The 72,089-nt window shown below is 36.4% G+C and overlaps 4 protein-coding genes and 1 long non-coding RNA gene across 5 annotated transcripts; 3 read left to right on the top strand and 2 right to left on the bottom strand.

The window, feature by feature from the left end:
* Positions 1–15,693: 15,693 nt before the first annotated feature.
* On the top strand, positions 15,694–19,401 carry LOC104894894 (gibberellin 20 oxidase 1-B). The gene is made up of 3 exons (XM_010681258.4): positions 15,694–16,378; positions 16,866–17,187; positions 18,034–19,401. The coding sequence occupies exons 1-3, from the start codon at positions 15,825–15,827 to the stop codon at positions 18,319–18,321; spliced, it is 1,164 nt and encodes a 387-aa protein (XP_010679560.3). The 5' UTR covers positions 15,694–15,824; the 3' UTR covers positions 18,322–19,401.
* A 5,185-nt stretch (positions 19,402–24,586) lies between these two features.
* On the top strand, positions 24,587–26,076 carry LOC125496976 (uncharacterized). Its single transcript, XR_007273460.1, has 2 exons — positions 24,587–25,573; positions 25,653–26,076. It is a non-coding gene; the product is annotated as an uncharacterized LOC125496976 (long non-coding RNA).
* Positions 26,077–40,483: 14,407 nt separating this feature from the next.
* On the bottom strand, positions 40,484–41,159 carry LOC104894903 (uncharacterized). Its single transcript, XM_010681270.1, has 2 exons — positions 40,980–41,159; positions 40,484–40,924 (listed from the first exon to the last, which is right to left on the bottom strand). The coding sequence occupies exons 1-2, from the start codon at positions 41,157–41,159 to the stop codon at positions 40,484–40,486; spliced, it is 621 nt and encodes a 206-aa protein (XP_010679572.1).
* Positions 41,160–43,652: 2,493 nt separating this feature from the next.
* Positions 43,653–45,067, top strand: LOC125492507 (uncharacterized). Its single transcript, XM_057392060.1, has 2 exons — positions 43,653–44,280; positions 44,373–45,067. Exons 1-2 carry the CDS (start codon positions 43,653–43,655, stop codon positions 45,065–45,067), a joined length of 1,323 nt encoding a protein of 440 aa, XP_057248043.1.
* An 11,100-nt stretch (positions 45,068–56,167) lies between these two features.
* On the bottom strand, positions 56,168–58,365 carry LOC104894547 (hypothetical protein). The gene has a single exon (XM_010680808.4). It carries the CDS (start codon positions 58,310–58,312, stop codon positions 56,435–56,437), a length of 1,878 nt encoding a protein of 625 aa, XP_010679110.1. The 5' UTR covers positions 58,313–58,365; the 3' UTR covers positions 56,168–56,434.
* Between the last annotated feature and the right edge of the window lie 13,724 nt (positions 58,366–72,089).

Genomic DNA, 72,089 nt, shown 5'->3' with positions numbered 1-72,089 from the left:
GAGGGTAAGGAGATAGAAACGCATATAAAGTAAAGTTAGGAGATGTTACAAAATAAAGTAAAAAGATATGGTAGATCTCATGTTACAAAATGGAGAGAAGTAAGTAAATCTTTACATAATAAGAGAGTATTCTTTCTCTCTCTCATAATGGTGTCTATTAAACTAGCTTTCTAAGCACGTGATGCGTGCAATCACGATTTCTTTTTTTGATATTTTGTAATGTCGAGTAGCTAGTTTTACATGCAACGATAACTCATTATAATAGTTTAAGTTGACAACTTTTTCCAATAAAGGCTCTGTTTTGTTCAACTTATTAAAAGTTATTTTTAGTAAAAATAAGTTCTGATCAGTTGACTAGATAAGCAAAATAAGTTGAATGGAACGAAACTAACGTAGTTAAAGAAAGCATGCACTTCTAATTAATATTATCAACATAGTACTATTAAATGTCCATAAGAATATTGCATAATCACCTCTTTTGTCAAGTTTATCTAATATGATTAGCAAATTAGTTCATAATTACAAATATATTTATATTTATTTATCTGTGGAAATAAAAAAAGAATATTTCTTTTTTCTATTTTTTGCCTTTTCAATTCCCAAATTTGAACAAATTTATGTTCTCCATAATTGCAAAGATTACCTTCATATTTTTGTGCTTTTCTTTTTAGTTGTGAACTATTTTCGATTCCAACACTTATTTATCTATCATTGATATTATAGCTAAAACTTCAAATGGAGTACATTTATCTTGATCTGATCTTATTATCATATATATGTAATTGACTTACACATAGAATTTATTTAAACCCATTAAATTGATCATTCCTTTTGATGGAAGATTTTGATAATCTTTGTTTTTTATAAACTTTTCGGTCTTTCCTTTTTTAAAAACCTTATTTTTTAAGTTATTCTGATTTTAGTTGTTTAAAATGACAAATATTTTGATTGATTGATTCTCCATTATTATTTTAAAAATTAAATAAAATTAATGCAATTAAAAAGTGAGGGTATTATAGTCATTGGGTAATGTTATATGTAGCCCAAGGGCTACATATAAGCATTAAATACATTTCTTTAAATGGAAACAGTTTAACAACCAGACACATTTTCACATCAACTCAGGTAATAAATGTTTGATTCAATATTTTAAATCCATTTTAAGCACCTTATACATAGCCCTAAGGGCTATGTATATTGTTTTTCCTTTAAGTTATTCTGATTTTAGTTGTTTAAAATGGCAAATATTTTGATTGATTGATTCCCCATTATTATTTTAAAAATTAAATAAAATTAATGTAATTAAAGTGTAAGGGTATTATAGTCATTTAATTGGGGGACACCATGTCCCCCCTCCCCCCCTTCACTTGTATAATAGAGATATATATGTAATTGACTTACACAAAGAAATCATCTAAACCCATTAAATTGATCATTTCCTTTTGATGGAAGATTTTGATAATTTATTATCTTTGTTTTTTGAAAACTTTTCAGTCTTTCCTTTTTTTAAAACCTTATTTTTTAAGTTATTCTGATTTTAGTTGTTTAAAATGGCATATATTTTGATTGATTGATTCCCCATTATAATTTTAAAAATTTAAACAAAATTAATGTAATAAAAAGTAAGGGTATTATAGTCATTTAATTGGAGGACACTATGCCTCCCCCCTTTACTTATATATATAATAATAAAGATAGATGTAATTCACTTATACAAAGAAATCATCTAAACCCATTAAATTGATCATTTCCCTTTGATGGAAGATCTTGATAATTTATTATCTTTGTTTTTTTTGTAAACTTTTCAGTCTTTTCTTTTTTTTAAAACCTTATTTTTTAAGTTACTCTTGTTTTAGATGTTTAAAATGGCATATATTTTGATTGATTGATTCCCCATTATTATTTTAAAAATTTAAAAAAAATTAATGTAATTAAAAAGTAAGGGTATTATTGTCATTTAATTAGAGGACACTATGCCTCCCCCCTTTACTTATATATATAATAGAGATATGTAATTGACTTACACAAATAAATTATTAAAACCCATTAAATTGATCATTTCTTTACATGACTATAATATTGTGGAAGTATATTGCCGAGTTTTTATTTTGATAATGTTTGCTTTTGATGGAAGATTTTGATAATTTGTTATCTTTGTTTTTTTTGTAAACTTTTCAGTCTTTCCTTTTTATTAAACCTAATATTTTAAGTTATTCAGATTTTAGTTGTTTAAAATGACAAATATTTTGATTGATTGATTCCTCATTATTATTTTAAAAATTTGAACAAAATTAATGTAATTAAAAAGTAATGGTATTATAGTAATTTTAATTGGAGGACATCATGCCTCCCCCTTCACTTATATAATAACGATCCTTTTCAATCTAAGATTCTTTTCTACTTATTAATATAGACTTTTACAAAATTTAATTTTTACCAAACTGTTTTACTAAGAGTGTACAACCAATGGTTGCCCTATAATTTGTGGTCATTCATTATTTTATTACTTCCTCACTCTTCCACCTACCCCACCATATTTTCTCTCTCCTCGAATCCCTTCTTTGCTCCTCTTTTTCTTGGTACATCATGAAGAGCTGGGCATCAATTTTTTGTTATAATCAATGAATTGATTATCCTTCAGACATTCATACACTTTGGAGGATAAGAGATAAGAAGATGAACTTTATTATTCACACTTTTAGAGAGAGAAAGAACTCACATTATTACCATAACTTTGTAATAAATGTGATACTGAATATATTCAGATAAAGGGAAGGATTACATTATTTATACTTGTAAATGTAGCTGCTAGCGTGGCATAAGTCTGTTATAAGAAAAGGAAAAGAGAATGCCAACATGTCATCTTTATAATAGAAAATAGGAAGGTAGTTAGTTAGCTTGTATTAGAAGGTAAGTCAGTTGTGATATCACTAATATCCCCCCCCCCCTCAAGCTTGGCAGGGAGAAGAACCGAAGCATGCCAAGCTTGGATAAGAGGTCGTTGAACTGAGAAGAAGGTAAAATTTTAGTAAAAATGTCAGCCACTTGTTGAGCAGTAGGTAGATAGTCAAGTAATCCTTCCATGATTTTATCTTTGGTGAAGTGACAATCAATCTCTATGTGTTTCGTTCTTTCATGAAACATAGGGTTGTGGGCAATGTGCAAGGCACTTTGATTGTCACAATGTAAAGAGACAGGTTGTAATTGAGTAACTCCAAGTTCTTCTAGCAACTAGACCAACCAAGTGACCTCTGAGGCAGCAGTAGCCTTGGCCCTATACTCTGCCTCTAAAGAATATTTTGAAATTGTTGATTGTTTCTTGCTCTTCCAACTGATAGGAGAGGACCCAAGTAATAGTACATAACCAGAAATAGATCTTCGAGAATTGGGACAAGCACCCCAATCACTTTTAGTGTAGGCCTAAAGAGAAAGATGATCTGGAGCTCTTAAGAGAATGCCCTGATGATTAGGAGTAGAAGCAAGATACTTGAGAGTGTGTAGAAGAGCACTGAAGTGAGGAAGCCTAGGAGTATGCATGAACTGGCTCAATGTTTGGACAATATAGCATAAATCAGGCCTAGTGTTGGTCAAAAAGTTGAGCTTGCCTATAAGACTTCGATACAATTCAGGGTCAGGACACAAATCACCTTCATCATTCAAAGGTTTCAGGTTGAGTGGAAGAGGAGTAGCAACTGTTTTAGTAGAAGTATGCACAGCAAATTCTAACAATTCTTTGGTGAACTTGGGTTGAGTAAGAGTTATACCATCTGCTATGTAGTTCACTTCTATACCAAGAAAAAAAAAATGAAGTTTCCCCAAGTCTTTAATGCTGAAGACAGAATCAAGATGAGCTTTAAGGGAATGAATAGAAGTATAATCTGTGCCTGTCACAATAATATCATCAACATGAACAGCTGCAATTATGATGTAAGTAGAAGATTTCTTGATGAAGAGAGAATGATCATGTTGAGATTTCTTGAAACCCAGAAGAGTAAGTTCATGAAGAAGTTTAGCAAAACATTACCTTGAGGCTTGCTTTAAACCATAGAGAGACTTTTTAAGTTTATAAACATGGTCATGAGGGTTAGGAACTCCTTCAGGCATCTTCATGTACACTACCTCATAGAGATCCCCATGAAGGAAGAAATTATTAACATCAAGTTGGTAAATATCCCACACTTTTGAAGCAGCCACATCAAGTATACTCCTGACAGTTGCCATTTTAACAACAAGAGAGAAGATTTCTTGGTAGTCAATACCATGCTTTTGTGTAAAACCTTTGGCCACCAACCTTGCCTTATATCTCTACCAACTTCCATCTGTCTTAAGTTTTACTTTGTTGACCCACTTGCACCCTATTGGTTTTTTATTGGAGGGTAATGGAACAACATCCCAAGTATGGTTATCATTGAGAGCTTGGATTTCTTTATTCATAGCAAGAGTCCAATTTGAATCTGTAGCAGTAACTTTATAGGATGTAGGCTCTTTTAAAGAGGCAATAGAAGAAAGAAAAGCCTTGTGAAAAGGAGAGGTAAGTTTGACAAGATTACACCAATGATGTGTAAAGTTTGCAGTTCTAGTGGGAGGTAGAGTGAACCGAAAATCATGTAAGTGTGTAGGGACTTTAGTAGGTCATGTGGACCTTCTAGGAGGAACTGGTGAATGTGTTGATCTGTAGGAGAAGCTCTAATATTTTCAAGAACACTATTAGGAACAGTAAGAGAAGAAGAGACAGAAGATATAGGGGATGGAGAAGAGGGTATGGAGGATGGAGGAGAAGTGGAAGAATCATTTATATTCTAAAAAATGTCAGGAAGGTCATAGTGAGAAAGTGGATTGAAAGAAGTAGAGGATGGAAGAAAGTAATAGGGGATGAATGAGAAGAACAATGATAAGGAAAGTGTTTTTCATAAAAAAACCACATCCCTACTAACTTGTATTTTCATGGTTTGAAGGTTAAGGACTTTATAAGCCTTTTGATTGGGAGGATAACCAATAAAAACACATGGTTATGCACGAGGATCAAATTTAAAACGATGTTGTTTGGGGGTGGAAACATAGCAAAGACAACCAAAAACTCTCAAATGATCAACGTTGGGAGCATATCCATGTAGCTTATAATAAGGGGAAGAAAAATTCAAGGATTTGAGTGCGAGTCTGTTTATAACATGGGTTGCAGCAAGAATTGACTCTCCCCAATAAGAAGAAGGTAATTTGGTCCGAAAAAACAAGGATCTTGTTGTTTCAAGCATGTGTCTGTGCTTTCTTTCCACAACTCCATATTGTTGCGGAGTTTCAGCACAACTCTTTTGACAAATAATCCCCTTGGAATTATAAAATTGTAACAGAACACCTTCAGTCAACTCTTTAGCATTATCTGATCTCACAGTAAGAACAGATGTATCAAAATGGTTAGCAACATATAGAACAAAGTTCTGAACAACATACACAAAATCAGATTTGTATTTCAAGAAATGAACCCAAGTACATCTTGAGAAATCATCTACAATTGTAAGAAACAATTTACAACCATTATGATTAGGTGTGTGATATGGGCCCCAAACATCTACATGGATGAGCTGAAAAGGTTTAGTGGTTTTTATGGAACTATGAGGGAAGGGAAGTCTGGTTTGTTTGGCTACAGGACAAATATGACAAATACAATCTGAAATGTGACTAGTATTAACATCAGGTTTTATTAGAGATATGTGTTTCATTGGAAAGTGGCCTAATCTCAAATGCCACAACTTGGTTATATGATTACAAGAGGTAGACAAGGTAGCATGAGCAGCATGCCTGAAAACAAGTCTGGAATCAACAGAGGGAGACAAGGTTGCTTCAGTGCAATATAAACCTTGTTTGAGTTTACCAAGAGCTTGTGCTTGGGTCAATTGTGGCCCCTGAATCATACAAGAATCAGCATTAAAAACCACTTGACAACTCATATTTACACATAGTTTGTGTATGGAAATGATATTAAATTGAAAATGAGGAACATGAAGAACATCTTGCAAGATGATGTTAATAGTGAGTTGCTGCTAATGATTCGAACCAAAATGAAATTTTTGGGCATAAGAACAAAAAATATTGTATTCGGAAATAATAACAGAAGGGTTTGCACAGTGCCTATATGAGCAATAACAATTTTTCGACCATCTGGAATAGTGATGGTTGCAACAGCATCACAAATAGGGTCATAAGAGGTAAACATTGTGAGATCTTGACAGATGTGGTCAGTTGCACCACTGTCAAGAACCCATTCTTTAGTAAAAGTAGACATAAGACAAATTTTACCTCCCAAGAAGGCATTAGCTTGTCTAGGTTCTGGATGATCAGCAGGCAGTGGACTTTTAGTAAACTTAGCAACTGATTGTACTGGTCAACAGTGAGAGTAATAGAACCCTCCGGAGGATTATCACAGGTTTCTTGGGTATGTTCATCAAAACTTTGAACCATTTTAGCACTTCTCCTATCTTTATTCCAATCATCAGGACAACCATGGAGTTTATAACATCTTTCAATCCCATGGCCATGCATTTTACAGTGTTCACAATACCAGGGTGATTGTCTCTTAGTGCCAGACAGCATCTTGAACTGGTTACTGTCAGAATGTCCCTTGGAAGAAGATGAATAACTAGAGTGACTTCCTTTGTCATAATTTGATGGTCTATATCTTTTGTTTGAAAAAACTCTTCTATCAGCAGCAAGAGCTAATGGTTGTTGCTCTTGTATAATGAGGTTACTAACCTCTTTGTGTCTCTCTTCTTGTGTGCAAAGTCTATAAGCAGTGCTTATATTTGGTAATGGATCCATCATAAGAATATTTGTTCGTACCATGGCAAAATCATCATTCAACTTCATTAAAAGCATTCAGAGTCTCTTGTTGTGATTGGAACATCTTCTGTGTCAATGCACATGAGCATCTATTACATGAACATACTGGAAAAGGATTTACACTGTCCATTTCATCCCAGACAGCTTTGATTTTAGTAAAAAAACTCAGATACAGATTCAAACTTCTCTTGATGTCACTCAGACAATGTCTGTTCCAGAGAATATTCCTTTGGAAAGTAGTAGGGATGGCAACTGGGCGGGGCGGGTGCGGAGGATGGTACCCCCACACCCGCACCCGCATTCAATTCTCATCCCCATCCCCGCCCCACCACCCATTGCGGGGGAAGATTCCATCCCCATCCCCGCCCCACCACCCATTGCGGGGGGAAATTCTAGACCCACCCCCGCACCCGCGTCGTACCCGCGTCATACCCACTTCATCCCCACAAAAAATCCACCAAAAAATCTACCATAAGCCCATTATAGTTGTCTACTTCACAAAATAACAATATAATATAGTAAAAGAGAAGTTAAAATACGTTAACAAAGGCAAATGTTTTATTACATTTCAAAAGTGTCTTCAAATACATTAGTAATATATGCATATAAATAGAATTTTAATAATAAATATGCGGGGCGGGGGTGGGGCGGGGCGGGGATGGGGTGGGGCAGGCGGGGATGGGGCGGGGCGGGCGGGGATGGGGCGGGTATAACATAAAATCCACACCCGCTCCACCACCCATTGCGGGTACAATTTTAATCCCCATCTCCGCCCCATCCCCGCCAAACCTAGACCCATCCCCGCTCCAATTGGGCGGGGATGGGGCGGGTCTCCTACTTGACCCGCCCCACTGCCATCCCTAGAAAGTAGCCCTCAACACACTGCCTACGAGATAGAATCTTCACAAGCATGATATGTTATCAAAGTCTCAATGTTATCAATGTGTTAATAATATGGAAACTGATAATCATATTTTCAGAGATCACACAGTTGGTTCTTCCTTCTGGAATCAAAATAATCTTTTGAGTCTAGCAATTTCATATGATCCTTATATTCATACTAATTAGATCATTAGTCATATCATGCTTATTAAAAGTGAGGATGGTCTATATAGTGATATGTTGATTAAATTCACTGTTTCTCTTTGGAGTCTTTGGATGCAGAGAAACGAAAAGATTTTCCTCCATTCAACTTTTGGATTGACTATCAACCAGAGAGTACAATACTTTAATGAGTTGCATATAAAATGGATTACTGAGCAACCACATTTCCAGATTATGTTTTCTTCATCCTCCGGAGCAAGAATATAAAAATCCACCGGGTTTTATGGGGCGAATCCAGGGCGACTCCGTTAAGGTACCGCTCTCAATGATATTCTGGTTGATGAGGCTTCGCCGTCTAAGTTTAAAGTTACGAGGGCAAGTTGGTGTCTAAAAAAAGGAACAATTTTCTATCGACACCCTATCCTCTTGGTGGCACTTATGGAAAAGCGAACTAAGCTCTACGAGCAGAAGCTATTGCTTTCCGTCACGCCATGACTTGGGAAATTCAACATCAATACACTCACATCTCCTTACTAACAAATTTTACTAACCTAGTGTCTCTTTTGCAGGAAAAGTCAGTTTCGAATATCAATCTCATTCGGACCATAGCAAAAATCAAGAACATTGAACAAAGTTTCACTTGGTGTACGGTAATCAAACTCCAAAGGGAAATGGTGGCGGAAGCTGACAAGGTTGCTAAAAGATGTCTAGCAACCATGACGTTCTTTTCAATATAACTTGTAGTTTGTTTCTTTAGTTTATTCACCTAGTGTCAAGAAAAAAAGTTGGCCAAGCATATATTTCAGTTAGGATAGGAAAGAAATTAGGAAATTCCCATTGGTAATCTTGTAGTTTTTCGGTTTTTCAATGGTAACCCTGTGGTTTTCAAATTCCATAAAATGACCTTGTACTCTTGTTAAATTCCCAATCGTGACTTTTCCGTTAAATCTAGGTATAATGCACGCAAATTGAAATAATTCTAGAATGCTAATTGAGGCGAATCTGATCATTTTTTGCAAATTTTGACCTCAAATTTGATCCATAAAGGGCTAAAATGACCCCAAAATGTTGACATGGATACTTTTTTTTTTGGAATAATTTGCATTCTAAAAATATCTCGATTTGCATGCATTATTTTGTGATCCGAAAAAAAGCCCGGTCAAGCTTTTAGGGGTCAATTTATTTGAGGTCGAAGGTTGTAAATAAGATTAGATGCCCCCCAATTGCATTCTACAAACATTTCGATAATGCGTTTATTGATTTAACGGTTAAATATAACGAAAATTTAACGAAAAAGGTCACGTTTGGGAATTCAATAAGAGTACAAGGTCATTTTTGGAAATTTGAAAACCATTGATTACCATTGAGAAACCGAAAAATTATAAGGTTACCTATGGAGATTTCCCAATAAATTTTCAAATTGGCGTTTGGTAGATATGTTTCAATGTACTTCTGTACGAAATATTAGCATTCCATAAATTATACTAATATTCAATCAAAGATATAAATGGTCAAATATAGGCATTAGAGTGTATGGAAACATAAACAAGAAAATTAAGAAACCAAAGGAATTCTATATCATGCTACTACTTTATAGATTTCATAACCTAAGGATTGCGATGATATTTGATTTTCTTAAGTTAATATTGACAATTTAAGTTTTTTTTTTTTTTTTGAGGAGTGACAATTTAAGTTAGGACAACACTTTTTTTTATCTCAGATTAATCCCACAAATATTAAACTCCTTCCATATCTTTTTACTTTATTTTGTAGTCCTTCCTGCGCAACCCTTTCTTTTTTTTCCCCTAGTGATCATTCAACTTCATTAAAAACATTCAGAGTATTGTGATTGGAACATCTTCTGTGTCGATGCACATGAGCATCTATTACATGAACATACTGGAAAAGGATCTACACTGTCCATTTCATCCCAGACAACTTTGATTTTAGTAAAAAACTCAGATAAAAATTCAAACTTCTCTTAATGTAACTCAGACAATGTCTGTTCCAGAGAATATTGCTGTGTGGCAGAAGTATGACCAAATCTGTCTTCTAAATCTCTCCATAACTCATGTGCATTTTTGCAAAACCACACACTCTTAGCAATATTCTTTTTAATGAGAAAAGAAGTCATCCAAGAACAAGGTCATTGCACCTATGCCAGGCTGCATATGTTTCTTCAGTTACTTCATGACATTCTAAACTTCCATCAACAAATCCTAACTTGTTTCTTGATGAAAGTCCTAACATAATGGATCTCTTCCAGTCATTAAAACCAGTTCCATTAAACAATTCATGAACAAGTTTAGTATTACTGTTATCTACAGGTTGTATGTAGTATACACTCCCTAATACAACTATTGGATCAACACTATTAGTCATCCTTAACAACTTCAATCAACCTCAAATAAACCTCCAAATAAACCTCAAGAATTCTTCAGAATGTTAAGAGAAACACCAGACAACAAGATCTATACTCCTCAAATGAACACACCTCAATCAATTAATCTTTCCACAAAGAAAACAAACTCAAGAAATCACTCCTTAATCAACCTCAGAAAATGAAACTTTCAAGACTTATCAATCAACAAAGAAAGTTCAATCAATTAATTTACAACTCATCGATTCCATGGTAAACTCCAGAAATTAAACGAATATTCATACATTCACAACTCACTAACTTCAGATTTCAAGAAAAAACGAATTAGAGAAGAATTTTTACCAGAACATTAAAAAACTCCACATGGCAACATTATCAAATAAGAACTTCAAACTTTGCGAAATTCAAAAGAAGAATCGAGCTGATCAGCTCTGATACCATGTTATAATCAATGAATTGATTATACTTCAGACATTCATACACTTTGGAGCATAAGAGATAAGAAGATGAACTTTATTATTCACACTTTTAGAGAGAGAAAGAACTCACATTATTACAATAACTTTGTAATAAATGTGATACTGAATATATTCAGATAAAGGAAAGGATTACATTATTTATACTTGTAAATGTAGCTGCCACTCTGCCAGCGTGGCATAAGTCTGTTATAAGAAAAGGAAAAGAGAATGCCAACATGGCATCTTTATAACAGAAAATAGGAAGGTAGTTAGTTAGCTTGTATTAGAAGCTAAGTCAGTTGTGATATCACCAATAATTTTTTGGCCAAATTTTTCTCTCTCCTAATAAACTAATAATACTTTTATACTCTCTCCTCATAACCCACAAGGAGCGCAACGTCTGGGAGTACTCTAAGCGTGAAAACCTGAAATGTATAAATGGGATATCATATTACTGAATTCCATTTTGTTAAGGTTTAGAAACATAGTTGTCACTTAAATAATAAAAAAATCATGTCTCCTATCAAAAAAAAAAAAAGAAAAGAAAAAAAACATAGCAGTATTAGTTAACTGGCTGAAGTGGAAAGAAATTTCACTGATCTTCTAAACAGAGAAAGAAGAACTAGTGTATACATATGCATTGCACCGGGAAGGGAGAAGTTTGGAGGCAAATCGTACCAGATTGGATGTATGGGATTAGTGATTTAGTGATGCATAAATAAATTCTATACCTTGAATGAAGATATCATATTCATAACTGAAATGAAGAAGTTTCCTTTTTCAGTTAAAACTATGCAAGTTATGCGTCATATATTTCCTCTGTAACAAAGTAAATGTTATATTTTGAAAATTGCATTATTTATCTATTATATTTGACCATGTATTTTAGTTTTAGATAAACTCAATCGTTACTATATCATATGTTGTTGGATTCGTTTCATTGTGTACTTTGATAATATTAAATTCTTATAATATTTACTAATACACGATAAGTTATTAATGGTCAAAGTACTACATCGACAAGCGTAAAAGTCAAAGTATAACTATCTATTTTGTCATGAAAAAAGTATTTAGAAGTTAGACAGCGTAAACTAGATAATATCCCGAACTTAAATCGAAATATGTAAGGGAAATTCCCATTGGTAACCTCGTACTTTTGCTGATTCTCACTGGTAACCTCGAATTTTTTTAAATCCCATTAGTAACCCTGTACAATATAAACATTTCAACCATAACTTGATGAGGAATATTCCATTAAAAAAGGGAATATCCGTTAGATTAACCCCATAAACTATAATTAATCATCATAATTAAACCCTAAACTCAATATAGGCAAATCAGATCGTTTTTGCAAATTCTAACCTCGAAATCGATCCTATTGAGGGAAAAATTGACCCCTAAAATATTTGAATACCACTTTTTATTTAATTTTTTCATCATTTCGTATCTGCACGCAAATCGAGGTACGTTCGGTATGTAAATACAGGAAAATCCGTTTGATTTTTGCAAATTCCGGCCTCGAAACCGACCCTATTAAGGGCAAAATTGACCCTAAAATATTTGAATATCACTTTTTTTTAAAAAATTTCATCATTTCATTTTTGCACGTAAATCGAGGTACTTTCGGTATGTAAATACAGGAAAATCGGATTGGTTTTTGCAAATTCCAACCTCGAAACCGACCCTATAAAGGGCAAAATTGACCCCTAAATTAAAATGTTTGAATACCACTTTTAAATTTTTTTTCGTCATTTCATTTTTGCACGCAAATCGAGGTACTTTCGATATGTAAATATTTTAGGGGTAAGTTTTGCCTGTATTTACATACCCAAAGTACCTCGATTTGCGTGCAAAAACAAAATGATAAAAAAACTTAAAAAGTGGTATTCAAATATTTTAGGGGTCAATTTTGCCCTTGATAGGGTCGGTTTCGAGGTCGGAATTTGCAAAATACGATCCGATTTGCGTGTATTTGCGTACTGAAAGTGCCTCAATTTGCGTGGAAAAACGAAATGATGTAAACAAAATTTAAAAGTGGTATTCAAATATATAGCAGGCATTTTTGCCTTAATAGGGTCAGTTTCGAAGTCGGAATTTGCAAAAAAACGATTCGATTGCATGTATTTGCGTATCGAAAGTGCCTCGATTTGCGTGGAAAAACGAAATGATGTAAACAAAATTTAAAAGTGGTATTCAAATATTATAGGGGCATTTTTGCCCTTTTAGGGTTGTTTCGAGGTCGGAATTTGCAAAAAAGATTCAATTTGCCTATATTGAGTTTAGGGTTTAATTATGGTGATTTATTGTAGTTTAAGGGGTTAATCTAACGGAATATTCCCTTTTTAATGGAATATTCCTCATTAAAGTCACGGTTGAGAATTTTTATATTGTACAGGGTTACCAATGGGATTTAAAAAAATTCGAGGTTACCAGTTAAAATCAGCAAAAGTACGAGGTTACCAATGGGAATTTCCCAATATGTAATTTATATGGATTAAATATGAGTATTCGAACTTAAAATCTTCTTAATCAAAATGTTAATAAAATTTGTTTAAGAAATTTAGGAAAGATTTTTCGTCAAAAGATAAAAATACATTACACATAGCAATATAAATATATAATGGCATACTAGTATTATTGGCAGCTATCTGTAAGTAACTAATGTATTCTTCTTTTGGAACAAAATGAAATTGAAGTGAAATGAATGAAACTAAGCTAGATTAAAATCATATGAAGAAATTAGCTGATTTGAACTGAATTTGTCTCAACTAAACTAATTTTTCATTAATTTAGGCCAAAAAAACATGTTGTAAGTATGTAGATAAGCGAGGAAGTACGTGTAGTGACATAAATTTTTTATGTAAATATTGTTTTAAAATAGATGAATATTATTCTATTGTTTAGAATCAATGAATATTATTATAGACTAATTTTGATTAGATCCAATTTTATGGATGACAAATTATGTTTTAAAATTTTACTTTAATGGAATTGTTTATGTAAGTTTAAAAAATGGCCTTCTCAAAAAAAATAATGTAAATGGATTCTTCTAAAAAAGGAAGAGATCAGATAAAAAAGGAGGTGAAGCAATACATATATTCTCCCCAAAAATAGACTACAAAGAATAAAGAGACATATTAAACAAATCAAAAACTATTAAAAGAGGCGGTCTAACTTTAATATAAAAGTAGATCTAGTCACTAAATGGATTAAACTAGTCACCGTAAGAAATTAACCTAGTCACTATTTAGTGAATTCTCTTTTTAATATTGGGCTTACCATTGCCTAATTTAAATTTAAAAGTATACGGTCTCCTACAAGACAAATTCATTAAACACATATATATACTTCCTTCGTTTTGAAATAAGTGAAACAATTCTCTCTTTTATGTAAAAGCTTTTTGAGATATGTTTTTCACTGATTTCAAAATGAATGATATATATAAAAGGAAAATTTTTAGCTATCCAATAAACTTCTTCCCTATGATAAAATAATGAAGCCCGGAGTTGCCCATTAAGTTATGGATTTTTTTTATAATAACCACCTTAGGTTTTACCTAATTTGTGAATAACCACCTTATACTTTTTTATATTTCTTTACCACCTTAACTTTACTAAGTTTTTCACTTTACCACATTACTTAATGCTTTCCATCTATTTTTCCATCCAACGAGACTCCACCTATTGATTTCCCTTGTAACTCCATGATACTTTCATCATTGCTCCTCAAACCTTGCCCAATCTCTCTCAATTGTCAAGATTCTTCCAACTAAATGTACAATTAGAAGAGGGTAAATTCATATATTGACTTTGTAATTCAATCTATGGTAAAATTTTATAGATTATCTGGACATATCGAGGATTTATAGAGGGGAAGAAAAGGGGGGAATGAAAACGAAAAGTGTTAACTGGTGGTAAAATTTAAGAAATTAATAAAGTTAAGGTGGTAAAATACAAGAAAAAAATAAAAGCATAAGTTGGTTATTCTCAAAATGGGTAAAACATAAGGTGGTTATTATCAAAAGATCAAAAGTTATTAATACAAAAGATTACTTCACCTCTTGTTAATTTAAATAAGTGCAGCCTAATCAGAGTATTTGATTTTACCTGACGTTAAATCTATTTTTTCAATAAATATTATAAGATCAAGTTTTTTTTTTTTTTTTATTTAGTCCCTCCATCCTTGAATACTCTTGACATATATCAAAACACATAGTTTAAGGTGGTAAGTTATTGGTTGGTTATCAATTGTTATTTTATTGAAAAGGTAGATGTGATAGAATTTGTTTGGTTATCAACCAAACTAGAGTGTGGATTAATGGTTAAATGGTATAAAGATTAAAATAATAGTGGATCATATTCAAAAATAGAAGTATAAGTATTATTACAGAACATGCTAAAATTTAAAGTGAATTTCGAAACGGAGGGAGTATATTTTTTCTCCTCAAGTTCAGTACTTTATGAGATTTATATAATAAGAAAAATATATTATGTCAATAAAGTAGCTAGTTTTACCACATTATATGTACGAACAATTGAACACACATATAGCAATAATAATAAAAATTATACTGATTATAATGGACCAACTAGTTATTAAGTACGGTTTATACTTCGGGTAAGGAAAAGTTTTACTTTGAAATAATAACATCAAATGTCATATAGTTTACAGGTTAAGGAGACTTTAATATATAAGCTTGAAGTCAAGTGATCGAATCTTATACAATAAATTTTTTTATTTTTTTTATTGAATGTGGATTACGTGGAATAATTTAAACATCATAAGGGAAACCACCAAGTGACATCGTTCTTTACTTAGAAACGTATTTTCATATATTAATTAATATAGATAATATTGAATGTTACACATAATCATACAAAAATGGAACAAAAGATTTAAAAACTCTATAATAATTGAATAGACTCGTCAATCCAAAAGGCTTTGCGTGTGAACCTATATCCAAGATCTTTTATAATCCTTCCATAATTTTTGTTTCAGTCCAAAAACCTAACTTAGACACTTAGTAGCTAGCTTGTCCTATAAATACCTCCTCCTATACAAAGGACATCCTTAACTTGTTTTATTTCTTCAAATTTTATTGCTATAAAATGGATTCAAGTGTATCCATTCTTACCAACTTTGTCACTCCATGGGAGCTCCAAACCCAAAAGAAAAATAATTCCATCACCCATTCTCCAAAAAACTCCATTGTGCAAAAACAACACACAAATGTCCCCAAGAGCTTCATTTGGTCTCTTGATGACATTAACCAACCTAAACAAAAACTCGACGCCCCGATAATCGACCTTGAAGGGTTCATTAGAGGGGATGAAATGGCCACCAAAGACGCGGCCGAGCTTCTTAAGGATGTTTGCTCAAACCATGGTTTTTTCCAAGTGATCAACCATGGACTTGACCCTAAACTCCTAAAGGAGGCATATGATAATATTGGTCATTTCTTCATGCTACCAACAACATTAAAGGCAAAGGCTTTGAAGAAGCCGGGTCAGTTATGGGGCTTGTCTGTTGCTCATGCTGATCGTTTGTCAACTAACTTACCTTGGAAAGAGACGTTATCTTTTCCGCACCATGCCATGAACAACGACGATTCCGCAATTGATTACTTTACCTCGGTGTTGGGCACTGAGTTTGAGCATATCGGGTAAGCATATTATTAATATTGCAATTTGCATATCATCTATTAATTTGGTACATAATATATGATATCATGTGAACTTTTTGATAGAAATCAACATTTAATACTAAAACAATGGTCAAAGTCAGAAAATAATAAACTTGACCTTAGAGAACCAAATGTAAATGCAATGTTTTACTTCATAAAATTATGCTTCATAAAATTACGCATAATTTTTTAAATTCAATTTCTACAATAAGAAGTTTAGTACAAAACCACCAATGTGTTTAAGACAACCTTGCGTGATTCGTCAGTATTTAAGTAGAAAATGATATTTAAGGATTGAGTTAATTAATCTTAATTATGCAATGTGACTATGTGACTGTTTAATAAAGTTTAGTACAATATTAGTGTGGTCCTTTTATAAGCATGAATGCCATTTCCAACTTGTCAAAATTTTGTATGAGACAGTCTTGTTTTTGTCTGAAACTAATTGTTTTTACAACTTTTGTAGGGCAATTTACCAGAATTATTGTAATGAAATGCATAAGCTATCGCTTATTATACTTGAACTATTAGCTATCAGTTTGGGAGTAGATCGATCCTACTACCGCGATTTCTTTGAAGATGCTAAGTCAATCATGAGATTGAACTACTATCCATCTTGTGATGAACCAGATCTAGTTTTAGGAACAGGGCCACATTGTGATCCAACATCTTTGACAGTGCTATACCAAAACGAAGTTGAAGGTCTTGAAGTGTTTGTCAACAACAAATGGCAAGCAGTAGAACCTCGTGCTGATGCTTTGGTGATTAACATTGGGGATACTTTCATGGTATGATTTCCTTATCACTTTCGTAGACTCCTAGGTAACAAGTGATTAGGTTGTTTTGTTCTTAATAAGACATGCCAGGGACAAATATTGGCCTTTTTTACTAAACCAAGTTGTCAATGAATTGACATGTTTTTGTCATAGAATAGGGAAAGATGAAAGATTTTTTCGGACTAGCTACATCAACTTTTTAATGAATTCATATGTTTTTTGTCATAGAATAGGGAAATATGAAAGATTTTTGTTTGATGTATATTGTCCTCGTTATTGATTGGATATATGGATAATCCACACATGGGTGTGTGACTTCGTCCCTACTTGAGAAGGTGCTAAAAGAAAACAAACACATATATATATAGATGTGGAATTATTATCTATTATAGCTAACAACGAAACGTCCTCTTATAGTTTAAGCTTTCATTCATTTTTCTTGAAGAATATTAGACTCACCTCCTGCTCACGGTACAAATATATAATAAAAATTGCATATGACTTATACGTAACAAATAAATTTAGTCAAATGGAATCTTCTTAGATCTTATGTTCGTTTTAGAATATCTATTCATAATGAATATCAATTTTTTTTATAGTTTTTACTTATTAATATGACTACCTTCACTACATGCATATAAATTTTTCCAATGCTTATAGTTTTGCTTTTATCCTGTTATACGTAGCTCTTATGATTAATTACATATAACAATTCCGTTTTACAATTGAAAATCATTTTTTGTTGGATGCAACTTCTTATTATATATGTATTTTATATCACAATTGGTATGTCGAGCTCCAAATAAATACGAAGTATATGCTTTATTAATTTACATCATCTTCCTTTTCATAATGCAGGCAATGACGAATGGGCAATACAAGAGTTGCTTGCATAGAGCAGTGGTGAATGAGAAGGTAGCGAGAACGACAATGGCATTTTTCCTATGCCCAAAAGAAGACAAAGTAGTAAAACCACCAGAAAGTCTAAATAAGCCAAGGAAGTACCCTGATTTTACATGGTCTGATTTTGTGTTGTTTACTCAAAAACATTATCGAGCTGATGCCAATACTCTTGAAAGCTTCACCAATTGGATGTGGTCAAGGTTGTCTTCAGATGATTCTAAGAAAATCAATCTGGAAGTCTAAACTTTCATTACCAAAATATTAAATTCATATATTACTGTGTAAGTCTGAAATTCTCAAGAATAAGATACTAAAATGTTCTTATAATTAATTTCATTTTTTATTGGGCATGAGTTGTCTTCTTTCTTAGGTTTCAATAGAACTTTCTACATTAAGTTAACAAATGACAGTACTAAAAAGCTATGTAGCACTGATACGGGTACGGGAACGGATACGGGTACGGGTACGGGGACGGAAAACGGCAAAATTAAAATTTCCGAAAACGGTACGGCTGAGATTCGGCAAAAAAAAATGTAAATACATTTTAATGAAAAATATTAGGTTCATAAATCTTTGTTTATTTTTATACAAAAAATTAAAAAACATACATATAAAACATATATAAACTTTCCTTTTTAGAATATTTAAAAAAAGATATTTTACCGAAAAGCATATAAGATTATGATAATTTGATTTAGCAAAAAAAACAAAAAAAAAGAAAAGAAGCAATAGAGAGAAGACAAACTGACAAAGTATAAAGACTACAATTTTTTTTTAGAACATTGACAGCTGTACTACACCTGTACACCAATAACACCACCCTCACCCTCTTACTTTCACGTGACATCTCAGTATCTCACATCTTCATTAGTTAAACCTTTCCCCTTCACCAAATCACCAGTCACCACTAACACAACCCACCACCGCCACTATCACACTGCCACCACTGTACCCACCCAGATCTAAACCACCCAACCCCCTGAAACCACCCGAACCACAAATCGGGCCCACCCCCTGAAAATAAAAAAGTAAACCAGAACGGAGAGGAGAACAACGGAGGGAAGAGCGAAGAAGGGTCGTTAGAGATACGCCGGAGCACAACGGAGGGAAGAGCGAGAGTTTCGAAGAAGTGCTGAGTCTTCTGAGTTCTCAATTTCGACGGCCAAAAACGTACCCAGCCCCGTACCTAGATGAAGACCACCGTACCCATTAATTTGCCCCGTACCCACGTGCCCGGAATCGTTTTGGGTACGAATCCCAGGCGAATCTGTCACGTACCCGTACCGTACCCGTACCCGGTACGGGAAACGGCGCCTGAGAGGCGTACCCGTGCTTCATAGCTAAAAAGTGCATATCAAAATTTGAAAAGTCTTAGTTGAAACTGTTTCATACTCTCAGTTAAGCGAATGTAAAATTGGCAATTTGAACGACAATAGATTCCACCACACTTAGGGATTTCGGGATGATTCCTCCTTTTTCTCATACCTATGTTGCTGCTGCTGCTTTCCTCCTCCTCTTTCACTTCAATGTAATCTTCAAACTCTACCGCAGCTGAAATTGTTGATAGCTTGTATCCAAAAATTGATAGCTTATGTCCATAAAGTCATAGCTTAAAAGTATGTAGAGATAACACACACTACTCTTCCTTCTCTCTCCAGAATACTCGAACCCTAAAACCGTAACACACTACCTCTCCGCGCCACCTCCAGCCGGCTCAATGGTGGCTGGCTGAGCGCGCGCCGCTCTCTTAGCCGCCGGCGAGCCTGCTTCCACCCCCTTCCAACGGTTAGCATTTAGTTTTTTTTTCAGTTTATAGGTTTAATTTGTTGTCTTTTTCCCTTTGTTGGTATTCTTCCCCCGCCCCTTCGTCCTCCGTTAGCGTCTGTCTGTCTCAACCTCCGCCGTGTACCCCTCCGTCGTCGTTCCCCCTTCACGTTAGTTTTTGGCCTCCTCTACCCCCTGTTCCCCGTCGTCCTTGCCCTCCCTCTCCCCGCGTTGTCCTCATCGTTTCCCCTCCCCCGTCCCTGTCGAGTAGTTCTTTCCCCGTGTCGAGTTGCCCACCAAAGTGTCCTAAAGCTTCACTGCGTGCCGTGAGTCCACCCTGCGTTGTCCTAGTTTTAGGGTTAGTTCCCCCTCCCCATACCCCTAGTTCTCCGTGCTTGAAGTTAGGATTAGTTTTCCCCTTCCCTGATCCCCTGTTCGTCTTCAAAGTGGTTAGTTATAGGTTCTCCTCCCCATACCCCTGCTATGTTTTGAGCTTTAGTGTTAGTGTCCCCTTCCCGTTCCCCTCTAGTGTTAAGTTGTCGGTTTGTTGGCTCGCTGAGGACTCCATCGTTGGTCCGTGAAGGTATATTGCAGTGTTTGAAGTTTTTATGGTGCTCGTTTTGGTGTGGTATCAATCTATCATGTAATGGTTGTTGTTTTGTTTTGGGTATCTTGCTTATGTTCTTTCTTTACGCTTTAATTTAGGGTTATTCAGATCTAGTTATGAATATATAGGGGTTGAAGTATTGGGTTGAGAGGTAATGATCTTTTTATTCCTGTTGTGGTTATATCTTCTAGGTTTGTGATTGCAAGGACGGATCTTCGAATCCGTCGATTGGGTGATTTTATTCATTATAAGTCGCCCAAATTTCAAGTGATGACCTTTAAATTTGAAGTCATCACACATCAAAAATGCATCTTGTGGGAGGCCCTCCAATTTAATTTGGAGCAAGTTATGTCCTCCACGCATTTCGATTTCAGTCTTGCGAGACTAAACTCTGGTTACCCTTGTTCAAGGGTTAGAAGTTACCAAAGGAGGTGATTTCTTGGTTACTTTCATCAGTAGAATTCCAGGAAGGTGTTTCTGTTCAAGGACCTTGGAATTTTGTGGATAGTAGACTTTTGAAGTTACTAGGTGAGTTGCGGCAATCTACTTTTGAAGATTGTTTTGGTGTCGCCTTTCAACAGGTTTCCTCTCGTTTCAGGTCTGTTTCATCAAGAACTTTGTCCCCCATCCTCATCGCATCGCTTGAGATTAGTCTAAGTTGGTCTGAATATGTAATAGTTTGTTTTTATTTCGCAGAGTATGTAAGAGCCAATGAAGCTCTTCTAGTTTCATTTGCTTTGTCTTCGATTTCGTTGTACAAGCATTAGGTTGTACTTTCAATTTTAATTAATGCAAATTTTCCTGATGTCAAAAAAAAAGTCATAGCTTAGCTTACCTCTACAAATTGATAAGTTATGCCCATACAATGTGTTTGTGTCCGTTATACTTATAAGACTATACCATAAACTAATAAATAATTTGACCCGTAAACTGATAAATGAAGCCCGTAAACTAATAAATAATAGGAGAATTAATTATCAAATCAGACCTTCTATATAACACTTTCTGTGACAAACAACCTTATATAATTTTTCTGTCAAATGAATACCTTAAAATTTTATTTTTGCAGGAAACAATTTTATATCATATTGTTACGTTGGCCTAGTAGTTTCCGGTGCAGAAATAATTGTTGTTTCTCGCAAAAAGTGGTATATAAAAGATCCGTTTTAACAAATTATTCTAGCTAATATATATAAATTGATAAACAATATTCATAAACTCATCATAAAAAGGTTCATAAATTGATAAATGGCTTGAAAACTGATAGATATATAGGCTTAGCTCATACAATAAGAATTCCTTAAACTGATACAATAGTGTCATAATAGATTGAGAATTAGTTTTTGAATGACTGAGACATGTTTCATCCAAACGGTTGATTAAATTTCGGAAAAATACCCTCACACTTGCTTTCCAGTAAGTTCTTTCCACACTTACTTTTTCAACTGTGCATATCAAACTTATAAATGAAAAATTATCAAGAACAAGTCAATCTGCTTAAAATAAGTCATAATTCAATCTTTTGTTCAACTCGGAATAATCCACACAGTGATATTCGATTTAAATGAACCTATCAGGTAAATGATATTTTATAATAAGTTATATGTCCACGTGTCACTTTTTTTATTGGTTTAGATCTGTTAAATATAAATTTCATTTTCATTCTAAATATTAATTAAATACGAATAGATAGAGAAGGAAAGGAGAGAGGGGGAAGAAAAGGAGGAAGACGATGAACCACTCGTCGACGAAGTTGTCGTTGTATCGAGCCTTGTCATGGAGGTAAGGGATGTTGTTTGACGAGGAGACAGTGGGAGAATGGTTCATGTTGTCGGATGTAGTCGTAAGGAAAATCAGAGAGATTGTAGAGGTTATCAAAGTGCAAACCTTGCAGGTAGCGATGTGCAAAGACCAGGGTCAGAACGGAATATGGATCTGACCGACCGGAATTTGGACCGGATCGAAGATTCCGGTCCACGGTCCACGGAAAATCCAGATTTTGGGTTCCTAGTCCGGTCCAAACCCGAAAAATTCGGGTCCGGACAGGTGGACCGAAATTTCTGCTTTTTAAGTAAAAAGAAGTTTATATGTTAAAAACACTTTCATTTAGCTTATTGAGCCCAAAAAGCTCTTTCGAAAAAGTTGAGTGGAGGAGCTTTTTAACATTAGAGGTTTGGGAATCGAGTGGACCAATTACATATGTCCTAAAGTTGTTAAAAATTACATTAGTAAATGATAAAAGGTGTAATAACATATTGTGCACATGTCCTTAATCCTTATTGATCCTTTTGCACGATAATTTAGCAATCAGCTATTAGCTACTTACTATACACCTTTATACAAATAGCTAATACAATCAAATATTCAAATCAGCTAATACAATCACCTAACATCTATCACCTAATACAATCATCTAATAGCTAATAGCTATCCGCTAATTGTCAGACAGGGTCATAATCCACTTGACTGGATTGCTAACAACATATTTACATTTGTCGGCCTACGATATGGTTGTAGTCTTTTAACTGTTGGCCCTCAATGAGGGAGACCGACATCGGTCTGACACACACGTTAGGCGATGACACACACGTTAGGCAATGACACACACGTGTACGGATTAGAGATCTTATTCAAACAACCAACCTACTATTCCTTGCCTATTTAGACTACATGCACTACTCACAAGGTACATTCTTTCTAACCATATTTACCTTTATCTGCATGCACATTACCTTGACGAACCTTGTCTTACTTAGGCATCGTAGTACGTGTTCTCGGCAACCCTCGAGGTCATTTACCCTTGTTACTTGTTCAAGTACACCAATAAACATGCATCGACAACTCCCAAAAATGTCAAGCCTTATAATTTCGTCAACGGTCATTAACCCTTAACGTCCCTGTTTTATACCCGAAATACCCACCTAAATGATTTCGCCTAAACAAAACTGTTAGGACTCTTTATATGATATGTATTAGGAATGAGATTGTTAGTCATAGTAGGACTCTCTAAATAAAGTGTATAAATATATTCCGATGATGAATGAGAAAGGGGAAGGAAATTGTCCAAAATTTATCATGGTATCAAGAGCCTAAGAATTTTTTCTCTGTAAAACAACCAACCAAAAAACACCAATGCAAAACCGTAAAAAAAACCAACGACAACCGGAAAAGAAAAAGAGAACACAAACCAAAGCCAACCGAAAAAAGGGAAAATACAAAAATCAACGACATAAACAAAATGCTTGAACCCAGCAGCCGACAACCACCATAGAACACAGACATACCACGACCCCCGACTACCAGAAACCACCAAAGCAAAACTGACCAACTCGTACACCGCGAACCGAAAATCTCCGACTATCCGAACCACCCTCGCACCCAGTCTATTGAAGAGCAACACCACCAACAAACCACTGACGAACACCATGACCAATAAATCATTGACGAACACCACCATCCACCTTGAACCCAGACCTCTGCAAATAGAGATGGCAATGGGTCATGGACCCAATCTAGACCCGCTAGGACCCGACCCATTTATATGGGTCTGAGTCCAAAAAATTTAGACCCAATGGGTCCAACTCGGGTCTGGGTCCCAATGAGCACGGGTCAGGTCTGGGTCCCAAAGAGCACGGGTCAGGTCTGGGTCCGGGTCCACATATGCTAGACCCAGATCCGGCCCGCAGACTCATTTACATATTATATTTTTTTTTACCTAAACTCTAAGGTTGTATGAGTTATGATTTTGTGAACTCGTTAGTGTTGTAACTACATCTAAGACTTGTAACTTTGTAAGTTGTAACATTTTAAGATTTTATGAGTTAATTTTTAAAATTTTCTTTAAATAATGCTTTAACCATGGATACATGACCTAAATATATTAGGGCGAACATTTTTTAATTTCAGATATTCAAAAATGTGATGAAAACTTAAAATTACGAAGGACCCATTTAGGACCAACCCGTTAGACCCAGCGAATCTGGGTCTGAAAAATCTAGACCCAATGAATCTGGGGCGGGCATGTGTCTGTAAAAAAATAAACGAGTCTAGGGTTGGGTTCAGGTGGACCCTCCCCATTGCCATCCCTAACTGCAAACACCTATTAACAATAGAATCGTGACCCTCGCGCACCGGAAAACGGACAAACCCCAACGAAATCGCACCCCCACGACTGAACCACCACTCGCCACTTTTCGAGTTCCTTGAATATATACCCGAACCAATTCCTTCCTACCTTAACTTTCGAATCTTTTTTTACTCTCGTCTTCTTTGCGCGACCTCGGCAAACACCAAATCGCAACAACCTTGAATCCAGAAACCGACAACACCACAAACCGCCACCACCGACGCAAACCGAAAACCACCGAAAACACCAACCACCACCATAAACTTGACCCTGGCACACCGAAAAACACCAAACCCCGCCGAAATCGTACCCCAAAATCTGAAAAAACAGAACCACAAAATCTGAAAATACGAACCAAGACTCGAATTTTTTTCGCGGTTTTTAGGCATTACTGCTGACGCTGATAGCAAAGGGAAGTGGAAATCTGCCGGTGAGTGTTTGGGTTGCAACTGGTCGCCTGTTGTTGAAGGTCTGTGAAGCCGTGCTGGTTCGAATTAAATAGGACCAAGGCACATACATGATGAAGGAGATTAAAGAGGAGAGAAAAAGTCATAAGGAATTGACGCAGCGTGCCATTATGTTGTCCCTAAACATTACAAAGAAGAATAGTGTTGATTTGTTGAATTTTTATGCCATTAATAATGTCGTCACTAGTCCTTATCTCTCCAACAGGTCCAAATGTGGCGTACAACAGCCCCACGATCTTGATTCCGCGAGTCTTGCGGGCATTACTACTGACCAATGGAAAAATCTTTTGGATTTGTTAACTCTTCCTAAACCAAACGATCATTTGAATGGAAAATCTTTGTGGATTTTAGATACATGTGTCATTCATCATGTCACAGGCACTTTATCATATTTACATAATGCACGAAAAATTGATGGATCTCCGGTGGGGTTGCCGGATGGTAGCTCTGCCGAGGCTACCCATGAGGGAGATGTGATTCTTCTTGGAAATCTTCAAATTACTTATATTTTATTTGTGCCTAATCTAGACTGTAAGTTGATTTCTATCCCGCTGTTATTAGATTCTGTAAATTGTATTGTTCAATTCACTACATATTGTGTGTATTATAGGACAGCAAAATGAGGATGTTGATTGGAGAGGGTGAGCGGAAAGATGGACTTTTTTTTTCCCGAGGTGTTCCAAAGGTGAAGATCATGGCTGTGGATGGAATGGGATGGATTGATATCTGGCATAAGCGTTTGGGTCATCCTTCGGAGAAAGTTCTGCATCATTTACCGTGTGTGAGTCCATCTAGCATTAGTAGTTGCAATAAAGATGGATGTGATGTTTGTTTTCGTGCTCATCAACCTCGAACTAGTTTTCCTAAAAGCAATAGTAGAGCTAGTAGAATTTTTGAATTAATTCATTGTGATTTATGGGGGCCATATCAAATTAAGTCTGCTTGTGGTGCTTCATATTTTTTGACGATTGTAGATGGTTTTTCCCGCACTGTTTGGACGTATTTATTATATAATAAATTGGAAGTTGAGACTATGTTTCTGCATTTTGTGGCTTTGGTTGATCGCTAATTTGACCTGAAAATAAAATGTGTGCATAGTGATAATAGTAATGAATTTATTTGCCTCAAACCTTATTTTGTGCAACAAAGGATCATTTTTTAAACTTCTTGTGTTAAAACTCCACAACATAATGGTAGAGTTGAGACAAAACATGGTCATATTTTAAATGTTGCACGTGCTTTGCGATTCCAGGCTAATCTACCTTTGAAATTTTGGGAGGATTGTATGCAGTTAGCTTGCCAGTTGATAAATAGAACTCCTTCTGTTGTTCTTGATTATTAGACCCCATATGAATGTTTGTTTAGTAAGCCCCCTAAGATGAGAGATATCAAGATTTTTAGTTGTTTGTGTTATGCCTATAACATTTCTCATGGGGTTGATAAGTTTGCTAGTTGATTGTCGATGTGTGTATGTTGGATATTCCTACACTCAGAAAGGATGTAAATTGTATGATTTTGAAACCAACAAATATTTTGTTTCCTTGATGTCAAGTTTATTGAAAATAAATTTCCTTTTGTTGTGTCTGCACCTATAAATGAGTTAGTTGTGAAGGGATATACATGAATGGACGAATTATTTGAAGAGGAAATACATGTGCCTGATGTTGAAGTTTATATCGATGTTGACGGGGGACTTAACGTAGGCGATTCAGTAGAGGTGGTGCCGGCAGTGGACGGCGAGCCACGGGTCGAGGTGGTGCCAGCTATGGAGGCAGAGCCATATGCACCAAGCCCTGCAGGTGTGGCCAGGGATGTTGGCACGTAGGGAGGGTGTAAGGAGCATGGTGGAACTGATTTCGGGCGCGGAAATTAAAACGGGCTAAAATTATTGGAAATTTAAAATTGCAGGATTATGTGACTCATACTGTAGTGAAAAAGAAAAGTTCGTCGACTCATGCACCTGTTTCAACATCGTCCTCGGGTACTCTATCCTATTAGACATGCATTATGTTAGTTGTGAAAAAATTTCTGACAAACATCATAGATTTCTAGAAGCCATAACTGTTGGGCATCTTCCGAAATCATTTAAGGAAGCTATGAAGCATGAAGGATGGCATGAAGCCATGGGAGTTGAGATAAAGCTATGGGAGATCAAGGAACATGGAAATTGCAACCTCTTCCTCCTGGCAAGAAATCCTTGAGGAGTAAGTGGGTTTATACAGAAAATATGATGAGCAGGAGAAATTACAGAGATTGAAGGCCAGATTTGGTCATCATCAGGTGGAAGGAATTGATTATAATGAAACATTGCCCCTGTAGCAAAAATGACTGTCATTCGCACTTTTCTAGCAATTTCAGCGGTGAAAAAATGGGACATTCATCTGATGGATGTCCATAACGCCTTTTTACATGGTAATTTGGAGGAGGAAGTGTATATGAAAATCCCTCCTGGTTTTGAGGAAGGAAATACTAATATAGTGTGCAGGATGAAGAAATCATTGTATGGCTTGAAGCAGGCACCTAATTGTTAGTTTGCTAAATTAGCCACTACGCTGAAAGCATATGGTTTTAAGCAGTCGTATTCTGATTATTCCTTGTTCACTTTAACCACGGGGAACGTTCAGTTGAACGTTCTTATTTATGTGGATGATATGATTATTGCAGGGAATGATCAGGAAGCTTTACTGAACTTCAAAGCTTATCTTGGAAAATGTTTTAAAATGAAGGATTTGGGTGCTTTGAAGTATTTCCTAGGCCTTGAAATTGCCAGGGGGCCGCAGGGAATTTTTATGTGTCAACGCAAATATGCCTTGGATATCATAATCTGAGGGTGGCCTATTGGGTGCCAAGCCGTCAGAGTTTCCTATGGAGCAGCACCATCAACTCACTTTGGTTGATGGGCATTCGCAATTTGCATGCTCTAACTTGAGAGAGGGTGTTAGGACTTTATATAGATATGTACTACTATTAGGAATAAGATTGTTAGTCCTAGTAAGACTCTCTAAATAAGTTGTATAAATATATTTCAATGATGAATGAGAAAGGGGAAGGAAATTCACCATACTATATCAAAAAATCTGATCCAACCTCGTTGAGAATATTATAAGCTCATCATCAACCATGTAAATATATATCAATCCAATCTGTAACCAATCATTATGTTTCATAATGTTGCACAAAGAAAAATGTTTCATGTTGGAGATTTTAAGAGAATCATTGACTGAAATTAATGAGTGGTGGGGGTAATCGTAATCTCCTATTATCTTTGCGTCAGTCTCAATTATTAAATAAGAGGCTTTCCATGTCAAAGATTCGTTTCACTACTTTCCATTAATCTCACTACTACCTTTTTTTTGTTTCTTTATATGAATATCCCTAATAAAAATTAATTATACATACTTTCTCTTGCTCTCGAATTCAGGTCCGTATATCATGAGTCGCCCAATTTATTTGGTGCATTTTGTAATCAGATCTCCATTATGCTCCTAATAAAATGCAATGTTTTTTCCACAATTAATTGCAACTTTGGTTAATTTACAAACCAAATTTCAGCTCACTGGAAATTTTTAATATAAAAGTAGACCTAATTGCTAAATGGATTAAACTAGTCACCGAGAAAAATTAATCTAGTTATTATTGGACTAATTCTCTTTTTAATATTAGGCTTACTATTGCCTAATTTTAATTTAAAAGTAGGCAATCTATTACAAGACAAACTCTCAATCCTAATAAAAACTAGTGTTAATCTAAACTATGTTCATAAATTGATAGGTTATGTCCATAAACTCATAGCTTAGTTATTAGTTTATGCCTACAACTTGATGAGTTATGTCCATAAACTGATGAGATTGTATCGATAAATTAATGAGTTATACCATAAATTAATAATTAATATATATCAGTAAACTGATAAGTTATGCCATAAACTAATACTCCCTCCGTCCCATAATATATTTACTATTTCTTTTTGCACAGTTTTCAAGACGTATCTTTAACCTATGATATCTTCTATTTCATATTAGTAAAAGATATAAAAAGTTGATATTATAAATGTACACATTGTGGCAATCTAACAAGACCCACTATGAGTATGTTATTTTATACACATTAGTGAGAGTATTTGATCAAAGTTTTTAAAGTTTGACTATTAAAATAGAAACAAGAACTATATATTGGGATGTAAGGAGTAAAAAACTGAAGATTTTGTCACAATAACCATTAATCTATACAAATATATTAAAAAGGCGTGCGTAACAACGTCGATGCGCCACGTGGCACCCTCCTCCTGCCACCAGAATTTTGCCACGTGTATGTTAACCAACAAAGTTAAGTGGTCATTATTTAAAAAATAAATATGCTGAAGCCTGAGCTCGAACCTCTGACCTTATGTAAGGGTTTTCAAAGAATCACCATCTGATTTAACATCTCTTGGTGATTCATGTTTTGGCAAAATTACAAATATTTGTTGTAATTAGTTAATGTTATTAAACATATCCCTTGCGTCCTTAAAAATAAATAAATTTGCATGTTTATTAAAATTAATTATGTATGCATGATACCATTTGAAAAGCAGTGTTAACCACTACAGTACTACCCTTATATTTACAGTAATACTATAAACAAAATTTGATCATAAGTCTGTATTAAAGATGGGCCTAGACCGCATCCACGTCTAATATATTGAAAAGCGTTCCTAAGACGTATATGTGCCATGTGTCACCAACCCTTATTGAGTAACATTCTATTCACGTCTTTCTCATATAGTAAAAAAAAACGAAGTATACGTGAACATTCGAACCCACAACCTCAAGTATGAAAGAAAGAGATACAACCATCACTCCACTATACTATTATTGCTTATTTAATCAAAATTAATGATGACGTATGATAAGAGAAATTTTGAAATCCATATAATGAATGACATAATTTTATAAATAAGTATGCGATGACTTATCTAACTACTACTAAATTGTAGCATAGAAAAAACCGCGAGGCATCGCCCGGGTCTAAACCTAGTAAAATATTATAAGGTACTTTCACTTCATTAATAGCAAAAACAAATGCTTTCCACTGTAACTCCAATAGGCAGTGATCAATGGATTTACTCCTTTTTCTCCTTGCCATCCACCAAGCAACTATGCCCAATTCGAGAATGGCGCGTAACATCTTATTAAATTTTTCAAGTTTTGATATGAACCAATATAAAAAGTACTTTTCCCATATTTGAATCATTTATTTTAAAAGATACTCTTAAACTTCATTTTAATTGTTAAAAATAAAGTGTTCATACTAGTATTTATAATAAACACTAGCAAACCTAATTATATATCATCTTTACTCCACAAAGAATGCAACACTGGTATTTTTTCGAGTCCACATGTTAAGATGAACGGTCATGGCAAACCTGCTCCTCTCGCAAGTTAACCAGGCCTGGGTTTACAAAGAAACACTTTGAGATTGGGGAATGGTAAGGGAAAATCCTCTTCGAAGTACCCCTATAGTGGGAATCGAACCCCCAGCCCTTGATGTTGTAAGGTTCTTTCCTTATCACTAGCCCAAGCTGCTTGGTACATAGGCAATACTTGCATATATATGGCTCGATGATTTAGGAGGTAGTTGGAAATGGAGCATGTTTTCGTATTTATGTTGAATTAAGGAAAATTAAAAATGTTTCAGGTGTATCTCTTTTTCCCTTCATAAAAGTGTTGCATTTTTTAAAGAACTACCTAAAAGGCAAATGTTGTATTAGAACGGAGGAAGTATATATATGTTTATGCCGATTTTGTACTAAGTACGTCAAAGGAAAGGGGGAGCCAACAACAAGATCTATATACTAAACCAAGTGATTAAATCTAGTAATGAAAGTAAATGACGAAAGTAAAATAAAAAAGAACAAACAAATTGTTGATGCGAAAAACCCAAATGACAGGAAAAATCGCGGGTGACACTCTTGATCACCAATCCACTATAGGGCTGACGTCGTCAATACAGATGAATGATTACAACAATGCTCTTTTTTCCTCCTCACAGCAAAGAATATTAATGGGAGACTAGAAAATGATGAGAATGCTAGAGTGTTGAGTCAATGTGAGCTAATGAGAGAGCTGACCTAAGTTACATGAGATATATATACATAATATGGAAAGATCTAAGTAGCCGTTGCCATTTTCCTCCTTGAGCGGCCCACATCGGCGCATTAAGCAATTGCTTCCCTTTTTCTTCTCAACTGCCATATCATGGGGCATTATTTGATGTTGACTTCTTCATTCCTTTGATAACCAAAGGCCCTTATCCCTTTATTCAAACACAAACCATAATGCCGCCAAGATGCAAAATGTTGGGCCCAACAATTGCCCCTAATTGACGTGTAATGTCTGAAAACCGCTTTTCGATAAAACCGTCAATTATTAGCCTAGAAACAAGCGCCTGCTTTTTCCAACTGCCCACGCGATCCTTATTTATGCCTTGTCGCATCATAACTTCATCCTTTCACCTACTCCCCTTCTCTCCTTCTCTCTCTTCAAAAGTTGTTGCGTCTTCAAAGTTCAAGAATTCTGGCCATTCAAGCATTTCGCCAGTTTCGTTCGACCATAATACCAGGTAACTTCCTCTTTCCTTAAATCTTAGCTTATTTCCATGGCCCCCAAAGAGAATCAAAAAATTAGGAAATCTTGAAGAGCCCCTGAAACTGTGGAAAATGCCAAAGGATAATTTAGGTTGCTGTTGGGGTTATTGGGGGGGGGGGGAAAGTGTAGCTAGTGAATTTTCGCAAGAAGAAGTAGATGCATTCTTGGAGAAATCTGGCCTCCCTATTTCCACAAAAGGTAGGGTTTCAAATGTGAACGAACGTCTTGAAGATTCCCTAGAGGGATGGTAGTGCTTTACGAATATCCTTTCAAGATTGGATATAAAGTTCCCCTCAACCCCTTAATGACTAAACTCCTAACAGTCATGCAAGTCAACTCTACCCAGAGTATGCCCCTGGCATGGAGGGTAGTTCATGTAATTGATAAGCTAACAAATGACATGAATATGGAATTCGGGTTAGAAGATTTTTTGTATTTGTATGAGGTTAAGAAGGTTGAAAACACAAGATACACCTTCTTCTTGAAATCTAGGCATCACTCTTTAGTAAAAAATTCTGGGGCCAACGATAGAGGGCGGAAGAAAAGATACGTTTTTGTGAATAAGAAATCAATTGGGAAAACTTATGGATTCTTGCGCGAAGGGTGGAATGTCGGAGGTAATTACCCCTCTACTTTGACATGCCGTTGTCTGAATATGTTTATGACGCAGTCTAATTTTTTTCACCTTTGCAGAAGTGTTACCCTTGAAGATTGAAGAAACGGACTACACAAGGACGAAGGTCAATCACTTACTGCGGAAGTACTCGGCTAAAGAACGGACGTTCAGGAACAGATTTGAATTGTCTTTGTCTAACGGTGACGCTTTGCCCCAGTCTACTTAAGAACATACCAACAATACCAACGAGCCAAGGAACAATACTTCTCCATCGATGGCGTCATGTATGTACTTCTTCCCCCTCCTTGATCTACTTAAGAGCTTCTTCTATTTTCATATGGGCCACGTGCTCTGACGCCGTTTATAATTCCCAGAAAACACCATGTCCAATAGATCCAAAACTCCCAGCGTCGTCCTCTCCGAGTCCGAGATGCTGGAACGGGGGAAGAAGAGGAAGATGTCCTCAGGATACCTGACAGTGACACCATCCGCAATGATTCCTTCCAAGGTCGCCAAGACCTCCACGCATGCGACGTCCCTAAGTCTGCAAGGAAACCATCGCAAGAGGGGCAGACTTTCACCATCACCCTTCCGAAGAACTTCTGCGAGATTACTGCGCTGACAATCTTCCTAGCGGCAGAAAAATTGGCGATTCTCGCTCCACAACGCCGTCTGGCCAGTTTGCCACTGACGACAGTGGCGAGCAAAGGGCTTGCTCTGTAAATTTATGTGAGTTTAAAATACGTATTATTTGTTTCATGACTTAATGTACCTTCTAACGGCGTCTATTCATGTAGGCTGTCCAAAATTCCTTGGCTCTACGTTCCACAACCATCACTTTGGAGAAGGAATGCAAGACTCTTCGCGAGAAACTGAAACGGTCTACTACAGCTTTGATGGAGGCAGAGGGGAAAGTCAAAGACCTCACTGCAGAAGTTGCTAAGGAAAAGGCGCACGCTGAATACTACTTAGTCGACGGAGATGATGTTGTTGAAGGAGGAGATGGAGCTGACGGTGACGGGCCTCCGTGAGGAGTTGGTTAACGCTGCTAGCCGCTACACTTGGAATACCAAGGCACGACTGATGAAATAATTTATGGAAGGGCAGACGTTGTCATGGACCCCAGAGGCGGATGTCAGGCAGTTCATGGAAGTATTTGGGACCTCAAAAGATCTTCTACCTGACGGCGTCAGCGCAAGTGACATTGCTGCTACTGGTAATTTCGTCGTCAATAAAGACACTCCTAAAGTTGCCTAGAATTTTTTGATTCCTGCAAGGTGTTGTGACACCTAAAAAAAATTAGTTTGCATGTAATTATTTTTGGTGGTGATGTGTTGCCAAGTTTGGATATTATGTTTTACGTTGTGTGGTGGTGTTATGGCACCTGTTTGATAATACTTTAACTTTTAGCTTGTATGTTTATGGCCTTCATGGCAACACTTTAAAATTTGGCTCGTGCGTTAATATAGTATGTTATATTTGTAATTAATGCATTTCGTGTGTGTAGTTATGCGCGCAAGTGTATGTATGTGTTAGGTACCTTTTAGGTCGAGACCCAGTCGCTATTAGTTGCAATGAAGGGGTTATTACCACTTCCAACTAAGCGCATTTGGTCTATTGTAGTAACCTTCTCTAGGTGTTCGCCCTTGTTGTGGAGAAGCCACGTTATTTCACTTCACACCATGGAGCATTTATGTATTTGTGATAGTTGTCCATCATCCATAGAGGCTTGTATGTTACCCTTTTATTGACGTCAAGTGCGGTATCACCAAGGGTCCAGCGTCGAGTGGGTCTGGTTTGGAGAGTCTGCTTTCATTCAACACATGATAAGATAGCTATTGACGTCGCCAACAACTCTCAAACCTTTGAGTTAGTGATAATTTAAAAATGATGCCATAGAGCCAGTGTCGCTGGGAACAAGATGACAATACTGGAATTAAAATGGCGTATTACTTACTTTTAATGGTGTCTGCTCCGTTCAATGATACAAGGGTAAAAAATGATAAAGTTTAAGGTGGATGGAGTTCCAACTCCTTTGGATTTGCTTACCGTCTTTAGTGCACAACCTATAGGTGTTGTTACCCACTATCTTTTGGATATGGTATGGGCCTTCCCAAGCCGGTGCTAGCTTTCCTACATTGAGCTCCTTAGTGTTTTGAATGACTTCTCTAAGGACCCAGTCCCCTAATTTAAACGTCTTTGCCTTGACATTTTTGTTGAAACTCGTGGCGACAATTTGTTGTTGTGATGCCATGCGGACAAGTGCAGCTTCTCTTAACTCCTCACTGGTGACGAGATCATGACTCATTTCTTCCTCGTTCCTTTTCAGCGTCAACAACCCATACCTGGTCCCTGGTATTCGCACTTTTGGGGGTAGAACTGTTTTGCAACCATATACTAAGGAGAATGGAGTGTGCCCCATATCGTCGTCTAGGGAGTAGTTTTTTTTGCCCAAAGGATTGACGGGAGTTCCTTTGCCAACTTGCCTTTGACTGCCTTGAGGCGTCGCTTGATGACTTTGATGATTGACTTGTTACTCGATTCGGCTTGTCCATTTGTCTGTGGGTATCTTGGCGTTGTGGTGCTTAGCTGTATATTCCATTTCGCCAAGAAATTTCGTGTAGTGGTACTAATGAACTGAGAACCGTTGTCTGAAATCATTTCTGAAGGGACCCGGAACCTGCAAATGATGTTTCTTCATATAAAAGTAATAACTTCTTTGTCACGTACCTGAGTAAAAGAGTCGGATTCGATCCATTTTGAGAAGTAGTCTGTTAATGGCAACATAAATACTTTCTGCCCTGGAACTTGAGGCAATTTACTAACAATGTCCATCCGCCATCTCATGAACGGCCATGGGGTAATGGTGGGATGCAACTTCTTTCCTAGCTTATGTGACATGGCAGCATGTTACTGGCATGCATCACATCTTTTGGCATATTCATTGGCGTCATGAAACAACGTCGGCCAATAGTATCCCATTCGCAGGGTCCTGTTAGATATGCTACACCCACCCGAATGGTTGTCGCAACTCCCGTCATGCATTTCTTGATGTACTTGTTGGCATTCGTCGCCGTCAAGGCATCTCAAATGGGGTCTTGCAACAGTCTTACAGAAAAGGACACTGTCAAGCAGAACTGTAATACTCCGTATTTTTGGAGTTAATTCTTTAGAATTAAGAAAATATAAAGAATATAATAAAAAAGGTATTTTAGTATTATTTACAAAAAATAATACTTCCTCTATTTCTAAATAAGTGCAACACTTCTTGTTTTCACGTTTGCCAATGCATTATTTTAACTATTAATATCTTCAATTATCAATAAGTAAAAATTATAAAAAGTTGATATTAAAAAATTCACATTCAGACGAATCTAACAAGATCCCACATGACTATGTTTTTCCTAAAATGTAAATCACCAAAGCTAATTAAAGTTTAAACTGTGAATAGTAAACACTATGCAAATGTTGCACTTATTTTGAAACGGAGGAAGTAATAGAATAATAATATTATGGTTCGGTTTAGTTAATTTCGGAATTTAAAAGATTAAATCGAGTCCTACTAGACCTAGAGTTGCCACACTATAAATAGAGAGAAATATAATAAAAAAATCAGAAAAAAACCCTAACTCTCTCTTTTCTCTCTCAGCCGCTTTTCCTTTCTTCTCTCTCAATTTCTCTCTCCTCTCTCTCGATGTTCTCTCTCTCGCTGTTCTCTCTCTCCTTCTCTCTCTCGTCGCCTCCTTCATCTCTTTTGACGAGGTGTTGTGCGAGCGAGTGTGACGCGAGGTACCACAAAGGTTTTTGCGAGCAAGGCGGTACGAGTCGGGCGAGGGCTGTGCGAGTGTCGTTGCGGTGTGCGACGAATCGCGAGTGTCGTGCAGTGCGGTGCGACGTACGAGCGACGAAGAGGTTGTGCGAGTGAGTGCGCGGTCTGCGACGAGAAGCGCTCGAAGTTTGTGCGAACGACGAGGGTGAGTTCGAGGGGCTTGGGCGAGGCTGGTTGTGCGAGCGTTCGCGACAAGAATGTGCGATAAGGCTGGGCGAGCAGTGGTGAGTGCTCGGGTGTGTGCGAACCTTCGACGTGGGTGGTTTCGTTGCGAGGGCTGTGCGCGTGCTCTACGAAGTGGTGCGACGAACCTGGTTGTGCGCGCGGGAGTGGTGCGCGAGTGTGGTGTGGTGCGCCGTTGTCGGAGATCGGTCACCGGAGTTCAGTTGCCGGCAGATTAAGGGGTATAAAACCTAATATGTATGTGATATTATATTAGTTTAATATTATATTCTGTTTTATATTTAATTTAAGTTGTAAATAATTAATTTGTAATTCGAGTCAATTAGTAACTAATTACGCGATATAATTAGTTTAAATTATTAATATGATTTAAGTTGTGAATCTGGTTTTGGGATTGTAATTAAGTAAGGTGGGAAGTAAAGAAATTAGATTATTGTTATTAATTGGAAGTATAACCTTTCTATGCGAACCTGATTTTGGATACTGGACATAAGACTTGGTTGGACATAAGATTGATTGGACATATGACTTGAATGGATTTGGTAAAGGTAGTGGATTATTACACGAACTAAAATCAGTTTGCTCACTAACATAGACTCCTAAAAGACGCTAAACTCATTAGAATAGAAAAGAAAAGGAAGTTCATGAACAATGAGTTTAGTTATCATTTATATTTCGAATTACTAAGTCGTTATAGTTAGTTACGTATGAGTTGATAATATTATCAAGGACGTTGCACTGAAGTACTTATGTAATTGTTTAGGTCCCAATTTCATAAGCGACACGTTTGGTTAATACAACGAAAATTCTCCCTTACAAGGTACGTATGTGTACCAGTTTAGTTACAAGTACTAGTATCATGATTAGGTTGCGATGTATTCTATTGGAACCTAGAATCATGATAAGGAACGTTTTGATTCTAGAGATTGTTTGGTAACATGTTTATGATTGGAAATCGATATGTTGCATTGGAATGCGTAATTTCTATCGTATTATGAACATGAGTATTATATTCGTATTATCTGATCCATGGTGTAACAAGAGTGTTACAAGAGAAAAGATTTGAGTACTGTAACTAAGAAAACATGTTAAATGATTCTACGTTGTTGTGATATGAATGGACAGTACTAAAAGGGAATTATGGCAATAAACTTGTAGTTGGACTCCCTACAAGTGATTAACAATGGGGGAGTGTGGGACTTGTTCTACACTCCTACGCAGGCCTACTGTGACGACAATAGTGTCCTTATAATTTTGATAACTCAAGTAGGCGGAAGGTTCTGTAAGATCTTAGGGGTATGCATACTAAGGTGATGGCTGTGAGACGGAACGAAACCGTATTTGCATTTCATCTAATAGACCAAGTTGTCTATTAAGGATTAAGTAGCTTGTATGATTCTAGTAAGATGACGGTGCCCGTTCGCTGCCAACAAAATAAAGAGTAAAGGATGTAATGTTATCGTAGTATCATGCTTAGGATTGTTCATTATTGCTTTGTTTATGTTTATATGCATGCAATGGTTTATTCTATACTCAGCATAGCTGATTGCGTGTTATTATGTGTTTGTTGACCTGTGATGAACCATTGATGCTACAATGGGGAGCAGACTAGGGCACTGGTGCTGCTGCATGATACTGAGCATTCGGGGGTAGTCCTTAATCTTGGACTTTATAGCTTTTGAATTAAGTATGACAAGAATATTAGGATTTACTTAATTAGTTGTGTTTTGAATAAAAGGGATCGTTGATGATTCTCGAGTTGTAGTTACATTTTTTTATTTCCGCTGCATTTCAGTTTTCGAGACAATGATTTGAGTTAACGTTCTTTCTTATTAAGCCTTGCATTTCATCGCGGCGGTAACACTCCCAAAGTCGATGCGACGTAGTCGTAGACGTGTATGGATTTTGGGGGTGTTACAAGAACGTACATTGAAGATTTAAAACATACCTTTCGAGCTTGTAATTTATCTTCGGGAAGGACATCGTCTTTAAGATATGAAATGATCGGTGTTTGCCAACTTTGGGACGGCGTCATGACTGCGTTGACGACGTTGTTGTTGACTGGCCGACCAGCTGTTGGCGTTGAGAGATGTACTATAGGTATATTCTTGAATCATGATTTCCTCATGGCTGAACCGATGTTTGCTAGTGTGTCTGCCTGCGTTTTGATCCATGGGATTTGGTGAATGTTAAAACTTGTACATGCTTTTACCTTTGATTGAACGGTGTCCAAGTATGCCATCATTTGAAAATCTTTGGCGGCGTATTCTCCTTTGATTTGACTAATGATCAGCAATGAACCGTTGTAGGCTTCAATTTCGGTGGCTTTCAAGTCTTTGGCCAGCGTCAATCCAGCAAGCAATGCTTCACATTCTGCTTCGTTGTTGGTAACTTTAAAATCACAACCGATAGCTCGAGTTATATATGATGTCCCCTTGTGACGACTTCAGCAATATTCCGAGTCCAGCCCCTCGAAAGTTGGAAGATCCATCTACATGCAAGATCCATTTATTGTTAATCATACTAACATCTAGCATACTTACCTTGCTTTGCGCTGACGCCTCCAGTCTTGGGCTGAAGTCAGCCACAAGATCTGCCAAGTCCTGTGATTTTATCGTCGTTCGTGGCTGATACGTGATGTCATAACTATTGAGGGTGATTGTCCACTTACTTATCCTCCCTGTTAATTTCGACCGCCTCAAAATATACTTAATGGGATAGTTAGTTTTCACATGTATGGCATGTGCCTTAAAATAACGTTTTAGTTTTTTGGACGCTGTCACTATTGCTAGGACTAGCTTTTCCAAAGAAGAATACCTGGTTTTGGCGTCGACGAGGGCTTTACTTACATAATAAACAGGCGACTATCCCTCTTTTCCTTCTCTGGCTAAGACGGCGCTGACCGAAGATTCACTGACGACGACGTAATGTTGTAGTGGCTCGTCAGCGGATGGCTTGGAGATTAACGGCGACGTCATTAGATATTGCTTGAGTTCTTGTAATGGTTGCCCATGCTGGTCAGTCCATTCAAAGCCTTTGTTTTTCTTTAGAACATCATTGGAATAATCGACATCTGTCGGATGACTTGGAGATGAATCGGTTTAACGCGACGACACGACCAGTAAGCTTTTGCACCTCCTTCAAGTTCCATGGAAATTGGATGTTGAGGATGGCTTTGATCTGGTCGGGTTAGCTTTGATGCCGCGTTGTGTGACTGTGTATCCCAAAAATTGGTCTGCAGAAACTCCAAAAGAACATTTAGTAGGATTTAATTTCATGTCATACCTTCTAATGACATCGAATGATTGTTATAGATACGAAACGTAGTCACTTGCAGCCTTCGACTTCACCAACATGTCGTCAATATACACTTCCATGGTGTCCTCTATCTGATCTTTGAGCATGGCGTTGACAAGATATTGGTATAGTGGCACCGGCATTCTTCAATCTGAATGGCATGACCTTGTAGCAGTAGATACCGCGGTCGGTAATGAATGATGTCTTTTATTGATCTTTTGGATGCCTGAGTATTTGGTTGTACCCGAAGAACGCGTCCATGAAAATTAGCAGCTCGTGTCCAGCGGTAGCGTCCAATAAGGCATCGATGGTGGAAACGGGTCTTTTGGGCAAGCTTTGTTAAGATTAGTAAAGTCGATGCAAACTCGCCACTTGCCATTCTTTTTTCCTATAACAACGATGTTAGCTAACCAATCAGGATACATAACGTCCCTTACCTTACCGGTGTCAATCAACTTCTGGACCTCGTCGTTGATAATCTAATTTCGTTTTGAGGCGAATTTCCATCTCTTTTGTTATACAGGTTTGTAGAAAGGGTCAATGTTGAGTTTATCCGTGACAAAATGTCGCGATCTATAGCTGTAACATCTTCGTGTGACCATGCAAAACAATTAGCGTTAGCCGTTAAAAATTCGATTACCTACCGTCTGACGTCAGGAGATAGTGATGCCCCTATTTTGGCAGTTTGCTCGGCCTTGCTAGGGTTTAATATGACCTCACGCACTTGTTGTTCGTCAAAATCTTGCTCTCCCAACGCTTGCATTTGTAGTTGCTATGCCTCCATTTTTCATGGCATGAGAGACGTCTTGTAGCACATTTTGGCAATCCGTGCCTGTTCCCTTTGATCTCTTGCACTTCATCGACTGATGATTACGATGACGGGACAACCTTCATGCTAAGGATCCAGGTCTGCCTAAAATGACATTATAAGAAGAAGGACAATCAATGACATAAAATTTAGTAGGCATGTTTACTCCCTTGGCGTAGGTAGGCAATGTCAATTCTCCCATGGTACGTTTGGCCTCGCCACTAAATCCGACGAGGACGGTGGACTTTCGGATGATGTCGCGTTCATCGATTCCCATATCTTCCAAGGCGTCTTTCATGAGAAAGTTGGTTAAGCTGCCATTATCCATTACCACACGTTTGAGTAAAAAGTTACTAATAGTTAGAGATATTACCAGTCTGTCGTGGTGAATGTCACTGTCGTCACCGAGGTCACCATCGTCGAACATGACGGGCATAGCTTCAAGTTCAGCGTCACGCGCGCGGGTGACAAAGCTCTTTTGGGACGGCGTCTTGACTAGGATCGTCTCTCGCGTGTCGTTTAGCTGCATAATAGGTCAGTCCACAGATATCTGATCCACCACTAATAACATTGATTACCTTTACATGCGTCGGTGACGAAGACGGTTGTCGGCGATCGTCGTACTTGGACGAGGTTTGCTTTCCCTTCTCGGTCAATAGATCTTTCAGGTGACCTTGCTTGAGGAGGTAGGCTACTTCTCGTCTAAGCGCGACACATTCGTCAGTGTTGTGTCCATGGTCACCTGAAACTCGCACCATTTGGATTTGTCTCGCCGAGGTGCTGGTTTGTCACTTCTGAAAGGCCATTTAACAGCACTACCGAAAGAATGCAATGTATTTACGATACCTGAGGTGTTGACGCTGAAGCCATATTCAGTGAGCTTGGGTGGTAGGCCTGGATCGCTTTTCCAGTCTATGATTGATCCGAATGACGAACGTTGTGGACTTGCTGCTGACGGTCGTAGGGCTTTTGACGCCACGAACTTTGTTTGGTAGTTGCAGACTTTCGGCTGTCTAAGCCGGCATACGCCTTCTTTGACTGCATGTCTTCCTCCAACCTAATTTGGGCTAAAGCCTTGGCCTGGGTGTCTTGTAACGTCGGACAGGGATAGTTGGTCGGCTCTTGATAAAGGTCTGACTCCTCATCTAGCCCTCGCCTAAAGGCTTCAATGGTTGTTCTGGCGTCACAGTTTGGGATAGATACTTTCTCCCTGTTAAACCTGCTCACAAATTCTTTCAAAGATTCATCAGATTTCTGCACAATTCTGTGCAAATCACTAGCTTGTTTTTCCATTTTTTGGCTGCTAGAAAATTGCATATTAAAAGCATTAATTAATTGAGCAAAGGAGGAGATAGTCCCGTTATTGAGATTGATGAACCACTGCTGTGCTGACCCGTTAAGCATCGAGCCAAAACCCTTACACATACATGCTTCTCGCATGTTCTTCGGGATGGGATTGTGATGATCCTCTGTTTTTATCGTGCGACATGGTCGTTAGGATCGGTGATGCCGTCATACAGCTTAATGGTTGGGACAAAGAATCGCTTCGGCACTTCGATCATGGCAATAGGATCAGCAAAGGGTGAGTCTGCATAGTTATTCGGTGTTGCCTTCTCCGTGGGGAGAGGGACGCCTGGAATGCAAGCGATCATATCTTCCAGCTACTGTAGACATTGTTGGACAGTATCGTAAAGCAGGCCCACGACTACGCTTGAAACAGTCTCTTTGAGGGATTTGCGCCGACATCGTCATCATTACCATCATCCTTGTCCGACTCGTCGCCGTCCTCAAGGATGTCATAAGTATTTTACTGGGCCCAACAATATATATATATATATATATAATATATATATATATATATATATATATATATATATATTATATATATATAATTATATATTATATATATGGGTAGGATCACATGAGAATGCTCTTTACATTAGAAATGAGAATGAATCTCAACCACACGATTGGATTAGAGTTACAACCCTTGTTTATTAGAGTTATACCCCCCTAAAAAATTTTGAGCCCAAAAAGAAAAATAAATCTTGAATTTTTTTTCTAATATTCTTTTTTTTTTTGGAGTTACATCACTTATTCATAAGAGTTATAGCGCGTAAAATTCATTCTCATTTCTGATGTAAATATGCTTTCTCATATAACCCCTCCTAAATGATTTTGGCCTAAACTGAGATCAAACCCAATATACCAGAGGCCATGGCAGCTCCTCAAACATTAATGACTATGATTAAAGCGGGTCTAAGGAATGTGATAAAGGAAACTGACAATAGCAAGTTGTACCACCATTTGGAAAAGGGCTTTAAAGAAAAGACAAGCTTTGGTAATAGAGTAGCTGACATCCTTCATAAGCAAGGCAGTGCATTTCTATCTCATTTTCATTTATTTAAAGTGAAAATAGTATTGCACACAAACTAGCCAATCTTTTTTGAGAGTTAACACTGACACTTGAATCTTTTTTGGGACACTCTCTCTGTAATATCCCCAAGTTTTAATATTATTTAATTAATAACTAATCGTAATTAATCAACTAAAAACGATCCAAATTTAGCAATTAAAAATTTCTAAGCTAATTTCTAAGTTATTTTGTTTGGTAATTTTGGGTTAATGAAGCTCATAAATTAAGTTACTAAATTTAGCATCAATCTTGTAAATGATGTAGGACTTAAGGTTAAAAATTCTGATGGACCCAATGCCCAAATCCTTTGAGGCCCAAACAAAACAAAAAAAAAGAGGCCTAGCACTTCTCTTCTCCAAAAATCAGAAAACACAAAAGGAAAGCAATAACTCCATCTTCTTCCTCCTCCATACGTGGAAGGACAAGAATGGAGATTTCTCAACAAGTCAAAAACTATCTCAGTAAATTTAATTGAGCTTTCACTCTCTCAACCACCCTTAAACCACTGGTTTTTCTCAAAACTACTGAATTTAGCCACTTGTTTTCTTAAATAGTGAATTAGTAGTCGGGGTGTTACAGAGTGGTATCAGAGCGAACGGTTCTGAACCATAACGTTTAACCCCATGGTTTTACGTTAAATAAACATATTTAAGTTATAAAGAGGATTTAAAGGTACATTGATTAAATTATAGATAAAATAAGGAATTATGGTTAATAAAAATTAAATTAAGTAAATTGAAAACTAAAAATATTTATAATGAGTGTGAGCGTAGGATACGGGAAATGGGAATATTTTACGATTATATTACAACATAACCGTAATTTGACATGCAGAATGTCGACTGTTGACGTCCACAACGATGTTACAAATGGTGCTGAAAATGTGCACGAGGAGGATGTGCATATAGAGGATGACCAGGATGATGATTATGAACCTCTAGATAGGAATGCGGAGAGAATGGAAAGATTGGAAAATATGAGCACCATGTTAGCTGAGTTAATCCAAGAATCCCGAAGGAAGGTAGTTGTTAATGAAAATGAGAGCGCCGCGATGTTCAAGAAGTTTTCATCTCTTAATCCACCTTCATATGATGGTAAGCCTGATCCAGTGGCGTTTGAAGATTGGATTAATCGCATTGACCAGCTGTTTGAAACCTTGCAATGCCCTGAGAAATGGAGGGTAGACTTTGCTGTATTTTATCTCACGGGCCAGGCAAGTTTATGGTGGAAGATTGTTAAGGAAAAGAAAAATGAACCTGGGTTTGGATGGAGCAAACTTCAGGATTTGATGCGAGATAAATTTTATCCTCCTTCACTTAGGAAGCAGAAAGAAGATGAATTCCTTCACTTACAACAAGGTACCATGAGTGTTTTGGAATATGCTAATAAGTTCATGGAGCTTTCAAGGTTCGCGCCTGAGCTGGTAACTAGTGAGCAGTCAAGGATGAACCGCTTCGAGCGAGGTCTTCAGCTCAAATATCAGGATAGGTTGGCATCTCAAAGGTTCACTTCATACCAGGATATGGTTGATGTTGCTGTTAATGTGGACACGTAGTATTGCTTCGAGAATCTCAGAATAGTAACTTTAAAAGGAGGAATGATGGGAGAAATGATAATCAAGGAGGGGCAAAAAGGTCTAATCAAGGGAGCCAAAATTTCAGGAGAAATAATAGTGGTCAACCTGATTATAGGGGTCAAGGTTATCATGGAGGTAACCGAGTTCAGAGTAACTTCAGGGCACCTGTGAACAAACCTCAGGAGTGTGCCAAGTGTGGAAGAAGGAATCATTCAGAGAGTGAATGTCGTGTTGGCTCAAATGCTTGTTATAGATGTGGGAGTCGTGATCATTATGTCAGGGATTGTCCTAAGCCACCGGGAGCAAATAATAGCATTGGTGGAACATCTTCAGCTGGTACTAATCGCAACCGAAACAACAACACCGCTGGAGCATATCGTAATCCACCCCGACAAGCACCGACAGGAAGAATCTATGTCATGAGGCAAGATGAGGCTGAGAATGATGACACTGTTATTACTGGTACCTTCTCTATCCATTCTTTGCCTGTCCATGTTTTATTTGATTCTGGAGCTTCACATTCTTTCATTTCCCCATTGTTTGCCAAAAACCTGAACTTGCAACCATCATGTGACTTCTCCTCTCTAAGTGTTGCCCTACCTACTGGAGAAACTGTGAGATGTAGAGTCATGTATAGGAATTGTCCAATTGTGTTGGGGAAGTTGAGTTTCTAGTTGACCTTGTAGAATTTGAGTTATCTGAATTTGATGTGATTTTGGGGATGAATTGGTTGACTAAATATGAGGCTGACATCAATTGTGTTAAGCAAAGTGTGACCCTTAAAGCACCTGATGGGCGTAGAATTTCATACCAAAAATTTGTGACAAAACCTCAAATCCAAATTGTTTATGGGTTGAGAGCTCAAAAGATGCCTGAGTTTAACTATTTTGGGTACCTTTGTAGTGTCATAGATTTAAATTCCCCTAAACCTTCCATAACTGATATACCTGTGATTTGTGAATACCCAAATGTGTTTCCCGATGAGATACCTGGTATGCCTCCACGAAGAGAATTAGATTTTAGCATCGAGATAATCCCAGGATCAGCCCCCATTTCCAAGGCACCCTATAGGATGGCCCCAACCGAGTTACAAGAATTGAAGAAACAATTAGATGAGTTACTTGAAAAGGATATATTCGACCGAGTGTGTCACCTTGGGGAGCCCCAGTTTTATTTGTGAAGAAAAAGGATGGAAGTTTGAGGTTATGCATTGATTATCGGGAATTAAACAAGATCACCATTAAAAATAAGTACCCATTACCCCGCATAGATGATTTGTTCGATCAACTTCGAGGTGCAAAAGTCTTTTCGAAAATAGATTTGAGGTCTGGTTACCATCAACTTCGTATCAAGCCTGAGGATATTCCAAAAACTGCCTTTAGAACCCGATATGGTCATTATGAGTTTGTTGTTATGCCTTTTGGGTTAACCAATGCACCATATCTATTTATGGATTTAATGAACCGTGTCTTCAAGCCATACCTAGACAAGTTTGTGGTTGTTTTCATTGATGACATTTTGGTATACTCTAAGAACATAGAGGAACATAAGGAGCATTTGAGGAAAGTAATGGAGATGTTAGTGGAAAATCAATTATATGTAAGCTGTCAAAGTGTGAATTTGGCTCGAGGAGATATCATTTTTGGGTCATATTATCTCTGAAAAAGGTGTGTCTGTGGTCCCGAGAAAATAAAAGCAATAGTGGAGTGGCCTAGACCAACTAATGTTCCTGAAGTTCGGAGCTTTCATGGGATTAGCGGACTATTACAGAAGATTTGTGCAAGATTTCTCTAGAATTGCCTTACCCATAACCAAACTTGTGAGGAAGAATGTCAAATATAAGTGGACTGAGGAGTGTGAGACTGCCTTCCAAGAACTTAAAAGAAGACTCACCACTGCCCCTGTTCTTACCCTTCCATCTGGAACCGAGGGATTTGTTATCTATAGTGATGCCTCCAAACACGGGTTAGGTTGTGTCTTAATGCAAAATGGAAAAGTGATAGCCTATGCCTCTCGCCAACTCAAGACACATGAACAAAATTATCCCACAATGACCTTGAACTTGCTGCTGTTGTCTTTGCCCTCAAATTTGGAGACATTATTTGTATGGAGCCTCGTGTCAAATTTTCACTGATCACAAAAGCCTGAAATATATCTTCACCCAAAAAGAGCTCAACATGAGGCAACGTAGGTGGCTAGAACTCCTGAAGGACTATGATCTTGATATCCAATACCATCCTGGAAAAGCCAATGTAGTTGCTGATGCCCTGAGTCGTAAATCTCACCTGAAAATAATCTTGTCTATTCCGCGAGCCATTCATGATGATTTGGTGAGGATGGAGGTAGAACTCATTCAGAAGGAAAAGGGTGTTTGTTTGAATGCAATGGAGGTAAAGACCGTGCTTAATGGATGAGATAAAGGGAGCTCAGGAAAAGGATTCACAACTGGAACGAATAAAGGTGGATGTGAAGAATGGGAAGTCACCTGGTTTTGTAATCCAAGAAGATGGAACTTTGAGGTTTCAAGGAAGATTATGTGTTCCAAATGATGGAAATTTGAAGAAAAGAATCTTGACTGAGTCCCACAATGCACCATATTCAATTCACCCTGGAGGAAATAAGTTGTACAAGGATTTAAGGCAGGTGTACTGGTGGAGCAATATGAAACAGGAAGTAGCAGACTTTGTGGCTAAATGCTTAACATGCCCAGAGGATTAAGATAGAACACCAGAGGCCAGCTGGTTTGTTGCAGCCTCTGGATGTGCCAGAGTGGAAATGGGATTCCATATCGATGGATTTCATCTTGGGTTTGCCTATGTCAACCAAGGGAATGAATTCCATTTGGGTTATTGTGGATCGGTTGACAAAGTCGGCACATTTCCTAGCAGTGAAGAGTAACTGGAGTTTGGATCGATTGGCTGAATTATATATGAACACGATAGTACGCTTACATGGAGTGCCTAGCTCAATTGTTTCTGATCGTGATTCAAGATTTCAGGCAAAATTCTGGAAGGAGTTACAGAAAGCTCTAGGAACAAGGCTTAACTTTAGTACTGCTTTTCATCCGACAACAGACGGACAGACAGAAAGGACAAATCAGATTGTGGAAGATATGCTTAGAGCTTGTGTTCTGGATTTTCAAGGAACTTGGGAGAAATTCTTACCTATGGTAGAGTTTTCGTACAATAACAGTTATCAAGCCACTATTGGAATGGCTCCCTATGAGGCACTTTATGGAAGGAAATGTCGCACGCCTTTGTGCTGGAGCGATATTGATGAAGCACGTGTTATAGGTCCAGAGTTGATTCAGGAAACCACAGATAAGATCCGATTGATACAATCAAGAATGAAAGCAGCTCAGAGTAGACAAAAGAGTTATGCAGATCAACGGAGAAGACCATTGGAGTTTATGGTTGGCGATCATGTATTCTTGAAAATATCACCCACGAAAGGAGTCATGAGATTTGGCCAATCAGGGAAGCTAAGTCCAAGGTATATTGGACCATATGAGATCTTAGAACGGGTTAATGAGGTAGCGTATCGGTTAGCATTACCGACTGACCTGGATAAGGTCCATAATGTATTCCATGTGTCGATGTTGCGCAAATATGTCCCAGATCCAAGCCACATAATTAGACACGAGCCTTTACAACTACGAAATGACTTGACCTATGAGGAGAAACCAATTGAAATACTTGACCGAAGAGAAAAGCAACTAAGAAGTAAGGTGATCCAAATGGTGAAAGTTCTATGGGCTAACCACTTGACCTCTGAGGCTACTTGGGAGGTAGAGGATCAAATGAGAACGAAATACCCCCACCTTTTCTCTTAGGGTGATATGATCTTTTTGTAATGAATGCTCTAACTGAAGTATATGATACTGCTGATATGAATGTTTATTTGATGAAGTGATTTATGACATTGCTTATTACGCATATATCATATGGATTGAATTTTTATATGAATGTTTCTTATTAATGATCTAGGTTCTAACTGAGCTCCAGTTTCGAGGACGAAACTTTTTCTAAGAGGGGAAGGATGTAATATCCCCAAGTTTTAATATTATTTAATTAATAACTAACGTAATTAATCAACTAAAAACGATCCAAATTTAGTAATTAAAAATTTCTAAGTTAATTTCTAAGTTATTTTGTTTGGTAATTTTGGGTTAATGAAGCTCATAAATTAAGTTACTAAATTTAGCATCAATCTTGTAAATGATGTAGGACTTAAGGTTAAAAATTCTGATGGACCCAATGCCCAAATCCTTTGAGGCCCAAACAAAACAAAAAAAAAAGGCCTAGCACTATTCTTCTCCAAAAATCAGAAAACACAAAAGGAAAGCAATAACTCCATCTTCTTCCTCCTCCATACGTGGAAGGACAAGAATGGAGATTTCTCAACAAGTCAAAAACTATCTCAGTAAATTTAATTGAGCTTTCACTCTCTCAACCACCCTTAAACCACTGGTTTTTCTCAAAACTACTGAATTTAGCCACTTGTTTTCTTAAATAGTGAATTAGTAGTCGGGGCGTTACACTCTCTAAGCGAAAACCCTAGGCGAAAACTAAGCACTTCCTCAGCCGTCAAACCCTAGGGCTTGACGACCGCTTGAGTCGCCTCCGCGCCCTCACGGCGGCCGTCAAGCCCTACCCCCCTTTTTTATTTTCGGTTCTGACTCGATGATTTAAGATCCGGTCTCATCGTTGCTCCTCCGTGGCTTTCTTGTGGTTTCGTCGTCCTTGCCGCGGAATTCCCCTCCTTTCTTCATCGGTTAGTTCTCCCCACACCCTATTTCTTTTCCTTGGTTTGTTTCGTAGGTCTCCCGTAGTTGATTTGCGTCGGGCTTCCCCCTCCCCTAGTTGCGCGTCTGGCTTCCCCTTTCCCCTCCCCTAGTTGTGTGTCGGGCATTTACCACCCCGTCCCCTGTTTTTCATTTGTTTGGGCCTCCCCTTCCCCTCCCCTCCCCTGCTTTTGCTTGGTGTATTGGTCCTCCCCTCCCCTTCCGCTGGTTGTGCGTCGATTTTCCCCTCCCCCTCCCCGGTTTTTCGCTAGTTGGGTATCCCCTCCCTGTAATACTCCGTATTTTTGGAGTTAATTCTTTATAAATAAGAAATTATAAAGAATATAACTGAAAGGTATTTTAGTATTAATTACAAAAAAAATAATAGAATAATAATGATACAGTTTGAGTACACTTACAACTTTAACATAATTCTATTATCGTTCGGATTATTTTAATTTCGAAAGAAATAAATTAAACCGATTCCTACTAGACCTAGAGTTGCCACACTATAAATAGGAGAGAATAAGAATAACAAAATCCGAAAAGAAAAGAAACCCTAACTCTCTCTCCCTCTCATCAATCCCTCTCTCTTCTCTCTCTTCTCTCTCTTCTCTCTCCCAATCGTTTTTTCTCTCTCTCTCTCTCTCTCTCTCTCTCTCTCTCTCTCTCTCTCTCATATTCCCTCTTCTCTCTCGGCGTTTTCTCTCGGAGCCTCAGACCTTCGACGGTGAAGGACGACGTGCGAGAGTGCTGGGAGTACGGTGCGCGACGTGGAGTTGTGCGAGCAAGTCGAGCGTTCGTGACAAGGGTTGTGCGAACGTGCGAAGGGTGGTGCGAAGTGTTGTGCGAAGAGGCGGACTGTGCGAAGTGTGTGTGCGACGAATTGTGCGAGAGTGAGCGACGAATTGTGCGAGGGTGAGCGACGAATTGTGCGTGGGTGAGCGACGAATTGTGCGAGGGTGTGCGACGAATTATGCGAGGGTGGTGCGATGATTGTGCGAGGGTGCTGCGACGAACTGTGGAAGGTTGGTGCGACGAGCGAAATCGTCGTTGCTATTGTCGTGCTTGGTGTGCTCAAGTGCTTTGGTTGTGCGAAGCAAGGTGTGCGAGAGTCGAGGTGTTAACGGCCGTGTGTGTGGCGTACGAAGTATCGTGGTTCGAGGCTCGAGGCTGGTTGCGTCGCTGCCGGAGTCAGTGCCGGTGTTTAACATCGGCGAGATTCAGTGGTATGAAAACCTGATATGTATAATATGATATTATATTAGTTTTAATATGTATTATTCTATTTTTCTATTAATTTAAGTTGTAAGTAATTAAGTTATAATTTGAGTAAGTTAGTAATGAATTAAGTTGTATATGATTTAAGTTGTAAATCTGATTTAAGGTATTGTAATTAAGTAAGGTAAAAAGTAAAGAAAGTAGTTTACTGATTTTAGATGGAAAGTATAATGACCTTTGCTATTCGAACCTGATTTTAGGAGTATTGGACATAAGACTTGAATGGACTTGGTAAAGGTAATGGATTATTAAACTAACTAAAATCAGTTTGGTTCACTAACATTGACTCTTAAAAGACGCTAAGCTCAATAGAGTAGGAAAGAAAAGGAAGTTAATAAATAATGAGATTAGCTATCGTTTATACTTCGAATGACTAAGTTGATATAGTTAGTCATGTATTAGTTGATAATATTATCAAGGACGTAGCACTGAAGTACTTACTTAATCGTTTAGGTCCCAATTTCATAAGCGGAACGTTTGTCTAAGACAGCGAAAATTCTCCGTTACAAGGTACGTACGCGTACCAGTTTAGTTGCAAGTACTAGTATAATAATTAGGTTGTGATATATTCTATCAGAACCTAGAATCATGATAGGGAACGATTTTGACTGTTGAGATTGTTTGGTAACATGTTTATGATTGGAAATCGATATGTGGCATTGAAATGCGTAATTCTATCGTATTATGAACATGAGCATTGGATTCGTATTATTTGATCCATGGTGTAACAAGAGTGTTGCAAGAGAAAAGATTTGAGTACTGTGTCTAAGTGAACATGTTAAACGATTCTATGTTATTGTGATATGAATGGGCAGTATTAAGAATGAACTATGGAAATAAACTTTTAGTTGGACTCCCTACAAGTGATGAACAATGGGGGGAGTGTGGGACTTGTTCTACAATCCTAGGCGGGTCTACTGTGACGATAGTAGTGTCCTTATAAACTTTGATAACTCAAATAGGCAGAAGGTTTCGTACGATCTTAGGGGTATGCATACTAAGGTGATGGGTGTGAGACGAAACGAAACCGTATTTGCATTTCATCTAATAGACCAAGTTGTCTATTAAGGATTATGTAACCCGTAGTATTCTAGTAAGATGACGGTACCCGTTCGCTGCCAACTAAATAAAGAGTAATGGATGTAATGCTATTGTAGTATTATCAAGTCTAGGATTGTTCATTATTGCTTTGTTTATCTTTGTATGCATTCAATGGTTTACTATGTACTCATCATAGTTGATTATGTGTTATTGTGTGTTTGTTGACCTGAAATGAACCATTGATGCTACAATGGGGAACAGACTAGGTGTACTGGAGTTGCTGCATGATAATGAGCATTCGGCGGTAGTCCTTAGTCTGTGAACTCTATAGCGTGTTAATTAAGTATTATAAGAATTTAGGATTTATTTAATTAGTTGTGTTTTGAATAAAAGGGGTCATTGATGATTCCCGAGTTGTAGTTACATTTTTATTCCGCTGCATTTCAGTTTTTGAGACAACATTTTGAGTAAATATTCCTTTTTAATAACCCTTGTGTTTCATCGCGGTGGTAACACTCCCAAAGTCGATGCGACGTAGTTGTAGACATGTATGGAATTTGGGGGTGTAACACTTCCCCCTGTTCCTGTTAGTCTATCGAGTCTCCCTCCCCCTTAGTTGGTTGAGGGTTGTTATCCCCACCCGTCTGGTGGTGGCTATGTTAGCTACCACTGTGCTGGGTCTTTCCTTAGTTTGGGGTGGTAAGTCGTGAAACAATTATAAGTTATTTTTTTAGAGTAGATAAGGCTGGTAATAGTAGTTGGTAATGGCAGTTAATAAACATTTGTCAGTTGCACAAGATATGGTGGTCTAATAGTATAGTCGTAGAATATAAGTCCTTTTGGACTCTTTGATGAAGGATCCTGTGAATCGAAAGGATGAGAAGTGTGACCTTAGTCGAGGCAATGATCAGTATCCATGGTTCGGATATGTGTTTTTCAGTTTCCAATGCCGAAGGTGTTTTCGAGAGTTCACAATGTTTAGCTCTCATTTTAGCTTGACAGTGATCGTAATGGTCATTGTCTTGAAAAATCCAAATCTGCAGGCGGTATCCCAGTTACATTTGGTGGATTTTAGCACGTCCCGTTTCTCCTACCTAAAGGATAAACCTCAAATACTCTCTCTCGAGAGAGAGAGTCGTGAGTCACATATGAATGTGACTATTCAAGAGCAGATGAGCCAAGAATCCCAAGCGATAGATGCTCGTTAATATTGCTCACTGTTCGTTGTTCGTTGTCCGGAACGTGATCGACATTCGTTTCTCCTACCACTTCCATCCGTTATTAGATTTTTAACTCCACCAGCACAATCATCGCTTGATGACTCCTTACTTAATATGCAACTCTCTGTCGGTTTTATTTGTTTATTTTTTTTAGAGCATGTACGAGCTACTAAAGCTCCTTTAGGTGTTTCTTTGTTGTTTTATCTTTAATTGTATTAGAAATAAGTTGTACTTTGTTGTTTAATTAATGCAAGATTTCTCGATGTTAAAAAAAATATAGCCAAAAAACATTGATGAGACGAAGAACTGGATAGAGGAGGTGTCTCAGGAGGTTAATGTGGATGTTTACTTTCCCGTAAAAAAAAACATGTCATTATCGATCCAATTTGTAACCAGTCATAGACTTATAATGTTTACGAGTCATCATGTTTCAGTAACTAAGGGTCTGTTCTCCCCAGCTTATTTTCAGTTCAGTTCAGTTCAGTTCAATTCAGTTCAGTTCAATTCAGTTCAGTTCAATTCAGTTCAGTTCAGATCAGTTCAGTTCAGTTCAGTTCAGACCAGTTCAGTTCAGCTCTTGACAATACTTTTACTCTCACATATCACTATTCATTTCAGTTCAATTCAGTTCAGTTCAGTTCAGATCAGTTCAGTTCAGTTCAGTTCAATTCAGTTCAGTTCAATTCAGTTCAGTTCAGCTGTTTTATGCCGAAGAGAACAGCCCTAAGAGAATCATTAGCTAATTGCCACTTTCCTATTGGAGCAACTTATAAAGCAAAATGTAAGTTAGTTTAGAGTGTTATTTAGATTTTTCTAACTAACTCAACTTTAAGTCAAAACTCACATAATGATTAGCTAATATACTTGTTGCTTTGCATCAAAAAAAAAAAAAAACTTGAGTAGGTCCCACTTGAAATAAGATAGTTTTTTTTTATAGAGAAGAATGTAGAAATTGTTTAGCAAAATTCCCACATGGGCCAATAGTTTTAGCTCAAGCAAATTGACTTAGTTAAGCTAGATTGGCTAGCAAATGAAATTTAAGCTACTCACTCCAATTATTAGACTAATTGATTAACTTTTTTTTATTTACTAGAGAGTCCCTAATACTCACTATTGAAGTTGCTCTTATATCTAAATCAATCTCGGTTAATTAAACAAGGGCTTTCCACGTCAAAGATTCGTCTAATTATTCAATTAAAAAATAATTAAATAGACATAGTTGTTTTCCGAAGCTCACTAATAAGAGTATGAATATTGGTAGTCTTTAAGGGAGTCTTGAGCAAAGACTATACAATAATCTCTATTACATAAGGGAAAGGGGGACCTATGGTGTTCTCTTTTGAACTGACTATTTTACCTCCCTTTCCCTTACTAAATTACAAAAATAATATCAATACCAAAATGGGGATTCAAACAAAGCTACCAAAAATTAAATTTCAACATCACTCCCAAATCACTTATGTTAGGAAACTTTACAAATCCCTTTCTAAATCACGTTCAAGAAATCCCGCAAATCACTAAACTTTGCAAAAAACTAAAAATTAACTTACAAACCAAAACTAATGTATTAAGGCGTAAATACATAAAAAAATATTCACAAAATTCACTTAAAAATGATTGTTCTCAAGAACTCACAAATTTCACTTACAAATTATTCTTTATCTATGCACACAATGCATAAAAATCTGTAAAAAAACATAAAATTTCGACGGGGATATCGCACATTTGTCCATCGGCGAATTGTAAACTTCCAAAAATGTACATAATTCTTTTAATCTTCCAAGTTATTTTAAATTAGTTGAAAAAAAATAGCAATTGTTATGTAGCGACTAATAGAAAAAAAAGGATGATAGCAATTAGTTAAAAAGGACTTAAATTTAACCCTTTATTTTCACATGAAATGAGAGAACAAGATAAAAGTAACAAATTTAGTTTTTGTTTTTAAAAAAATTTCAATATTAAAAATTTTGCTCATAACTTTTGCAAAAAAAAAAACCATTTTCACAAATAAAATTTGAAAAAAAAAAAAACAAAATCAAAGTTTTCGCTAACGGTTTTTGCAAAGATCAATTTTCAGAAGAAAAAAAATTAAATTAATTTGCTAAAACCATTTTCATAAAAAAAAAATTACATTATTTTGCAAAAACAAATAGTGAAATTAAGCACCAAGACAACTGTAAAATTTTGAAATGGAAAAAAAAAATTAATTCATTTTCATGTTAAATCAGACAACAAGATAAAAGAAACGATTTTTGTTTTTTTAAAAAAATTTCAATATCAAATTGTGTATGAAAATTTCGAATTTTATCTCAAATATAATTTTAAATATGTGACTGATGAAAATTTTAAATATAAGTTTGTGAAATCATAATTTAGATGTTAGGCAAGGGAAAAAAAACTGAAATTGATTCATACTTTTCGGATTAAATTTTGGGATGATAGATAATCGACCCAAGAAAAAACTGAAGTTAGTTGATGTAAGAAATTACCTTTCTTTGTTAGAAAATCGACCCAAGAAAGAACTGAAGTTGGTTTGCTCCTTCAAAAGTGGTTGATACGGCTGATGGATTTTTGATGAATTAGATCTACTGCTTTGCTTAATACTTGAAAAGGCTGATTTTTTTATTGTATAGTGTATAGTTTAATGAACTAGGTTTCTTTAAAATATGGTTTGTATAGTGAGAGGAGAGAGAAAATGAATACCAAAAGTAGTAGAATTATACTGATGTTGCCAAGTAGTGGAAAAGGTAGTGAAATATTTTTTGTTAAGATTCTAGAAGGATGTGCCTACAGACTACAACACGTCACTCAAAATTTTGGGTTTCAAATACAAGTGTGGATCAAAGTATAAATTAGCCAAATTATAATATGGGTTTCAAATACAAGTGTAGATCAAAGTATAAATTAGCCAAATTATAATATTGTTGCATTGGAAATTCAACGTAACAGATAATATGGATTCAATTTTTTTTTGTTCAATAGAGATAAGTTTAACTAAGGGAGTAGTACTGTAATGCTACTTAAATGCAAAGAGTTAATGACTGCAAAAGAAAGAACATAATGTAGAAGGAGTATTATTTGATTGTATTTCAAAGAATATTATTCACAAAATGGAGGTGAACTTAAAATACTAACTTGCATTTTCTTTTTGTTTACTACTTAGTAATAATTAGGCCTAAAAATGTCATTGCACGCATCGCGCATAAAAAAGCTAGTATTGAAAAAAAAAAATGGGAGTCTTGGAGTGAGTTTGATAATCAAAGACTCCATCTAAGACTATGACAGGTAAGGAGTAGAATTTCTAACCACTTAAAGTTGATATTTGTCTTTTATTTTTTATTTTTTTAAAAAAAATCAATTTAAAGGTGGTTTATGGAGAGTTTGAGGAATAAAGTATAGAATTAGAATAAATCTAAAATGAGTCTGTAAAATTAAAAAGTAGTGAAAAGTTGATAAGGCACAGTCTAAAGTTTAAAGTTGGATATGAGGATAAACTCAGTAATTATACATATCTTGTCTTACCCTCGGGTTCAGTCCCATATCTACTTCGTTTTCAACATCTAATCGACATCATTATTCTCCCAATTTATTTGGACGTTTTATAAATCGGATCTCCATTATTCTCCTCAACAACAAATGCAATAACATTTTTATTAATCTCATATTGCCACAACAAGTATAGCAAGAGAAACTGCACTGTATTACAAAATTGACAATCAATCCAATACAACAAGCTTCTTATACTCTTCTCCTGAAATAGCAGCCTCCATTACAGCTTCAGGACTAAGCTGATCCTCCTTACCATCCAAAAACAACTTCATCATATTCTTAGAAAACCCACTCACCAACGCCACCCCATTCTGATTCTTCGCCACCGGCGTCGACCTCGAATCCCTCAGATTCCAAAACACAATCTCCGGCACTGCTTCACCATATCCACTCTCCTCATACTTCCTCTTAATCACCATATAATCAGTCTCCCATGGATTCGACGAAGCTTGATCAAACTCCATATCACTAAACACAAACACCCTTTTAATCATCTGATCTTTAGACAACTTCACCTGCACTGCAACATTCAGTATCAAATCAAACACCTTCTGAAAATCAGTGTTCATCCCCCAATCCATACGGTTTACAAATTCCCTCTTAGATTTTAGATCATCCCCTTCAATCAAATGTAGCTGCGGGTTGTTACTAAACGTGATCACCTTCCCTTTCCATGGCTCCTCTGAAAGCTCTGATAATAGCAATCCAAGAGCAACACAAACCTCCATAGGAGTCCCGTGCATCGAACCCGAAACGTCGCAAACAGCAAGACAGTTATTAAGTTTCCCTTCTTTAGACAAATCTTCAACCATCCTCTTCCACTGCAACTCCGCAATCTCACCACCATCACCATCTTCCAACGAAGTAATAATCTCATGAGGTAAAAGAGCTCCTGCAGCAATCTTCGCATCACCAGACTTTACCTTCTCAATATACTCCTTAAACCTACATTCATCATGCTTCAAGAAATGCTCCTTGTAAGTCTTCATCGCCACAGACGCAACTCGATGATACGGCAACTCATTCCATCGGTTAGCCCCCATGAACACCTCAGGAAGCTCTAAGGCCCGTCTTAGCGGGACTAGAGCTTCCTTTCGAAGCCGGTCTCGTACCCGGTAAGCGTAATGCGCCTCCTCCAACTCCGAATATTCACTATACTTCTCCTTTGGGAACACTTTCCTAGCAATGGCTTCACATAAGAGTGTAGCTCGGTCGAAACACGAGTCCAACGATGGACACCATTTCGCAGCCAGACTAATCTTATTAGGATTTCCGGCATTTAAATACTCCAAATCGGATTTCAGATGATCCGCGAAAAGATCAGAGACGCGGTCATGAAGAAATCGGTAGTCAGGATCACGATTATATCTCTCCAAAGCCTTGCTAGCCATCTCAGTCTTCTTACGAACACGAAGTTCACCGGAAACTTGTTTTTCTCTCTCCTGCATCTCCAAACTCGCAGAAGAAGATGATTTTTTCTTTTGACGATGATTAAACGATTTCTTAAACTTCTTCTTCGTTCTAAACGGATGATCATACTCTTTAACCTTCTTTTTGATCTTGGGAACATGGGTTAAACCCAAAACACGAAACAAAATCTCAGGAAAATCCTTAAAATACCCAAAATCAGAGAAACTAGTAAGATTACAAGCAAGAGTTTTAGGGTGGTTTTGATGGAGCCACAACGCAGCTGTATAAAACCCGTTTTTATCTGATTTACCGGTGCCACGAACACCACGAAGATTACAAATAAGTTTAAGGGTGGTCAAAGGGTTGTAAGACCAAGCGAGTTTAAGACGTTGAATGAGAGAATCAGAGGGAGTACCGGGAACAATGTGGAAGAATAAGTCAAGACATGGGTTACCGGTGGAAAGGAAGGTGGGGGAGAAGTTTTCGGTAAAACCCATTGGTGGAGGAGACGATATGGTGGTGGTGTTGAAGGTGGAAACCATTTGATCGATAAATGGGTTACCGGTTGAGGTGGTGGAGGAGAGAGATTGTGGTTGTGGTTGGGGTTGTGGAGGGCCGATTAGAGATGGGGCCATTTTTTGTGTTTTGAGTGTTTGTGATGGAAGTCGTGGGGAGAGACAGTAGAGTATATATTGTGGATTTGGGAAGGGTGAAATGGGAAATGTAACTTCACCTTGGGAGCTACGTTTTCTGTAAGTTGGTTTTGTCGTTTCTATTTTTTTTTTTCTTTCCTTTTTGGCGATTGCGAATGGAGCGGTTATGACTTGTAACGTGAGGAAGCTTCTGACTTCCAAATTTTGCGCTGTCATTTTATTTTTTAAAGAGAAATTTCATTAATTGAAGGCCAAATAGCATCTATATTAGGTATTAAAATAAAACAAAGTACAATTAAACAAGACTAAGGATCTGTTCTCCCCAACTTATTTTCAATTCAGTTCAGCTACAATAAGTTCAGTTCAGTTCAGTTCAGCTCCAATAAGTTCAGTTCAGCTCCATTCTTTTATAACCATTTTGTTAAATATTATTATTACGTTGGTATAATTTATTTTACTAATTACTCTTATTATTATTATTATTATTATTATTATTATTATATAAATATATATCATTACTATTAAGTATTATTATTATTGTTGTCGTTTCTATATAGTATTTGGTTTATTATAGCTCTACTCATTATTATTACTATTATTATTAGGAGAAACATAGTTTAGGTCAAAGCATAAATAAACCCACTTTTTTTAGCCTATAAACCAATCAAATCGCGTCAAGACGTTTTATGATGTAATTTTCGCGGTCCAACCCAATCATTATTTTTATTACTAAATATTTTTGTATATTAAATCTAATTATTAAAATAGTAATATTAATTTACTTCTTAGATATTATTGTTATTATATATCATCATCATCATCAAGTATTAATATATTAATACAAATAATATAAAATAATTATTATTAATTATCATTATTATCATTAATTATTATTATTGTTAATTTATGATTATTAATATTATTTATTTTTAATTATCATTTAAAAATATCCAAAATACTATAATTATTATTATTATTCATTAGTATTACATATCATTATAATTATTATTTAATATTCATATTATTATTATTTAAAATATTATTTATATATTTATTACATTCAATTTAATTCAATTTAATTTAATTTAATTCAATTCAGTTCAGTTCAGTTCAGCTCCAATAAGTTCAGTTCAATTCAGTTCAGCTGTTTTATGCCGAAGAGAACAGACCCTAAATCAAATTTGTCTTCGAAGAAACTACAATGAACCAGATCGAACAATACAGCACAACCCCCTTGTATTTACTGAATCAAGCAGCTATTGATGAGGAAGTCTATCATTCTGATATAGTTTGGAAAGAACATTCTTGATCGAGTCAAGTTAACCGCATCCGACGAGATTCCAATACCTTCGTGTTGAGTCTCGAACTTCAACCAATGAGAATAATTTCTCATACCTAAAAACAAAAGAACCATACTCACAACTCCCATAGGGGAGAAGGAGACACTAGTAGAAAAAGGACGATTTGCGTCCCCTCAATTGCGTCGCACAGAAACGGAAACGACGCACAGTTGGGATTTGCGTCGCATGTGGGAAGCTGTGCGACGCAAATCACAAATATATGCGTCGCACCCTCCTCACATGCGACGCAAATTAACAATGTGCGTCGCATGTGAGGAGAGTGTGACGCAGAATTTTGGACCAATGTGCGTCGCATCTACAGAGCATGCGACGCACATTGCTAATGTGCGTCGCACCTATGAAGAATGCGACGCACCTCACTTCCAAATATTTTCAGCATATAAGTAGCGCACTAGCGCCTCTCCTTTAAAAACGCGTCCCACTTTCGTTTTTCAAACCCTAAAATTTCTCTCTCTCACCCTCACCTTCTCCTTCTCCAACTCTTAACCGCCGCTCCTTCAGTCTCCCTCCTAAAAGCTTTAACCTAAATTCGTCTGCTTCACGCCGCTATTGTTGTTCGTTGTTCCCTTCGTCTGCACTCTCTTTCTCTCTCCTCATCGCCGCTATTGTTGTTCGTTGTTCTCTTCGTCTGCACTCTCTTTCTCTCTCCTCGTCACCGCTATTGTTGTTGTTCGTTGCTCCATTGTTGTTGTTCGTTGCTGTTCGAGAAGCCGCCATAAAAAACCGTTCCTCCAATCAGAAAACCAGATCTAAAACTGGAGCAAATATGGGATTTGTAGATCTTATCATTCGAAACTCAAGAACAGCAAAGGGAAATTGAAGAAGAAAAATCGCAATTTGAAGTGCAACAAATTGAAGAAGAGCAAGAACTCAGCGCAATTTAAACTAGATCTTAACCTTCGACGAAATTATTCGATGGTAATTAGTGCTAATGATAGATATTTAGGGTTTTCCAGAGTTTCTTTTGTTGTATTTGAAAAGTTTTTGAGAGATTTGTTTGTTGTTTTAGAGAATTTGTAATTCTTATTAATTTTTTTTGGGATGAGGTGCAGATCTAAACCTTCCTTTAATCTATTCTGTTTTGGATTTGTAAATCTACAAGTTTAGTTGTTTTTGTCAATTTCACTATCTAAGATCATCATAAATTTCCTCCACTTTTGTTTTGTTATGATGATATAAAATACAATGATTAAAATTATTAGTACTGTTCATTTTTTGGTACAGGGATGGATATTTTTGCGTTAATTGCTGTAATTGTTAGTATTTTGGAAATCTGATTTTAAAATAAATTCGACCAGCAGTAAGCGTTTTATCAGATTTTTTTTAAAAGAAAGAACCACCATTTGCGTCGTTTGTGGCAATCCATCTGACGCAAATTGGGCCTTTTGCGTCAGATGTTCTGTCATATGCGACGCATATGGCACGAATGGTTGCAGCCCTTCTCATTATTTGCGTCGGATGGGACATACGGTCCGACGCAAATGACACGACTTTTGCGTTGCACTTTTATCCGACGCAGATTAGTTATGCACAATTTGCGTCGAGACTTGTGCCGTCTGACCGAAGTCCGACGCAAATAGGGGTCTCAAGTCCGACGCAAATCAACCTTTTTCTACTAGTGAAATTTCTAAAACAGAAACTAAAAACTCCATAACAGGGTTTGAGAAAATCTCATAAAAAGAGACTAATTTATTGAACAAAACAAGAAAATAAACTAAAAACTGAAAATAAAGGGGGGAAAAGGGGATTATCATGGATGAAAACATCCATGGCAGCCCCTAATTGATGAAAAAGGGATAGGAGAGGCTAGGGTTCAAAAATATTTTATAGATTTCTGGCATGCTTGATAACTCAGAAATTTAAGTTTAATATCTTTCATTTTCTAAATGTAAAATCATAAAAAGTTGATATTGTAAAAGCATAATTCCTCCGTTCCATTTTAATTGTTACACTCTGATATTTTGCTTTATTCACAAATTTTACTTTGACCATCATTTGTGATTTACACGCAGATGAAAATATAGTCATGTGGGATCTTGTTAGATTCATCATAACATGAATTTTATTAATATGTACTTTTTATAATTTTTACATATACAAAACTAAATATATATGTCTTCAAAGTTTTGCATTGGCATGCGTGAAGTGTAAGTGTGTAGATTAAATGAAATAGAGGGAGTATATATTAAAGGCTTGTTCCGTTCTGTTTATTTTCAGCTCAGCTCCATTCTTTCATAACCATTTTGTTAAATATTATTATTATGTTGGTCTAATTTATTTTACTAATTACTGTTATTAGTATTATTATTTATTTTATATCATTATTATCAAGTATTATTATTATTTTTATACACTATTTTGTTTATTATAGCTTTACTCATTATTATTGCTATTATTATTAAGAGGAACATGGTTTAGGTCAAAAGCACAAATAAACCCTCGTTTTTTAGCCCATAAATCAATCAAATCACGTCAAAATAGTTTATGACGCAATTTTGCGCAGTCCGACCCCATCATTATTTTTATTACTAAATATTATTAAATCTAATTATTAAAATAGTAATATTAATTTACTTCTTAGATATTATTGTTATTATATAATCATCATCAAGTATTAAGATATTAATACAAATAATATAAACTAATTATTATTTATTATTATTATTAATTTATGATTATTAATATAATTAATTTATAGCTATCATTTAAAAATATCCAAAATACTATTATTATTATTCATTATTATTACTTATCATTATAATAATTATTTAATATTCATTTATTTGTGTTTAAATATTATTTATATATCTATTATATTCAATTTAATTCAATTCAATTTAATTCAGTTTAATTCAATTCAATTCAGTTCGGTTAAGTCCAGTTGTTTTATGACGAAGAGAACAGACTCTAAGACGAATCTAACAAGACGTACTATATGAGTATGGTTTTTCGTATGTACAAATCACAAAACACGGTCAAATAAGAGTGTGTAAATAGTGCAAAAGTCTAACCGTGTCATCTATTTTGAAACAGAGGTAGTACTTCAGTTTCTGAATTTTGAAAAAGAAAAAACAAGTTTATCTTCTATTTTTTCAAAGTACTTGATATGTTTAATTTTTCCACTATTGACAAAGTCTCCTCTAAGTGTGTGTTTGTTAATTTCCTGTAAGGATAAATATAGTCATAACTCATATGAAATCTAGTTAAACTCATCTCGACGTATATATTTTCATATTATCAATTTTTTTATAATTTTTACTTTTAGTTCGTGCCCCCGTTGTTTTATTTATCTTTATGGTACAATGAATCGTAAATAATATTTTTAATATTTTTTTAACATTTATATTAGGATTTTTATAGATAATTTTGCAATTTGTTGCTACCGTATTTTCTCGCTAAATCGATCTCACATGTTATTTCCCTAAATCATACCCAATTCCAACACAAATATAGGTAAGATTTACCCCCCTTATGTCTAAATGCTAACTTCATGGCTCATACCCATCATCCATTCCGTTGAATTTCCTCATCTAATAAAAAAAGAAAAAAACATCTACTAGCAATATTATTGATCCCAATCTTTCTTTCTTGAATTTAAATAGGAAAATATCAATTGTGGACAGTTTAGGCAAACCAAACAACATTCACTATCTTATTAGATGTTAGTGAATTTCGAAGTGCGATCCCCCAACTTGTCTAGTATTCAAGCTGGCGATGGAACTGAAGGTGATTCGTGAGATGAAGAACGAAAACAATTGAGACCAAGTTTGAAAAGATTTCTTGCTTGTCAATTATTCATTTACAGCACAAAGGATTTACGGGATTCGATTCATATTACCCTGTATTTAGTGTCACCCAGGTTATTACTTCTCCATTTATATAAAAATTTCATTATACTTTGTTTTACTATTTCTTTTGTTATTTGTTCATTATTGCATCTACTTTTTTCGATCAATGCCTTTTTTCGACTATTTACCAATTCCTTATAATATAAACATACATGTTATTTGCCGCCCTTATTCATATCGTATTTTTTTCTACTTTATCCCTTCCTTAGTTCTTCTTCCTTCATAACCACTATCACATAGCCACCACTGTCACTACCCCACCCAACACTATCACCACCCCCACCAGCACCTTTATCCCACCCTTATAACCCCCGTTGCAATCCCACCACAATCCCCCACCTACGCTACCCTTGCAGCCCCCACCCCTCCCGGCCTCACCTTTAAAAAAATGAGCAAAAATTTTACTTTATTATTTCAATGCATCATTTCATCTAAAACTATCAACACCAATATCAATCCATTTTTTTGTACACTATACAATGTTGTGCATATAATAAAAACTAAATAAAAAGGTAAATAGATGTATAGAGTGCCAAAAATTCAAGTACTAATATACTTGTCTTCATAGCAACATATATTTAACATTCATAAGTGAATCATGTACAAATGCATTTGACATTGTCAATGATTGATAGAGGTAAACCATACTGTACCTATGTATCGAGTTCACCTTTTGTTGAACAAATTTGTCTTAATATACCTATTTATATAAAAAAAATATATATATACATATAAACTAATTAAGTGAGAAACTGAAAAACTCAAACTAAAAAGGTGTGGAGAGATCCTGAAAAGTGAGGGGGAGATACTAAAAAATGGGTTAAAATAGTAAAAAATATACGGTTTTTTCACCATATACCCCTGACAAATTTTTTTTTGCACCGTATACCCTCGCAAGTTTCCAAATTCACCATATACCCCTCACCTTTCAAAAAATACATCAGCATGCCCTTATGACTAACGGCGTTAGTCTTCCGTTACTCATTAGGCCCTAATCCTCCCTTAATTCTAATTAACTAACCTAAATCAAACCCTAATTCTAACCCTAACCCTAATCTAATACATTAACTTGGGCCCTATCCCTAACCACTAACTTGGGCCCTTACCCTAACCACTAATTTGGGCCCTAACCCTAACCACTCCTTACCCCACTGCACCACCACCCCATCACCACCACCACCCGTCCCCACCACCACCCGCCCTCCCCCCCGCTGACCCCCCTCCCCTTCCCCGTCACGACCACCGCCCTTCCCCTTAACCCGCTGACCCCCTTCCCTCACCACCACCACCCTTCCCCTTCCCCTGCTGACCGCCCTCCCCTGCACCTGCTGCGCGAACCCCCTCCCATTCCCCTGCTGCGCGAACCCCCCCTCCCCGCCCCTTCCACTGCTGCGCGAACCCCCCTCCCCGCCCCTTCCACTGCTGCGCGAACCCCCTCCCCTACTGCTAATCGAACCCCCTCTCCCTCCCTTCCCCTGTTGCGCGAACCTCCCTCCCCGCCCCTTCCCCTATCGCGAACCCCCTTCCCGCTACAGTAACCCAGATGCGCGAAAATCGAACCCCCCTTCATGCGTTTTTTTGTTCTTCTCCGGCGAGTTTACAGGGGAGGGGAATTTCAGTCGGGAGATGCGAGGGGGTGGGGGAGGGGCTGCGGGGGAGTGGGGAGGGAGGATTCGGGGGTGGTGGAGGTGGGGGAGGGGCTGCGCGAGAGTGGGGATGGGGTGGGCTTCGGAGGTGGTGGGGATAGGGTGGGCTTCGGGTGGTGGGGTAATGGGGGAGTGGGTGGGCTGTTGGGAGTGGGTGGGGTAAGGGGTGGAGGGGTGGTTAGGGTTAGGGTATTAGATTAGGGATTAGGGTTAGGGTTTGGCATAGATTTAGGGTAGTTAATTAGGGTTAGAGGGGGAGATTAGAGGTTAATGACTAACGGCGTTAGCCTTCCGTTAGTCATAAGGGCATGCTGATGTATTTTTTGAAAGGTGAGGGGTATATGGTGAATTTGGAAACTTGCGAGGGTATACGGTGCAAAAAAAAATTTGTCAAGGGTATATGGTGAAAAAACCGAAAAATATATGATATGGGTGGAAAAAAAGGAGAAAGTAGTTGGAACATGTTATCAAGAATATAAAATGCAAAAATTTTATATTAAAAAGAAATATCTAAAAGAAAAGTGTGTAGAATAAAAAGAAATGGAGGGAGTATTACTACTGTAGGTATTATAATCTAAATAAATATTATGTTTAAGGAAATTCAACATATGAAGTTTGGAAGGATAGGAGTTAGCTTGAGTGGGTAGAACGCTCCCCTTTGGCCCTTGAGGTCAGGGGTTCGATCCTTACCCCCAGCATTATACTGGGGTATTTCCTTAACATGCTATGCATGCCTTACTAGCCAATGTGTTGGTGTTTCCTACAAGCTAGTAGCCTTGTAGGGGTTAGCCCTTGGGCTGACTTAATTTCCTAATAATAATAAAAAAACATATCAAGTTTGGCTTTATGACTATTGAAGCTTATATATTATGATTAATAGGATTGTGTAAATGTCTCAATAATATAATCAATAGATTTTCTTACATTTGGAAATAAACCTTTCTTTTTAAACTTATTAGTCATTATTGACCTTACCGTATTTATTTAAACAAATATTAATTTATTAGTGTAATCCCCTGTAAAATTACGAATTTTATAAATATATTTAATTGTATATTTATATATAATTTAGTATATTTTAGTATTTAAACGATTTATTTCTTGAAAGGTTGACTATTTGAAAGTCTAATGAATTATTTAATGATTCAAAGAAGTCAAACATTCTATAACTACTACATTTCTCGTTTAATGCAACGCTTATATTCATTGTCATAGAGACCATTACATGTTGCATTAGCTCTAATGCAACGATCTTGAACCATCGCATCTGCTGGCGTTGCATTAGCTCTAATGCAACGGAAGAGTGATCTAATGCGACACATACACCCAACCGTTGCATTAGCTGGCAACGATGCCATAAAGGTGTTGTTAGCTTGCGCAATACTCTTTTGCAATGGTTCACTACTAATGCAATGCAACTTCACCATTGTCCAAAAACACGATATAAGCATCTATAATAATATTAATAATAATATTAATAATAATAATATTAATAATAATAATAATAATAGTATAGTAATAATAATAATAACAAAAAAAAATTGTTGACATAAAAAGAGATTTCAATTACCATAAAAAGGTAACCTTACAAGTTTGGTGCTAAATAACACATTACAGAAATACTTGTTTCAATAAATTAGTGTTTCATCACCCTATAACAAATCTAACTTAACTAAAAACCACAAGATGATTGAAAAAAAAAACAAAAAGGAACCTCCACCATCTCATTTGTCACATTATAATTCTTCACACACCTACAAAATATAAGTCGCTCAGACAAAGTGAAGATCAACAACCAAGTTAAATCGACATGTAAATCCACCCACCCATTTCATCTCTCGGTACTAGCTAGTTAGTTCTCACTGCTTGAATAGTGGTTAAGATGGTTGAACTTGGAAAACGCAATATATAATTGGTATTGATTGTAATTCCTCGTAAATTTGTGAATTTTATAAATATATTTTAGTATATAGTTATTTATATCTAAATATAATTTAGTATTTAAATGATTCATTTTTTTAAAAGTTGACTATTTGAAAGTCAAAGGAATTATTTTAATAATCTAAAGAAGTTAAAATATTTTGTTTAGGCGTGCTTTGAAAATATTTGAAAATCTTAAAACACTTTTTGGATTCGGGAAAGGATTTCTAAAGTGGGTATGAGGAACCCAAACACTATTTGGATTAGGAAAAGGACATCTTCCGTATAACACTAATTTCATTAATCATTAAATTCTATTTGAGCCAAGTCACCTTTTCCTAAGCCCACGAGGAAAAACCTATATAAACCCCCACAAACCTAATTTTTTCCCACACAATTATTTTATCTCTCCTCCTTCCTCCCATGTTTTCGGCCCTCATTCTTTTCTCCTCTACTTTCTTTTTCTCTTCTCCTCGTCGGCCGACTGCCAACGTACCAATTTGACCATTTATATATCTAATTATGTACTTTTAAAAGTTATAAAAATTTGATATCATAAAAATATATACAATGAAAAAAATCTAACAATATTTTATTATTTTTTTTTTTATATTAGTAAAAAAAAAAGTATGGTCTAAGAGGTGCACAAATAGTGCAAAAGTCAAAATATTGCACTTAAAAGAAACATATGAAGAATATTATGATGTGTTTTTATCGAAGGAACGGTGCCACATGACACTCTCTATTAAGCGACACTCTTCTCAAACTTCTAATTCACATAACGTGTAGCTAATAGGAATCTAACACATGACCTTTCAAATGAAATGTGAGAGTTTAACCACCAATCTACCATAATTTCAAATTAAAACAAAATAATATCTTATAATTATATGTAAAGATATAGACAAGTTTTTTTTTATCTCTAACACTTTTATTAAGGTAATAATATTCTCTTACCTCAATTCTATTGGAATTGTCATTTTTATCCCTTAATTTCTTAGAAGTTTTATTAAAACAACTTATTATGCCATAACGTCTATTTTTCAATTTCGTATCATACTTAAAATAACAAAAAACTAATAAAATCAATTATAAAATTTATGAATAATAATATGTTTGATAATTTGAAGATGTCCAAATTCGGCATGCGTTTCGGGAGGCTAATGTTGTTGCGGATTGGATGTTCCTGATTTCCCTTTTGTTGTAATCATCCGCAAGGATGCTTTAGGGTGGCCCAATTCTTTGGATCCCCCCTAGTTGTTTCTTTCCTTTTGAAAAAAATATATATTTGATAATTGTAACTGACCGGGGTAGTGTCCGAGTCAAAATACTAGTTTAATAATGAATATGTGGATTTAGAACTTTGCTTTTATTAAACTAGAATTTTGTTCTACTACATAGTGTTGAATTAATGTTAAATAAAATTTATTAATTAATACCAGTGGGTTGCACGTGACCTAATTAATCTAACTTTTACTAAACTTAACTTATTTATTCTAATTCTATATTGTAATATCTTGTATAATTTACTGATTTTTACTAAGGATATATTCTCCTCGGCTATATTAGCTGAACTTAACTTTTTTTTTTTAAATGAACTTCACTTATTTTAATAATTTGAGGAGAACAAAGTCTAAACTATACCTAATTTTATTGAAACTTATTTTTAAGGTGAACTAGAAAGGACCTAAATTACATGCACTCGTATTAATTCCTATTGCAACTGCTACTGAGAGTTGGTTGCTACTCCAATTATTATAGCCTTAATTCTTCCCTTCTTGGGATATCTTAAGAAAGCTTCCGTCACACTTTAATGCTTATGCTATTGAAGATTTTGAACACTTATTTGATAGTTTGTTGGGTTGTTAGAAATTATTTCTTTTTCCTTATTTATTTTATTCCTCCTCTGTTATTTTAGGAAGGTGGTTAGAGTTGCTTTTGTTGATAAGTGGTATATATGTCTTTCTTTGTAATAAAATTGACTTGACTTTCTTCAGAAATTAGAGAATTTATCTCTCTTACTTTCCTTTCTCTCTCTTGTTCTTTCACTCCATTTTACATTCTGTTCATGGTATTAGAGCTTCCAGGCTATGCAATGCTTGTTTTCGACTGATTGATGTATCTTTCTTCTTTCTTGAAATCGTTCAAATTTTTCTTGAATCGAATCATTCTGCGATTTTTGCTTCGATTTTGAAGATTTTTCTCGTTTTTTTTTTCTCTGAAATTTTTCGTCATTTTCCGTGAAATGCTATTGAAGAATTTTCTTTCTTAATTACGATGGATGAAACGGTGCAAAATTCATCAACTAATCAAGGTATTAATTCCAGTGATCCGTATTATCTCTCGAATGGAGATCATCCAGGTATGCAGCTTGGTACTCATGTTCTTAATGGTTCGAATTACATCAAAGGAGTAGAACGGTGCATATAGCTTTAGTTACGCGTAATAAACTTCAATTTGTTGATGGAACTTTACCTGCACCTGATTTATCTTCGCCGGATTATCAAAAATGGTTGAGGAATGATTATATGGTGTTGTCATGGATCTTGAATTCAATGGATAGGAACATTGCTGATAGTTTTATACTCCCTCCGTTTCCTAAAGATCTTCCCACTTACTGTTCCTACAGATACCAAGGAAAATCAAGTTGTGTGGGGCATGGTGTGAGTAAAGTAGGAGAGAGAAAGGGGTTAAGATAAATAAACAAATAAAAATGGGTTAAAGTAGGAGAGAGAAAAGGAGTAAAATTGAATTAATAATGTAATGGTGGACCAGTGACATGAGAGGGTAAATAGGGAAATTTGTTTTGCCAAATAAGGAATAAAGCAAAAGAGGGAAGATCTTTTGGGAACACCTTTAATGGAAAGAGGGAAGATCTTTATTAGGAAACGGAGGGAGTATTTGTCAATTCTTCTGCTGAGTTGTGGTTGGAAATTGCAGAAAGATTTGGTACTTCTAATGCTCCTCAATTTTTTGAGTTGCATAGGAATTTGAGTTCTATTTCTCAAAATTTTGATCCGATTGTTGAGTATTATTGTCGTTTGAAGCGTTGTTGAGATCAACTTCATGTTTTGGAAGGTTTACCAGATTGTACTTGTGGTGCTTTGAAGTTGTGTAGTTGTGGTTTACTTAAGAAGACTTGGAGATGGATCAACGCAAGAAGTTGATGCAGTTGCTGTCTGGTTTGAGTAGGTCTTATGATCAAGTTACCACAAATTTGCTGAGTGTTGATCCCCTACCTTCTCTCAATAAGGCCTATTATACATTATAGCAGGTTGAGCAGCAAAAAAAATTGCATCATAATTCTTCCTTCTCTTCTGAGATGAGTGCATTAAATGTTGTTGTTGCACATACACCTAAAGGTTTTCCTAAGCCTACTTATATGCATCATAAGAGGGATGCAAAGAGGTTTAAGAGTGATTTGGTTTCTGATCATTGCAAGAAGAAAGGTCATAGTATTGATTCTTGTTTCAAGTTAAAAGGAGAGCCGGATTGGTATGCTACTTTGAAGGGTAAATGAGTCACAAAAATGGCTGCTAATGTTACTCTTGAACCTAGTGTGTTAGGCAAGTGTCTTACAGAGGCTGATGAATCGAGTAATTCTGGAGGTTCAAGTTCTGTTTTGGCTTCTAACATGGATCCAAAAGTTTTCTCTGCCATGTACCATGAGTTCGTGCGTCTAATACAAAAATTTGAAGGTTCTTCTACAAATAATTCTCTTGCATCTACACTCAATTTTGCAGGTATCAAAGTTGTGTCAAGTGTTAATGCTATTGCTACTGTTTTTTACAAGACCTCCTGGCTTATTGATACATGAGCTACTGATCACATGGCTAGTAACCTTGCTTTATTTGCTTCATTAACAACTATGAAAAATACAATTCAAGTAGGATTGCCTAATGGAACTATTAAATTTTTTAAACAAGTAGGACAAGTACTATTAACTCCATCCATTACTCTCCAAAATGTGCTTTATATCCCTGATTCTAAACACAATTTGTTATCCGTTGATAGATTGCTTGATCAAAACCACTTATCTGCACATTTTGAGAAAACTTCTTGTTTTTTTCAGGACCTTTTAACTAAGGAAATAAAGGCTATTGGGACAAGACACTCTGGTCTGTTCCAATTTAGTTGTGTTCATTCTTCTAAGTCTATTTGCTCTTCTACTGCAGTTTTACCTCTTTCATTTCCTAGTTCTACTGTTGTCAATAATACTATTACTTCTATAATTAAGCCTAGTCTTGCTCTTATTCATGCTAGGTTAGGTCATATCTCTGCTAGCAAGCTGAAACATGTAATAGTTCCTATTACAGGCAATACTAATTGTGATTTAGTTGTGAATTATTAGTAAACATCATAAAGTTCCTTTCCTATTTTTCATTCTTTGGCTGCTGCACCATTTGATTTGGTCCACATATATCTTTGGGGTAAATATAAACGACCATCTTTATCTGGTGCCATATATTTTCTGACTATTTTGGATGATAATACTCGAACAACCTGGACTCATTTGCTGCATGATAAGACTCAGGTGTTTCATATTATTTCTGCTTTCTTTGCTTATGTCTTTACTCAATTTGGCAAAGTCATTAAAACGGTTAGGAGTGATAATGGGACGGAGATTATTCAGGAGTCTTGTGCTAATTTCTTTGCTACTAAAGGGGTAGTTCATCAAAAGAGTATACCGGGAAATCCTCAACAAAATGGTAGGGTTGAGCGAAAGCATCAGCATCTTTTGGAGACTGCTAAAACTTTGCGGTTTCATGCACATTTTCCATTTCAATTTTGGGGTGATTGTTTGCTTACTGCTACTTATTTGATCAACTTGTTACCTAATTCTGTTTTGAACTGGAAGTCTCCTTATGAATTGTTGATGGGTACACCACTAGATTATACTTATTTGAGGGTTTTGGGTTGTCTTTGTTTTTTTGGTAAAAGGTAAGAATTTTATTACCAAAAAAACCCAGTACAGCACCACCAA

Source organism: Beta vulgaris, chromosome 1 (genome assembly GCF_026745355.1).
Source record: "Beta vulgaris subsp. vulgaris cultivar EL10 chromosome 1, EL10.2, whole genome shotgun sequence".
NCBI classification, from domain to species: domain Eukaryota; kingdom Viridiplantae; phylum Streptophyta; class Magnoliopsida; order Caryophyllales; family Amaranthaceae; genus Beta; species Beta vulgaris.
This window is presented reverse-complemented; position numbering and strand designations above follow the sequence as displayed.

Bases quoted from the DNA above. Each gene is read 5' to 3' on its own strand.
- LOC104894547 (XM_010680808.4), bottom strand. From the start codon at position 58,312: ATGGCCCCATCTCTAATCGGCCCTCCACAACCCCAACCACAACCACAA.
- LOC104894903 (XM_010681270.1), bottom strand. From the start codon at position 41,159: ATGGTGCGAGTTTCAGGTGACCATGGACACAACACTGACGAATGTGTC. The intron at 40,925-40,979 runs GTAATCAATGTT...CCTATTATGCAG, and splicing joins CGTCACCGACGCATGTAAAG to CTAAACGACACGCGAGAGAC.
- LOC125492507 (XM_057392060.1), top strand. From the start codon at position 43,653: ATGTCGACTGTTGACGTCCACAACGATGTTACAAATGGTGCTGAAAAT. The intron at 44,281-44,372 runs GTCTTCAGCTCA...GTGGACACGTAG, and splicing joins GATGAACCGCTTCGAGCGAG to TATTGCTTCGAGAATCTCAG.
- LOC104894894 (XM_010681258.4), top strand. From the start codon at position 15,825: ATGGATTCAAGTGTATCCATTCTTACCAACTTTGTCACTCCATGGGAG. The intron at 16,379-16,865 runs GTAAGCATATTA...CAACTTTTGTAG, and splicing joins ACTGAGTTTGAGCATATCGG to GGCAATTTACCAGAATTATT. The intron at 17,188-18,033 runs GTATGATTTCCT...TTCATAATGCAG, and splicing joins ACATTGGGGATACTTTCATG to GCAATGACGAATGGGCAATA.